The following is a 72,089-nucleotide window of genomic DNA, read 5'->3' as shown; positions in this document are numbered from 1 at the left end:
TCTTTACAGTTTACAGATGGTTCTGTGATTAAAAGCACTCACTGCTTTTCCAGAGGACCCTGATTTTATTCTCAACACCCCAATGTGATGTGGGAGTGATTTCTTTCTAATCTGTTGCTTTCATTGGTTAATTAATAAAGAAACTGCCTTGGCCCATTTGATAGGCCAACCCTTAGGTGGGCGGAGTAAACAGAACAGAATGCTGGGAGAAAGAAGCCGAGTCAGGAGTCACCATGATTCTCCCATTCCAGACAGACGCAGGTTAAGATCTTTCCTGGTAAGCCACCTCGTGGGCTACACAGATTATTAGAAATGGGTTAGATCAATATGTTAGAGCTAGCCAATAAGAGGCTGGAACTAATGGGCCAAGCAGTGTTTAAAAGAATACAGTTTCCGTGTAATTATTTCGGGTATAAAGCTAGCCGGGTGCCAGGAATGTAAGCCGGCTGCTCATCATTTCAACGCCAATGGTGCCTCAGTACAGCCTATAACTACAGCACTAAGGGATCTCATGCTATCTCTGTCCTCTGAGGGCACCAATCACACATGTACATATATACAGGGAAATACCCATAACATGTTGTCTTAGTCTTCTATTACTGTGAAAAAAAAAACACCATGACCTGCTCATCTGTTTTGAGGCAGCATGGGCTGGGAGAGATGCCTTACACACACACACACACACACACACACACACACACACCCTGCCCATCAATGCCTGAGGCACGTGGTGTAATGATAAATGGAAAGAAAAGGTGAAGTGGGTACCTTTTGGTGGGCCCTGCCAAAGTATGCCACTAAGCAAACATGCCATGTGCAACAGCGTTAGTACAAGGAGTTTACTGAGAGAGGGGGAAATTGAAAGAGTGAAAGGCCATGCCTGAGTGGGAACTTGAGCGAGGCAAACAGGAGGCAAAGAGAGAAAAGAGCGATGCTCTACTCCTTTTTTTTTTTTTGGTTTGGTTTGGTTTTGGTTTTTCGAGACAGGGTTTCTCTGTAGCTTTGGTTCCTGTCCTGGAACTAGCTCTGTAGACCAGGCTGGCCTCGAACTCACAGAGATCCACCTGTCTCTGCCTCCCGAGTGCTGGGATTAAAGGAGTGCGCCACTACCACCCGGCCCTTTTAAGGGTGCACATGTTGCATAGCTGAAGGTGGAAAGGCACTCGGCAACAGGTGATGATGTAACTGTGTTGGCCATGGTGGCAGGCCGCTGCTGCGGTGGCAGAAACTAACATTTCTCCCCTTTGTTTCTTATAGAAAGGTGAGGAAATAGGAAGGAGTAGCAGGTGAGGCAGGAATGGGGGCGCAGTGTTCCCTGGACTGCTTCCTGATATCTGGGGGGACCTGAGAAAGCTGGGATGCTGGCCAAGTCCTGGGTTAGTTGACTGTTAACTCGCTGTCCAGGCTCTGTGGGACCATCTCCGGTGCTAGGATCTAGGAAAATGCAGACCTAGTTGAAGCAGTCTGTGAGGCTAGACCACTTGGGGCAGACACTTTGAAGCTGTCCGGGATGCAGATTTTGAGGGAAGTGGGAGGAGGGGTGTTGTAATAAGAGTGGCGGAGCTGCGTCCCCAGCACCCCAGCCGCCTGGCTAGCTTATGCCCTGAAATAACAACACACAAATTGTATTCATTTAAACACTGCTTGGCCCATTAGCTCTAGCTCTTACTGGCTAATTCTGATATCCTGATCAACCCATCTCTAATAAACTGTGTAGCACCGGTCTTACCGGGAAGGATTCAGCATGTCTGACCTGGTGGCTTGCTCCATCATGTCTGCTTCAGAGAGCAGAGCTATCGCGTCTGCCCAGGAGAGGGGGAGCATGGCGTCTCTCTGAGGCGTCTGCCCCCGAGAGGAGAGCTGTCGAGTCTGAGCTCACTTTCTCTTCCTCCCAGCATTCTGTTCTGTTTACTCCTCCCACCTATGTTTTAACCTATGAGGCCAAGCAGTTTCTTTATTACTTAACCAATGACCTTCCTCCATCATTTCCCCTTTTTCTGTTTAAACAAAAAAAGAAGGCTTTAACTTTAACATAGCAAAATTACATATAACAAAACAGTTATCAAGTAAAAATCACAATATTTATATCTATTTTATCTTTATCATAACTAAGGAAAACTATAACTATAACTAGCTATTCTTCAACTCCATCAAAGATTCCAGAAGGATACAATATTACCTAAGCAAACAAGAAATAAGCAACTTTCAAACTCTAGAAATGACAGAGACATCTCGCTGCCTGGACAGTCACCCAAAGTTCCTCTGTACCATTGGGGCATCCATCTTCAGCCTACAGGCCCATAGTTTCCAGCAAACATTTCCATGAATCAGGAAATTTCAAAGGTAGTCACTATCTGCTTGTCCTGAAGAATGTCTTGCAGACTCTTTCATGAATCAGGAACCCCGAAAGATCATCTCACCTTTAGGCAAGTTCAGCAGTCCTCTCTCTGCGGGTTCTTTGTGTCCAGTTTATGCAATAGTCCAGGCAAGAGCAGTTTCTTGCCCAAATGGCTATCAAACTCCATAACGAGCCTCTTCGATGCCCATCTTCCTCTTGACGTAGATTGGTGCTGCCAGGAGCAGAGTGTCTCATTGTTATGAAAAGTCCTAAGTTATTAAAACATTTAAAATGCCATATTCTATAATCTTTGAAAAATATGAAGAATGCCTATCTAAAATATATCTATGTACATCTAGAAAATCTTAACTAACATGACTACAAGCTTGACTATTATGATTATCTATTAACAACCTATATACATTACATTTTTAAGTGAACTATACAATCTCAATACCTTAATCAAGATCAGAAATACATATACATATAACAAAATTGACCTTAAATCTCTATCAATAAAGCAAAATCTATACTAATGCAAATTATTCATATCTATATCATATCCCCCTTTAAATGTAAAAGAACATTTATAAACAATATTTGGGAACATGGGTGCAGTTTTTTCTCTCCAATCTGCTTCCTGCTGAATGGGGGCACTGTTATTTTGGTCTTTCATGGTATAAACTGTGTGCTAGTTTCATCTCAGTCGTCAATTGAGTGAAGTAATTTTTTGAAGGCGTTCACAGCAACCTTTCAGAAGGACGTGGTCTATCATACCACATTGGGATGGAAGCAATCCACAGACTCTCACCCTCTGTGAAAATAAAATAAGAAACTCCTTTCCAAAGCATCATGTCCTTAGATCCAAATTTCAAAGTAAAGGCATTTTCAAAGTATCTATGTTGGATTAGTTCAGCAGCATTTATAAACAAATATCTTTTAGCAGCTGTTGCTCTTTTCTCAGCATTCAAACAATTCAAACAGAGCATAATAGCATACAGTATCAAAATTCTCTGTGTATTTTCCATCTTTGTGCACTTTATTTTAACCTCTATTTTGTTTATTTTTTGCTTTGTGAGACAGGTTCTCTGTATCTTTGACCTGGAATAACTCTGTAGACCAGGCTGTCCTTGAACTCTCAGAGATCCGCCTGTCTCTGCCTCCCAGGCATTGAGATTAAAGGTGTACACTACTACACCTTGAACTCACAGAGATCTGTTTGTCTCTGCCTTCTAGGTACTGGGATTAAAGGCGTGTGCTACCACACCTTGAAGTCACAGAGTTCAATCTCCCTCTGCCTCCTAAGTGTTGGGATTAAAGGTGTGTACTACCACACCCAACACTCTCTTCCTTTTTTTTTTACTTTTAAGAACTTTTAGCTTGCATATATTTTTAACACACTATAAATTATTTAAAGTTTTTTTTTGTCTTTGAATCTCTTTTTACTGTATATCTCTCTTTTTCTGAACACATGAGCCTTTAAATTACTGAGCAATATGGGTAGGATTAAAACCGTGGCTTTGCCAGCTAGATCCAGTCCATTACTTAGCTTTCCAGCCTCATGGCTGAGGTACCGGTGTAGCCACATTTATTGCCACAAGTCTCTGGCGTTTCAAGGTCCCTGCCAGCCAGCAAGCTACAACAGACAGCACTCAAGTCCTCTCTCTGTAGCCGGCCCTCCTGCCTCAAACAGTCAGAGTTTGCCCTGGCAGGACGGCCCAGAAAGCCAGCATTTTAAAATAACACAACTTTTTTCCTGCTATGGCTGAAAACAAGCATTCAGACAACTTTTATCAACACCATTTAAATGCTTCGTGGCAGGACCTCTTAAGAGCTGCAGGGTTTTGCAGCTGAAGCTGAGTCAGGAAGCCTCTCTTAGATGAGAGCGCTTGCTTGCTTCTAGCAAGCAGAGCAGAACCGAGAAATTGCTGCTACCAAGAAATCAGGCATAATGCTTTCATTTTGTTGTAGAATTACTTCCCAAACTGTCTTGGGCTTTATGTGGATACAGTTGTTCACACGTTGGGCACCATTCTGTTGTAATATGAGCAGCGGGGCTGCGTCCCCAGCACCCCGGCCGCCTGGCTAGCTTATGCCCTGAAATAACAACACACAAATTGTATTCATTTAAACACTACTTGGCCCATTAGCTCTAGCCCTTACTGGCTAATTCTGATACCCCGATCAATCCATCTCTAATAAACTGTGTAGCACCAGTCTTACCGGGAAGGATTCAGCATGTCTGACCTGGCGGATTGCTCCATCATGTCTGCTTCAGAGAGCAGAGCTATCACATCTGCCCCGGAGAGGGGAGCATGGCGTCTCTCTGAGGCGTCTGCCCCCGAGAGGAGAGCTGTAGAGTCTGAGCTCACTTCCTCTTCCTCCCAGCATTCTGTTCTGTTTACTCCTCCCACCTATGTTTTAACCTATGAGGCCAAGCAGTTTCTTTATTACTTAACCAATGACCTTCCTCCATCAGAGGGGAGGAAGTGGAAATTTTGATTTGTATTATTTATAAAGTAATAAAAAAAAGAAATCTGTTCTGTGAGTTTGGCTCCGTTCTGAGTATGGTAACAAAGTGAACTGTGTCTAGACCTAGTAGTAGCTCCAGGAGAGAGAGAGAGAGAGACTGTGGCCCAAATCTTATGCACAGAGAGACATATAAACTGAGACAGCTGTTGAACTGACAGAGCTATCACTGGCCTGGTTCAGCAGACACCATCAGAGATCTGAGAAGGATAAATTTCACCTGAGTAAGCAGAAGTGCAGACCAAGCAGCTTCAGAATCTACTAAAATGACAGAGACTTCCTGGGTACCTAGACAACTACCCAATGTTCCTTTCTAGTCATTGGGGGCACAGGACTCAGGAAAATTTCAGTCTGTGGCTGCCAGGCCCAGAAGTCTGACAGACTTTCCTGTGGAGTAGGAACATTTTTTTCATTTATTTTACATACCAACCAGTTTCCCCTCCCCCTTCTCCTCCCATCCCTTCCCCTTTCCCAACTACCCCCCTCCCCATCCACTCCTCCTCCATCTCCATTCAGAAAGGGTCAGGCCTCCCATGGGCCTGCACAAAGCCTGGTGCATGAAGTGAGGCAGGACCGAGCTCCTCCTCTTATGAGGTGGAGTCAGGTAATCCAGCGTGGGGAACAGGTTACCGATAGACAGCTAAGCACCAGGGAGAGGTCCTGCTCTCACTATTAGAAGCCTTATGACGAGAGCAAGCTACACAACTGTCACACACTTGCACAGAGCCTAGGTCGGTCCCATGCAGGCTCCCTGACTGTTAGTCCAGAGTCCTTGAGCTCCCGTGAGCTCAGGTCAGCTGTCTCTATGGGTTCCCCCCATCATGAACCCCTGACTGGTACAATCCCTCCTCCCTTTCTTCTGCAAGATTCTCCTAGCTTAGCACAGTGATTATCTGTGGATCTCTGCCTCTGCTTCCATCACTTACTGGATAGAGTATCTCTGATGGCAATTAGGGAAGTCACCAATCTTCTTACAGAAGATGGTTGGTTTAGGTACCCTCTCCACCATTGCTAGGAGTCTTAGTTGGGATCATCCTTGTGGATTTCTGGGGGTTTCCCTGGCAGCAAGTTTATTCCTATACCTCAAATGCCTCCATCAAGACATCTCTTTTGTTACTCTCCCCCTCCATTCTGCCTCCAACCCACCTCCTGCACCCAGCCTGACCAACCTGCTCCCTCTAGCTCCCATCCCTCCATCTTACCAACCCCCACCCCCAGTTTGCCCAGGAGATCTTTTCTACTCCCTCTTCCCAGGGAAATCCATGCAGTAAGATTTCTTTTTTGTGGGAGTAGAGTGCAAAGAAATCACAGATATAAAAGATTTTTAGGAGTGGGGAAGTAGAGCCTTAGAGGTAAGGGACTTTGGAAGTGGAGCAGAGCGAGTTTAGATATAAGATATTTGGGAACCCTTTGTCTGTGGCAGTAACAGTTGTTAATGATTTGGGAAAATTTGGAAACAAAAATTGCCAATTTTAGCCATTGATTTGTACTGAGGCCAGACATTGTAATAAAATCTGGGTCCATGGAGGAAGAGAGAGAGTCGTGAAGTGGAACACTGCAAGAATGCTCCCATAAGTTCAAAGAAATTTTGAGAGTGAAAGCGAACTGCAGGAAATAACACAGTAGGTTTGTAGGCTGGCTGCAAGGTGAGAGAAAGCGGGGAAGGAGCAGAAGAAAAGGGAGGTGTCCATGTGAGTCAGCAAGCCCCACAAGCCAGAGCCAGCAAGCCCCAGGAGCCAGAGCCACATGGCGAATACAGCAGTCTAAAGCTTAAGAATGGACTCTAACCACAGGCAAATGATCCATACATACCTGTAGCGGCGTAAACGAATGCAGACAGATTGTAAAAATATATATAGTTTTAATGTAGAAATAGACTTACAGAACCACCGTTCCCGCAGAGACCAGGAAAGCAGAAGAGGCAGCTCAGAGCTTGCTCGCCAAATTTATAGGCAGACATTAGCCCGAGGCGAACACGCCCTTTAAGGGGCGGGACTTATCCCTACATCTCCCCTTTTTGTCTAAATAAAACAGAACTAAACCAAATACAACTACATGCAATAACAACAAATAATAAATATAACAAACAATATTGAGAACAAAAGCTTTGCTAAACATTCTATCTCAAGGAGTCCAAATAATGTAAAGAGTAACTACAATTATATAATCTTCAACTCAGTCAAAGATCTGAGAAGGGAATAATCACTACTCAACAAACGAGATATATCCAAAATGTGCAACAATTGACAGAGACAACTGACTACCTGGGCAATCACCCAAAGTCTCGTTTGCAACGTTGAGTCAACCAATTTTGGCGAAGGCCTAACATAACTGACATACCATTATTAAAGGCAATGAACTTTTCAAAACTATCTTACCCTGTCTTGGCAGGATATGACAGTCCTGTTTTATCCATTGATGCACGCTCTGTATCTCTGTCAGTGGTTGAGGTATGGGCATTTCTTTGCCCAAAGGCCAGTTCTGCCGAATAGAAAGGCTCCAGATGGAGTGTCTTTGGTGCTCAACATTCTCTCAGGAATAGATCGGTGTTGCCAGGAGCAATTGTGTCTCACTATCACGAAACTCTGAGTTAGATTAAAGGCCATTTTCTACAGCTCTTTGAAGAGGTTGAAGATTATCTATCTATACTGAGTATAATCTCTATATATCTAAAGAACCTGATTAGTCTGATTATAAATGACAAACTTAGATGACTATCTATATAATTCTCAATATCTATCTAACTTAAAGACTAAGACAATAAACAACTGTGTAACAAATGAGGATAATGACCTCCAAATATAAACACTGTACAAATATACATTGCAATATGGCAAATATATATCAATACACAAACATTATATAAGTATCTTAATCAGAGGTAGAAATGTACATTGCAATATGGTAAATATATACAATATATATTTATCAATACAATATATGTCAATACATAAATACAATAGTCAATATAATTTAACTTTGTTTCAATATACAAGAATTGATACCAATATATTTGTCTAAAAGCAGTAACTCACAATTATAAATCTATTATCCCATTATTCCCTCTTTTGTTTTTCCAAAATGATCCCTGAGCTTATAAAATTCCTCCCCCAACCTCCCAACCCCTAAATGATGTCCCTAAACCCAGGGGTAAACTTTACTGGGAGAGGGGACGTCGTCCTCTAGAATTACTTCCAGCTGTCATGGGGGCGACGTTCTTTCTGGGGGATCCTGTGAAAGTAAAATGATGGTTAAATTTCAAGATCAATGTCTTTTAAAATTGCCAATAGTCTCTGAGTATTTTGTGCAGGTCTGGCCAGAATGTTGTACAAGATGTGCACCATTTCAGCTAACCAAGTTGGGATCGTCTTGTGCAGCTGGTATCCAAAACAGGTCTTGTAGTAGCGCTATCAGTATCATGACGTCATATCAACCAGGTAGAGTTGTTGTTGTGGGGCCCCATCTTCTTCCTGGAAACTTCAAATGTCACTTCAGGAAAAACTCATTGTTCATTGTAAAAAAATTAAACATTAATCATATAGACATATATAGACATACATATATATATTCAGTGAAAGGCATGATAGATATTTCCAATGAAAAGTATGATAGATATGAAGAAAAGCAAAGATGTTTTCTAAATTCATATTTCTTTCTGTCCCATATCATGGCTCTTGACATGAGACAGAAACTCCAGAAACTCTGGGTTTTTCTCTTACTAACAGGCTTGGAATTGGAGAGGGACTGAGCCAGAGTCCAACTTCAAAACCAGCTCTATACATTTATAAAGAAATGTTTAATAAGACATATATATAAAAATTAATACTTACAAAATGTGTCCATCCATCAGTAATTAAATATTCAGGGTCCCTCAATTTCTTTGAAGATGAGTATTTTCCTGTGGAGATAAGAAAAGAACCCTGCCTCCAACCTATCTGTATTTCTTACCATCAGTATGTTTGCCATCCTTATGAAAGAATTGTTATTTATCTTTTCCAAGTGGCTTCTCTTCTTCAAACCGAACCTTTATTAATTTTGATGGTATCCACAATTTTTCCTCACCTGTGGAGATAAGAGCAAAACCCCTTCCCCAACGTAGCACATATCCTGGCTTCCATTGTGAGGTCAGCACATCCTTGAAATAAAGTGGTTGATTTAGTTCAGTAGACTTTTCCATTATCCAATGTCTTTCTGCAGCTGTTGATCCCTTCTCATTAGCGTTGAGAAAATTCAAGGTTAACAAAGCATTATGTAACCTATTTCTGGGGGTATTTTCCACCCCTTTCTGTTTGTTCAACATATCCTTTATAGTTCAATTTGATCTTTCTATTACTGCCTGACCTGTAGGATTGTGTGGTATACCTGTAACATGCTTGATATTGTAATAATCAAAAAAACGTTTCATTTTCCTAGAAACATAAGCAGGACCATTATCCGTCTTTATTTGTGTAGGTATACCCATGATAGCCATGACTTCTAATAAATGAGTGATTACTGAATCAGCTTTTTCTGAACTTAAAGCAGTTGCCCACTGAAAGCCTGAATAAGTGTCAATGGTGTGATGAACATATTTTAATTTGCCAAATTCTGCAAAGTGGAACACATCCATCTGCCAGATTTCATTCCTTTGGGTGCCCTTTGGATTAGCCCCTGCAGGCAGTGGCGTTTAGTTATAGAAAGAGCAAGTAGGGCATCTCTTTACAATCTCCTTAGCTTGTTGCCATGTAATTGAAAATTCTTTCTTCAAACCTGTGCTATTAACATGATGTTTTTTTTATGAAATTCAGAGGCTTGTAGCACACTACCAATCAATAATTGATCAATTTCTGCATTACCTGTGCTAGAGGACCTGGCAGAACCATATGGGATCAGATATGTGTTATGTACATAGGACAAAGCCTGTTCCTGATCAAATCTTGAACCTGGAGAAACAATGAGGTTAGTTCTGTATCATCAGGTATAAATTCAGCAGTTTCAATATGTAAAATAACTCTTTCTGCGTATTGTGAATCAGTGACTATATTAATAGGTTCTTTAAAATCCCTTAGCACCATAAGAATGGCATATAATTCCGCCTTCTGGACAGAATTATACGGACTTTGTTCCACCTTATCCAAGTCTTCTGATTTGTAACCTGCCTTCCCTGATTTATTGGCATCAGTAAAGAATGTACGGGCTCCAGTTATTGGAGCATCACGGACGATTCGAGGAAGAATTCAAGAAGTCCTCTTTATGAAGTTAAGCCGCTTGCTTTTTGGATAGTTGTTATTAATGTCTCCCAAAAAATTAGCACAAGCTCTTTGCCATGGTTCATTATCTTCCCATAATTTCTTTAGTTCATCAGCAGTGAAAGGTACTATAATTTCTGCTGGGTCTATGCCTGCTAGTTGACGAAGTCTCAACTTGCCTTTTATAATTAACTCAGAGAATTTTTCCACATAAGTTTTCAGTTTCTTACTTGGTTTATGTGGTAAAAAGATCCATTCCAAAATAATATCATCTCTCTACATTAAAATTCCTGTAGGAGAAATTTTTGATGGTAATATGACGAGAATACAATCGAGCTCTGGATTCACCCTGTCCACATGTGCCTGTTGTAATTTTTCCTCAATCATTGTCAGTTCCTTTTCTGCTTCAGCTGTTAATTCTCTGGGACTGTTTAAATCTTTATCACCATCCAAGGTTTTGTTCAAATGAATTATTAGATCAGGTGTTATTCCAATAGCTGGTCGTAGACTGGAAATGTCTCCTAACAGTCTTTGAAAGTCATTAAGAGTCCGTAGGCGATCTCTCCTAATTTGTGCTTTTTGTGTATTAATTTTTTGCAAACCTATTTTATAACCTAAATAATTAACAGAATCTCCCTTCTGATTCTTTTCAGGAGCGATTTGCAATCCCCATTTAGTTAAAAGTATCTTTATTTCTTCAAAAAGTCTGTTCAAGGTATCCATGTTTGAATCGGATAACAAGATGTCGTCCATGTAATGGTATACTATAGATTTGGGAAATTTCTTGCGTATGATTTGCAATGATTGGTTCACAAAATATTGGCACAGGGAGGGGCTATTAAACATACCCTGGGGGAGAACGGTCCAGTGGTACCTCCTCGAAGGTTGAGAATTGTTATAAGTAGGCACTGTGAAGGCAAATTTTTCTCTATCTTCTTTTTGCAAAGGTATAGTGAAAAAACAATCCTTTAAATCAATAACTATGAGAGGCCATCCTTTTGGTAATAAAGAGGGCAAAGGAATTCCAGATTTCAGAGGGCCCATAGGTTGAATAACCTTGTTGATGGCCCTGAGATCTGTCACCATTCTCCATTTACCTGATTTTTTCTTAACCACAAATACAGGAGAATTCCAAGGGCTGGTAGATTCTTCTATATGTCCAGCATCTAATTGTTCTTGTACCAGCTGTTCTAAAGCCTGTAACTTTTCCTCAGCTAAAGGCCATTGCTTTGTCCATATTGGTTTCTCAGTCAACCATTTTAGAGGCAAGGCTGTTGGTATCTCTGAAGGGACATCAATTGCTTGTTCTTGTACAGCCCGAATGGCCAGTTTTCTCCGTTTGTAATATCTTCTAATATTATTCTCAGAAATATAGGCTCTAGATTTAGCAGGAATGTTAATTTCGGTATTCCATTGTTGTAATAGGTCACGACCCCATAAATTCATTGCGATATTGGCTACATATGGCTTTAATTTTCCTATTTGTCCCTCTGGCCCTATACATTCAACCCATCTTGTGCTCTGCCTTACTCGAGATAGGGTTCCAATTCCCAGGAGCTGAACATTTACATTCTGAAGAGGCCAATACGGATGCCAAGATTCTGGGGTAATGATACTTACATCAGCACCTGTGTCCAGCAGGCCAGTAATAAAAATGCCATTTACACACACTCTCAGTTTAGGTCTTTGATCATTTATAGAAGTTTGCCAAAACACACGTAACTTATCTTTCTGATCATTATTGCTTGTAACAGTAGGCATGGGGCTTCCTAATTGTCCTGATGAGGCACGTTCTCTGCAGAAACTGGATATGACTGAACCATGTTTGCCATGGGGGCCTGTGAGGCCCCCCCTCTCACGTTTCCCAACTGTATCAGGTTGCCTTGTCTATCTCTTGTAGACCTGCATTCATTCGTCCAATGTCTGCCCTTTCCACATCTTCTACATAAACCTGAAGGCTGAGTCCTCCTATTTCTGTTATTTCTAGAAGATGCATTATTATTATTATTTCTGAAAGATGCATTATTATTATTATTATTATTATTATTTCTGAAAATCCGTTGTCTACAATTCCTTTTCATATGACCCATTTTGCCACAATTAAAACATTTGGTATTCTGGTGTCTCCTTTTACCATTGGAAATTGCTTCTTCTACCCATGCTTCAGTGCCATAATCAAATGTATCAACAATGAGTGTATGCAAGACCCATTCTTCCAAAGGTGCTGATCTGAGCTTTAAAGGCCCCAAAATCCTTTTGCATTCCACATTTGCATTTTCATAAGCCAAAGACTCAATCATTATACATCTTGCTTCTGGGTCAGATATCCCTATTTGTACAACCTTAGTTAATCTTTGTAAAAAGTCACTAAAGGGTTCTCTCTGACCCTGTTTAACTCTGACAAATGATTCCATTCTCTGTCCTGGGTCTTGTACCCTGTCCCAAGCCCTTAAGGCTGCTGTAGTATACATGGAGAGTGTGTTTTCATCCAAATTAGCTTGTTCCTAAGGATCGGAAAAGGGCCCTTCACCTAGAATTTGATCTAGGGAAATGTCAATTCCCTTTGCTTTTTCCTGCTGTTCTAAGAGTCTAGCCTCTTGCCTGAATAAGCATTTCCATTTCAATTGCGGTCCACTCTCGAGTACCGCAGAGCTCAGCTGGAGCCAGTCCGAGGGGGTTGCTCTGCTTGGCATGGCCCAAGATCTTAGCATCTCTTTAACAAAAGAGGCTTGCATCCCAAAAGTCATAACAGCCTGTTTAATTTCCTTGAGGTCATTCATACAGACAGGCTCCCATGTATCCTCCTTGATGACCCTAGGGTTTTTGGAACCAATCACCTTCTCTGTTGTTATTACTGGAAAGGCAGGTAGAGCTGTAGGTAGAGCTTTGTGGAAATTGTCCCGGAGAGACTTACCCACAGATGTAGTTAAAATTTGCCTTTCTACCCTTTGCTCTTCTTCATCAGAATTTAGAAATTCCTCAATCTTTTCAATTCTATCCACCATTGCCTTCTGCAATGTCTGAATCTTCTGTCCAGAATTATGTTCCAAAGCCTTCATTGAGGATTCTAAAGTATGAAGTTTGTCCGTTAGAGATAACATCTCATCTTTGGACATAATTTTTATGGCATAAACCGTGCCTTCTTGTATTGACAATCTTTCCGTCAATCTATCATAAGCTTTAGACAAAATCCGATTGTCACATTCAGCAGTTTTGATTCTCTCAGTTAATGTTTCATTTCCTACAGAAAGGGACTGAATCTTTTGGTCCAGATCAGCTGTTCCCTCTTCCATAGTAATGAATTTCTCCTTAACATTAGCCTGGAGAACTTCAAACTGATTCTTGAGAAGATTGTTATCAGCCTGGAGAACTTCAAACTGATTCTTGAGAAGATTGTTATCATTCTCAATTGTTTTTAAGCGTTCAATCTCTGCCTTAAGAATCCTGGATTCGTCTCGTAAAGACTTTATTATATTTCTATTATCAAACCATTTGGTGCCAATGAAAACTACAAATCCCAGAAGGATCCATAGATGTGGGGTGATAGACACCTCTTGTAAAATCTCCCACATGGTACAATTAAAAAAAAACTGTTAAATTCTTGAACAGTAATGTGTTCAGACATTTTATTTATAAAAGAAAAATTTTTTACCTGTAATGATCGGTTCCTGTCAGTGGTGGTCTCTGTGTTTTTGGAGCCTGTCCTGGAACTAGCTCTGTAGACCAGGCTGGCCTCGAACTCACAGAGATCCTCCTGCCTCTGCCTCCCAAGTGCTGGGATTAAAGGCGTGCACCACCACCGCCCGGCCAAGTCACTCAGACCAAATCTGACGCCATGGCAGCTTTTGTTGCAAAACCGCAGGTACTTGAGCTTCTGCTAATTCAGGCAGTGGGGTTCCGCTGCAAAACTTAGCCAAGGCAGGCAGAATGGGCTTGTGTGGCTGAGTATGTCTCTGCACTCGGCACTGGGGCAGGAGTCATGAACTGAAAAACAGCACCGGGGAGGGTGCTGTGTTAGCTAGCGGGCTACCCGCTTGAGTCGGGGGCAAAATAGCCCCACGTTGGGCGCCAAAATGTAGCGGCATAAACGAATGCAGACAGATTGTAAAAATATATATAGTTTTAATGTAGAAATAGACTTACAAAACCACCATTCCCACAGAGACCAGGAAAGCAGAAGAGGCAGCTCGGAGCTTGCTCGCCAAATTTATAGGCAGATATTAGCCCGAGGCGAACATGCCCTTTAAGGGGCGGGACTTATCCCTACACATACCTTATTGAGGGCTAGATCAGCAGATATTGCAGGGTTGAGCTGGTGTGTGCTGAGCAAGATGAAGCTGGCCTCTCCATCTCTGATTCTCACATTGCAACAAACACAGACAGGATATTGACAAAGTTTAGAGAGGGAAAGCAGGCACAAAAAGCAGGTCTTGGAGCAAAGAAAAAGAGTAGAGAATTCTTTCCCTGTTCCCGAACTGCCTGGTCCATGGCATTATCATTTTGCTGACCTTCCCTGTCACCTGGGTACCCTGTCCATGGAGGACCCTGAGGAGGGGCTCTAGGTAGCCAATCAAGTATGTTCTCTGTCATTTTTAATCAATAACTCAGATAAAGTTTTATCCTTCTCAAAGATCTCTGATGCAGTTGACAGCTGAGAGGTAATGCTACTTTCAGTATAACTTCTTACCATGTTCTAAATAAAAGGTGTTTTAAGATATAAAAGTTCAGATATACAAATGCAAGTTATTAAGGTGTGTACCTACAAGTTATAAAGGTCTGAGGACAAAAGCAAGTTACCAAATTTCTCTCTCACACTGCCGTTCATAGTCTTAACATTATCAATAAAATGCTGATGAGCTATTAATCTCACTCTGGCAGAGTGCTACAACTACTGTGAGATCAAGATTTTAAATTCTCTTCGAGACCAGCCTGGTCTACAGAGCTAGTTCCAGGACAGGCTCCAAAAAGCCACAGAGAAACCCTGTCTCAAAAAAAAAACAAAAAAAAAAAAACAAAAAAAAAAGATTTTAAATTCTCTTTGGTAATTTTCTAAAGATACTTTTCATTGTGCAAAAACATCTGTCACAGTCATTCTGACATAAATATGCTGCTGTTTATACAATGTATGTGTCTAAAACTTATGTTTTCACAAACTCAAAGAATTCTTGTGAGTTTCAGGAAGCTAAGTTGAAGGATTCGCCTTAAACAGTTCAGATATACCCCTCTCTCCATTTCCTAGTCCTGAAAGTTTTTTTCTTCCTAAACTTAATTTTGTCCTCTGCTCTGCCAACACCTTGCCAGGTCCAAGAGACACCAGACAGCTCCATACCACAAACCCTGGACAGGAGTAAAGTGGCCAGCTACCCCAGGATGTGGCCAGCACCCAGCTTTCTCAGGTCCCCCAAGACTCCACAAATAAGCAGGAAGCAGTCTTGAGACCCCAACATCCCCATCCCTTTAAGCTGCCACGCCTAATTCCCCACCTTGTTATTATAAGAGAAAGATGGAAATGTTATCATTTTGCTGACCTTCCCTGTCACCTGGGTACCAGTCCCTTTAAAAGACAGGGTACCTCTCTCTTCCCTCCCCTTCATAACCCCTTGCTCTTACTCTGTTCCCAATACCCACTAAATAAACTCTATACCCCAGTTCTCTCCACATGGCGTTTCTGTCTGTGTCCCACCTGACTCGGTCTCCCACCCACCAGGGAACCTGCCAGGGTTGTGCTGCTGCATATATTTCACATGGAATACTGAGGCCAGGTTTGATTTGAAAGCAGTGGTCAATGGGTCTCCAAAAGAGATCCCAATGGGAGCGAGGAGGTGCATGACACAGTTCCCAAGGATGAGGCAGAAAGAAGTCCAGAACCTGAGAGCTTCAGGCATCCCCAGGACTCAGAGGAGAATCAAACAGAGCTGATACAGGCTGTTCAGTGCATCCTTATGCAAGAACAAGGGTCAAGGGCTACGAGCTCAAGAAAGACACAGTTGCCTGTTATTATGACTTGGGATAAGCTAGAAGGCAGGGACCATGCTCAAGAAATGAAGCCTCACATCCAGGGGAATGGTCAGAGGCAGGTAGTCTCACCAGAGATCCAATTTCCGGTATTGAATTGAAGTCAAAGCCATCAGTGAATGAAACAGAAAATCTGTTGTATGCTCATCCATTGCTGGTGGGAATGCAAACTTGTGCAACTACTTTGGAAAGCAGTGTGGCAGTTTCTCAGGAAATTCGGGATCAACCTACCCCTGGACCCAGCAATACCACTCTTGGGAATATACCCAAGAGAGGCCCTATCATACAACAAAAGTATATGCTCAACTATGTTCATAGCAGCATTGTTTGTAATAGCCAGAACCTGGAAACAATCTAGATGCCCTTCAATAGAAGAATGGATGAAGAAAGTACGGAATATATACATATTAGAGTACTACTCAGCAGTAAAAAACAAGGACTTCTTGAATTTTGCATGCAAATGGATGGAAATAGAAAACACTATCCTGAGTGAGGTAAGCCAGACCCAAAAAGAGGAAAATGGGATGTACTCACTCATATTTGGTTTCTAGCCATAAATAAAGGACATTGAGCCTATAATTAGTGATCCTAGAGAAGCTGAATAAGAAGGAGAACCCAAAGAAAAACATATAGGCATCATCCTGAATATTAACCTTCATCAGGCAATGAAAGGAGACAGAGACAGAGACCCACATTGGAGCACTGGACAGAAATCTCAAGGTCCAAATGAGGAGCAGAAGGAGAGAGAGCACGAGCAAGGAACTCAGGACTGCGAGGGGTGCACCCACACACTGAGACAATGGGGATGTTCTATCGGGAACTCACCAAGGCCAGCTGGACTGGGTCTGAAAAAGCATGGGATAAAACCGGACTTGCTGAACATAGTGGACAGTGAGGACTACTGAGAACTCAAGAACAATGGCAATGGGTTTTTGATCCTACTGCACGTACTGGCTTTGGGGGAGCCTAGGCAGTTTGGATGCTCACCTTACTAGGCCTGGATGGAGGTGGGTGGTCCTTGGACTTCCCACAGGGCAGGGAACCCTGATTGCTCTTTGGGCTGACGAGGAAGGGGGACTTGATCGGGGGAGGGGCAGGGAAATGGAAGATGGTGGCGGGGAAGAGACAGAAATCTTTAATAAATAAATAAATAAATCAAAAAAAAGAAAGAAAATCTGTTGTATGGGGTGGGGGGGTGGGGGGTCCCAGCATGGCCAGACCAAATGCCAGGAGAGTCTATTGAGTCACGGCGCCAATGAAAGGATAAATAAAAGGAAAAGGCGAAGTGGGTACCTTTTGGTGGGCCCTGCCAAGGTATACTACTAAGCAAACACACCATGTGCAACAGCGTTGGTGCAAGAGGTTTACGGAGAGGGGGGAGAGTGAACAAGTGTAAGGCCATGCCTGAGTGGGAGCTTGAGAGAGGCAAACAGGATGTCAGATAGTGAGACAAGGAGAAGAAGAAAGAAAAGAAGAGGCTAAGAGGAGTAAAGCAAAAGAGACAAGAGGGCAAGCTGTGCTCTGTTGAGCACTTTTAAGGAGTGCACATGTCGCATAGCTGACGGTGGAAAGGCACCTGGCAAGATGGTGATGAAACTGCCTTGGCAGCAGAGGCAGGATGCTACTGAAGCAGCGGAAGCTAACAATCAGGAGAGCTGGCTCTGGGGCCATAAGAGCAGGAGAGTTGTCCCTGCCCCCACCAGCTACACCACTCGGGAGATTAGGCCCTGTTGGGGAAGATGTGGGTGAGCCAGCACTGATGTGAACATGGGAGAACTGTCTTGTGGCAGCATGAGCCGAGGAGAGATGCCTCCCCCACTCCACACCACTGTAATGGTCTGTCCTGTCCCTTTAAGAGATAAGCCCCAAAGCCCTGCCCCCCACCCTCCCTCAAGCCTATCTTCCACTTCCAGCCGGAGCATCTTTTCCATGTGTCTTTCTCCCAAAGAAGTAGGTTCTCTTCTCTTCTCTTCCTTCACCCTAGTTTTCTCTCTCTCTCTCTCTCTCTCTCTCTCTCTCTCTCTCTCCTCTCTCTCTCCTCTCTCTCCTCTCTCTCCTCTCTCTCTGCCTCTCTCTCCTCACCCCCTTCTCCCTCCCTCTCCCCTTCCCTTCCATAACCCACTAAATCTGCATGGAGTGCCTATCCGTCTCTGTCTCTCACCCACCACGCTGCTCCCTGCCTGGGACCCACTGCCCCTGTGGCCTGCTGTCCACTGCCACCCCTTGGGGAACGGGCAATTTTATTTTTACCATTATACCCGCTCCCACCCATCAACCCCTGAAGCAGTGGAGAGCTAGCCCTGAATTAATAAAATGGAGAGCTGTCCCTGCCCCTCATCGGTTGCAGTACTTGGGAGAGTGGTTCCTATATCTCACGTAGGCAACATAGTACAGCTGCTGTTAATTCCAACGGTGAGCATAAGACTACTACCACAATTTTAGCCAAATTTGAAGTAAGCTTGATTTTTATTTAGGAGAATCCAAGAGCTGGCCAATGAATGTGTGAGTCGAGTTAAAGAGAGCAGCCCCAAATCTACCTCCTGGGCCCCTCTTAAGGAGTAAAATCAGAGTAGTTTTTACAAAACACAGACAGTGGGGCAATAAGAAAATACAAAAAAAAAACTTAAAGAAAAACATCGTGTGGTCATCATGTGATTAAGGAGGAGTCAGCAGCGAGGGTCAGGCTATTCTCAAAAACAAATCAAGGTCATGGGTTGGGGAAGGTCAGCTTCCAGGAAACAGTAACTCAGCTCTCACAGTAAAATAGAAACTTGTGTTTAAAAATACAGCATAATCTCCTGCCTTCAAAATGGAATCAAGCAGCTTCCTCACTGGCCCAGAAGGTGTAGGTGTGGGAACTGACCCTGAGCACATGAAAGCCAGAGAAGGGGCCCTGCCTCTTGCTCATCACTGTGAGGGGTGAACTAGCCAGGGTAATGCTGGAGAGCTCCCCCTGGTGGTGAAGACGGGAGAGCTGGCTGGCTGACCAACCCTGCAAGTATCCAGGCCAGAACCACAGCTATGTACTGACCCACCCCAGCATCCACCCCATCTGTAATCTGCTGGACCACGGTGGGGGGGGAGTCAATCCTGTGTTCCCAGAGCTGCAGAATCTCCTCGACACAGGACAGCAACGTGATGTACGGGAAGAGTCCCAGTGATTGCCTAGAATTGAGGGTGCAGCAGAGACTGGGGGCCTCAAACCAGACCAATGGTTCTTTCTGATAAACACCTGCATGTAAAAATGTATGAATAAAGGGGTTTACTGCGAGACTCACTGTGTCACACTGCAGCTTCTATGACAAGATTTTTCCTTTCTTTTTTTCTTTTTTTTTTCTTTCTTTTTTTCTCTTCAATTTTATTTTGTTTTATTTTGGAGTGGGGAGGGATATTGGTGGGATCAGGAGGCACAAAAAATAAATTTTAAAAAGCCACTGTAACCACAGCAACTCTTTTTTATTGTTTTTATTGCCCTGTACATTATTCTTATAAACTTGGGGACTTAGAAATTGTAAGCAACTCTTGGGCCTTGCTTACAGTTTCAGAGATTTAACCTATTAACCTCATGGTGAAAAGCATGGCCACACACAGGCAGACATGGTAGCTGAGACTTCTATATCTGCATCTGAAGGCATCAGGAAGAGAAAGAGTCACTGGGCCTGCCTTGGGCTTCTGAAACCCCAATGACCAATCCCAATGATGCATTTCCTCCAAAAAGGCCACACCGACCCAGTAATGCCACACTCACTCTAACAAAGATACATCCCCTAATGTGCTCAAATAGTGCCACTCCCTAAGCACTCAAATCTATGAGCCTGTGGGGTTCATTCTTATTCAAACCATCACATTCTACTCCTTGCCCCCATAGGCTTATATATAGCCATATCATAACGCAGAGATGTACTCGCTCAACTTCAAAAGTCCCCATAATCTATAACAGTTTTAACACTGTATAAAAGTTCAAAGTTCAAATCTCTTCTGAGATGCAAGGCCATCTCTTCTTACCTGTAATCCCTGTAAAATCAAAGTAAGAAAGCAGGTCACATACTTCTAACGTACAATGGCACAAAATACACAGTATATCCAAAAGGGAGGGGGATAGTGAAGAAATACTGGACCAAACAAGACAGAAAACTGTGAGTCTTCATCTCTGGTCTCCATCTTTGAAGGCCCCGTTCCTGTGTCCACCAAACCTTGACCCCTCCCCAGAGGAGGGTCAAGACAGCCCGCCAAAATCTTGACCACCCCCCTAGTCTATTTAAACTGCTCCCCCAGAAAGTCTCCTCATGGTCTCTTCCTCCCCCCATCCCCTCACCCCATGATAGTGTTAGCAGCTTCGCGGTTCCCCCTCAGAGCCACCCAAGAGTGCAGGAATCCCATTAAACCTGGATATTTTTTAATTTGTCTTCTTGTGATTTGGCTTGATTGGGATTTTTTATTAATTAATTTTTTATTGACTTTATTGAGCTCTGTATTCTTCTCTGCTCACCTCTCTGCTTCACCCCTCCCCACTTCATCCCTCCCCCAAGGTCCCCAAGGTCCCCATGCTCCCAATTTACTCAGGAGATCTTGTCTTTTTATACTTTCTACTTCCCATGTGGATTAGATCTATGTAAGTCTCTCTTAGTGTCCTCATTGTTGTCTAGGTTCTCTGGGATTATGGTTTGCATTCTAGTTTTCTTTGCTTTATGTTTTTAAACCATCTATGAGTGAGTACACATGATAATTGTCTTTCTGTGTCTGGGTTACCTCACTCAAAATAATGTTTTCTAGCTCCATCCATTTTCCTGCAAAATTCAAGATGTCATTTTTTCTGCTGTGTAGTACTCCATTGTATAAGTGTATCACATTTTCCTTATCCATTCTTCAATCATGGGGCATTTAGGTTTTTTCCAGATTCTGACTGTGACAAACAAAGCTGCTATGAACATAGTTGAGCACATGTCCTTGTGGTACAATTGAGTACCCTTTGGATATATAGCCAAAAGTGATATTACTGGGTCTTGAGGAAGGCTGTTTCTTAATTTTCTGAGAAATCTCCACACTGACATCCAAAGGGGCTGTACCAGCTTGCATTCCCACCAGCAATGCAGAGGTGTCCTCTTTTCCCCACAACCTCTCCAGCATAAGCAGTCATCAGTGTTTTTTATCTTGGCCATTCTTACAGGTGTAAGATGGAATCTCAGAGATGTTTTGATTTGCATTTCTCTGATGACTAAGGATGTTGAACATTTCCTTAAGTGTCTTTCAGCCATTTTAGATTCCTCTGTTGAGAGTTCTCTGTTTAGGTCTGTACTCCATTTTTTTATTGGATTATTTGTTCTTTTGGTGTCCAAATTCTTGAGTTCTTTGTATATTTTGGAGATCAGACCTCTGTCTGATGTGGGGTTAGTGAAGATCTTTTCCCATTCTATAGGCTGTCATTTTGTCTTGTTGACCGTGTCCTTTGCTTTACAGAAGCTTTTAAGTCTTAGGAGGTCCCATTTATTAATAGTTTCTATCAGTGTCTGTGCTTCTGGGGTTATATTTAGGAAGTGGTTCCCTGTGCCAATGCGTTCAAGTGTACTTCCCACTTTCTCTTCTATGAGGTTCATTGCGGCTGGCTTTATGTTGAGGTCTTTGATCCATTTGGCCTTGAGTTTTGTACATGGTGATAGATATGGGTCTATTTTAATTCTTCTACTTGTTGATATCCAGTTATGCCAGCACAACTTGTTAAATATGCTTTCTTTTTTTCATTTGATATATTTTGCTTCTTTGTCAAAAATCAGATGTTCGAAGATGTGTGGATTGATATCCAGGTCTTCTATTCAGTTCCATTGGTCCTCCTGTCTGTTCTTAGGCTGTTTTCAGTACTGTAGCTCTGTAGTAGAGTTTGAAGTCAAGGATTCTGATGCCTCCAGAAGTTCTTTTATTGTACAGGATTGTTTTGGCTATCCTGGGTTTTTTTGGCTTTTCCATATGAAGCTGAGTACCGTTCTTTCGAGGTCTTTGAAAAATTTTTCTGAAATTTTGATGGGCATTGCATTGAATCTATAGATTACTTTTGGTAAGATTGCCAAGAATATATTTTTAAAAGGAAAAATTTCACTTGATAAACTAAATGGAGTTTTTGTTTTATAAAACTTTACTGATTTTTTTCTTTGCTTTCTGAGAAATTAATACCTTTTTGATGTACAAAGATATAATATTCTCATGTTGCTAACTTTCTAATGAAGACATGTTTGTTTTTCTTAACTTTTTTTCTGAAACCAAGCCTCTTATATTTAGCCCAAGATACCTTTAAAATGCTCTTCCTCCAACCTGAGCATCCCAAGTGCTATGATTACAGGTTTTCCCCCACCAAATCTGGCTCCGTAAGAAGAATTTCTTCTGACATTGTCCACAACTCTTTTTAATACACAAACAATAATACTGTATATTAAAAAAATAATAATACTGCATATTCTGTTGGAATACAGTGCAATGGTTCCTGATAGGTATATGTGTGTGCTCATCAAATGTGGGTAGTTCATATTCCTCTGTCTTTAAATATTTATGCACGTGTTTGATGAGAGCCCTTCTCGTTTCTCTCTTTCATTATTTTTTAACCCAATACAGAATTAAGCTTCTGCCTTACACAAACTAGACAAGTACTCTACTATTAAACTGCATCCACTTCCTCTGCCTCCTGAGTGCTGGGATTAAAGGCATGAACCACCATCCCCAGCTTTATTAAACATTTTTAGAAGCTCTATGCCCCAGTCCAATTGTAACAAGAAAATAAATATGTCCCAAGGAGAGGAGTGCAGGGAATACATAATTGGGAATCACCCTTCTGTTCGTTTCTTGATAGTGAGAGCAAATATTCAATAAAAGCTCCTCTGGAATAATTATCAAGTCCACTTTTGTATACCATATTTTAGAAAAAATATTAAATGAGGTCCACAGTAAAATGATAGACTTGTGGCTGGAGAGATGGCTCAGCTAACTGCTTAACTTAACTAGACCACTTGATGCTCTTGCAGGGACCCCATGGTTACTCAGTATCACCTATAACTCCAGTTCCAAGGTATCTAATGCCTTCTTCTAGACTCCATGGGATCCTGCACACATATGGGGCATTTAAACTCAGGCAGGCTCGCACATACACACACAAATATAATTAATAAAGAAATCTTTTTTGAAAATGACAAATTTCTGTATCTTTAAAGCTAAGCCCTTTGCTCAAGTAAAAAAAAATAATATCAAGAAAAATTTCCTTCTAAGTGTTTATGCTTATGCCCATAAGTCAGAGCTGCTTTCAGGTTTGGGCAGAGAAACTTCTTTTTGCAGTGGCAGCAATTAGTGCAGAGAATATTAACTTTGGCCACGAAGCATTGTGAATAAGGGAGTACTGAATGTTCACCCCTAAATAGGACATCATTTCACACCCTCTATGGGCCCAGAAGTTATGGAAGAGGGAGCAGAAAACGCTGCAGAGGTGGAAGAAAAGGTGCAGTCCTATGGAGCAAAATCAGTTATGATTACCTGCAGACTGACAGGCCCCTCAGCATTCTGTCCAGAGGTGGTCAGGAGTTTGTGGGGCCCCCTCCACTCTCTGAGGATTTGTAGACAGTTAACAGTTGCTAGAGGGTAGGGCTTACGAGAGCCACTCATCCCTAAGGACCTATAGTAGCTCTATGAGGCAGGAAGAGGTATTTAACAGTGGTTCTCTACCTTCCTAATGCCACGACCCTTTAATACAGTTCCTCATGTTGTGATGACTCCAACTATGAATTTGTCTTCGTTGCTAATTCATAACCTTTTGCTACTATTATGAATAATAATGTAAATATGTGATATGCAGGAGGGTCTTAGGTGACCCCTGTGAAAGGGTCCTTCCAACCCTCCACAAAGGGATTACAACCCACAGGTCGCAAACACTGCTTTAGAGGTATAAGCTCTAGTAAGGGCCCATTCTTCTAATGAGAGACAGAAAGTGGATCCGGAGGGGAGAGGAGCTGAGGAAGAGCTGGGAGGAGTAGAGGGAGAGGAAACTGTAATATTGTATGAGGAAAGAATCTATTTTCAATAAAAAGAAATATACCTTTCACTCTGATATGGCCCTTTGTTCACCCAAATCACTTACTTATTCTTATTCTTTAAGATGTAACACTGGGGGGGGGGGGCTGGAGAGATGGCTCAGAGGTTAAGAGCATTGCCTGCTCTTCCAAAGGTCCTGAGTTCAATTCCCAGCAACCACATGGTGGCTCACAACCATTTGTAATGGGGTCTGGTGCCCTCTTCTGGCCTGCAGGCATATACACAGATAGAATATTGTATACATAATAAATAAATAAACATTTAAAAAAAGATGTAACACTGGAAGTTTTATTTAAAAATTAGATTTATTTTATTTTACAGATATGAGTGTTTTGTGTGCATGTATGTATTTGCATTCCATGTATGCCTGCTGCCCTGGGAGGCCAGAGAGGGTGTCAGGTCCCCTGGAACTAGCATTATGAATGTTTGCGAGCCACCATGTAGGTCCTGGGAATCAAATCCAGGTCTTCTGTGAGAAGAGCAACTGTTCTAAACCACTGAGCCGTCTCTCCAGCCCCAAACAGTGCTGGACTATCCCATCTTTTCTCTACTCCTGTTCTGGATACTCAAGACCTTCCCTAACGGGGGCTCAGTGGGCTTCGAAAACCCTGGGGCAGTTCTCAATGTGCAGGCAGTACAGAGGCCAGGGGAGGCCATCAGGGTTGCCTTAACAGAGGGTTCACTTGGACTGCAGGCTCTGGAGTGGGGCACAGGAGGGTAGGCAGGTTTTGCAGACAGGAGCGTGCAGCTGCGGGAATTCTCTGGAGCTTCCTTCCCTTCTCTGACCTTGTCCTTGTCTTAGCCCTAGAGAGCAAAACATAGCCAAGCAATGAGAAAAACCAAGGGCACAACTCTGCAATCCTAATAACAAGTGTGAGAAAAATGAATATAGCATCTCCCACAATGAAGAGTTAAGCGGCAGTGCTATTGTCTGCCCTGTGTACTGTGTTAGAATGAGACAGATCACATCAGCAAACGAGAAATGCGAAGGAATCAGGAAGAAGCGCGTGGTGCTGGCACATGGTTTGTGGACAAGGCCAGAAGGATTCACCAAGTGTAGGTTCAGGCCAGCAGCAGTTGGAAATCTCTACTAGACACAGGATGAGAGAAGCCTAAAAACAGTCGTACAAACGGCGACTTCAAGGCAGAGATGGGACAATCCTCTCCCCATGTGCCTTTGTACACTAACAGGAAAGCTACCCTCTGGGGCTGATAGGGGAGCCCCCCGTCGTTGCCTCCCCCCCCCCCCCCCCCCCCCCCCGCCCGCGCGCCACCACCAGGCTGCCGGCTTCCTTCTCTGCTGGGCTCTACTTCTTAGTTCCCAGTGTTCCTGCCCCAAGCCCTAGACACCCAAAGAGAAGACTATCCGGGTTGGGCACTGAATTTGCAGGCTGGACCCAGCTTGTGTGGAAATTTAAACAACAAGGGTATTTTTTTTGCCTGGGGCCTTGGTCAAGCCAATGCTAAGATTCTCTAGCAGCCACATTGCTCAACAATTACATAGTCAGCAGATGCAACAATGGGACTAATAGTGAGAGGCAGACCAGAGCAGACTTGACCCAGAGGAGCTTGTGTCATGTGATTCCCAAACAGCTGAGCAGAAAGTTTATAAAATGGACCCGAAATCTCTGCGAAGTCCCAAGTATTTTGAGTTTTCTTTCGGGTCAGCCCATGCTGAGAATGAACTCCGGGTATTTAAGGACTTCCGAGACAATCACATATTTACAGATGTTATCATCTGCGTGGAAGGAGAGAAGTTTCCGTGCCATCGCGCTGTTCTCTCAGCCTGCAGCAACTATTTCAGGGCCATGTTCTGTAATGGCCACAAGGAGAGCCGCGAAATGTTGGTTGAGATCAAAGGCATCTTAGCTGAAGCGATGGACTGTTTTTTACAATTCGTATATACTGGAAAGGTAAAGCTCACAGCAGAGAATGTTCAGTATCTCGTCGAAATATCCAGCCTCTTTCAGGTCAACGGTCTCTGTGACGACTGTGTCCATTTTCTAGAGGAACAGCTTGATCCATGCAATTGCATAGGAATCCAGCGCTTCGCCGACACCCACTCACTCAAAACCCTCTTCGCAAAATGTCAGACCTTTGCATTACAAACTTTTGAGGATGTGTACCAGCATGAAGAATTTCTTGAGATGGACAAAGATGGACTTATTGGTTATATCTGTAACGATGAACTTATTGTTAGGAAGGAGGAGCTAGTTTTTGAAGCGGTCATGCGCTGGATCTATGAAGATGTTGATCATCCGAAGGCCGCTCTTGCCTGAGCTGTTGAACCACGTCCGACTCCCTCTTTTGCATCCCAACTACTTTGTTGAGACTGTTGAGGAAGACCAGCTGATCCAGAATTCCCGTGACTGTTACCAGCTGCTACGGGAAGCAAGAAGGTACCATGTACTTGGTAATGAAATCGTATCTCTGAGAACTAGGCCCCGCAGGTCTACTGGCTATGCAGAAGTGATCATCGTGGTCCGAGGCTGTGAACAAGCAGGAGGATTTAATCTCCCATACACTGAATGCTATAACCCAGTAACAGGAACGTGGAAGTCCCTGGCTAAGATTCCAGAATTCACCAAATCAGCCTATGCTGTCTGTGCACTGAAAAATGACATTCTTGTCTCAGGTGGAAGAATCAACAGCCGCGATGTCTGGATGTACAACTCACAGCTAAATATCTGGTTCAGGGTCGCTCCTCTAAACAAAGGCAGGTGGCACCACAAAATGGCTGTCCTTCTCGGGAAAGTGTATGTTGTCGGAGGCTACGATGGACAAAAGAGACTTAGCAGTGTAGAATGCTACAATTTATTTTCAAACCAGTGGACAGAAGTTGCACCGCTTAAGGAAGCAGTGAGTTCTGCAGTAACAAGCTGCATGAAAAAATTATTTGTGATGGGAGGAGGACCTGATGAGAACTCTTATTCGGATAAGGTCCAATCTTACGATCCAGAAACCAATGCTTGGCTCCTTCGCGCATCTCTCCCAATGGCCAAGAGATACATAACAGCTGTCTCTCTGAACAACCTGATCTATGTTGCTGGTGGAATGACCAAGGCGGTGTACTGTTATGACCCAGTTGAAGACCACTGGATACGTGTACAGGACACAGTCAGTCCACGGGAAAATTGTGGCATGGCTGTGTGTAATGGTAAGATCTATATCTTGGGTGGAAGACTGGAAAACGGAGAAGCCATAAATACTATTCTCTGTTATGATCCTGAAACAAGTATCATCTCAGGGGTCACTATGATGCCCAAGACAGTGTCCTATCATGGCTGTGTAACCATTCATATATATGAGAGACAAGAGAAACACTCTAAGCTCTAAACCCAGGATACCTTACACAAGAAGCCATGCCACTCCAAGAGCAGAATTTTAAGAACTAACCAGTTAACAAGCTCCTTTGTGCTATGTGCAAAAAGAAATAAACCATCCTGATGCCTTTCTGCTCAAAATATCAATAGTTGAAGGAGTAATAAATCCTTTCCTGTAACTGGGGAGTGTGGGGTGTTAAAATAATAGTGGAATAATAGTGGTTAGACCCAGACATAGTAGTGCACGTCTTTAATCCCAGCACCCAGAAGGCAAAGGCAGGTGGATTTTTCTGAGTTTGAGCCTATCCTGGTCTATATAACAAGTTCTAGACCAGCAAGGGCTACACACTAAGACCTTGTCTCTAAAAAATATAATTTGGCCTATGACTATACTCTTGTATCTGTGAGAAACTATGTGGGGTAGAAAATGACTCCCAGCTGCAAGCATCTTAGGGATTTATGCACTGTCTTTTAGAAATGTTCTCTCTCTCTCTCTCTCTCTCTCTCTCTCTCTCTCTCTCTGTCAGTTATGTAGAGAAAAATTGCCTGCCTTAAGATTCATTTAAGTTGAACTGCCTGATGTTAAGAACATCTAGAATTCATTATGAAGAGGGAAGAGATGAGTTTTTAACATCCCTGTCACTGACTTTATCCACACTGATTCATTTCACTGAAGGTCTTTTTTTCTAATTGTAAAAATGTAGTGACAGTTCTTTTTTTTAATTTATTTATTATGTATACAGAGCTCTGCCTGCAGGCAGGGAGGGGGCATCAAATCTCATTACAGATGGTTGTGAGCCACCATGGGGATTGAACTCAGGACCTTTGGAAGAACAGCCAGAGCTCTTAACCACTGAGCCATCTCTCCAGCCCTGTAGTGACAATTCTTTTTTTTTTTTTTGGTTTTTTGAGACAGGGTTTCTCTGTGGTTTTGGAGCCTGTCCTGGAACGAGCTCTTGTAGACCAGGCTGGTCTCGAACTCACAGAGATCTGCCTGCATCTGCCTCCCGAGTGCTGGGATTAAAGGCGTGCGCCACCACCGCCCGGCTGTAGTGACAATTCTTGAAATTCCCTGGCGTGAGTGGTAAGGAAACACGGAACATGCAACAAAACCAATTAGGAGTTTATTGGGCGGGGATACAGGCCTGGTGAGGTCGGTGTGTGGGGGAGGGAGAGGGGGTGATGGAGGAGGGGGGTAAATGGAAGGGAGGGAGAGAGAGGGAGGGAGGGAGAGAGAGGGAGGGAGGGAGGGAGGGAGGGAGCGGAGGGAGGGAGGGGAGGGGAGGGAGGGAAAGAGAGAGGGAGGGAGAGAGGGAGGGAGGGGAGGGGAGGGAGAGGGAGGGAGGGGAAGGGAGGGAGGGAGGGAGGGAGGGAGGGGAAGGGAGGGAGGGAGGGAGGGGAAGGGAGGGAGAGGAAGAGGAAGATGGTGTCTCCAGTTTTAAAAGGCTGCCCAGGGCATGCGCACAGGGGGATGGCATGGTTATGTCATATGCAGATGACATAGCTCATGCATGCATGCAAGGCCTCACACAGTTGTATCAGATGTAGGTGATGCAACCATGCTGCACGTGGGTCACCCAGGGTCCTCTAAGATCCCCGGGGCCATTAGGCACTTCTGCCTGAGGGCTTGTCTGCACACGCATGGCCCTGGAACCCGGAAGTGTCAGCCATGCTGTCGCTGAATCATAACAATTCTGCTACCATAAAATACCAAATTTTATGACTTTATATGATGTGGGAGTGATTTCTTTCTAATCTGTTGCTTTCATTGGTTAATTAATAAAGAAACTGCCTAGGCCCATTTGATAGGCCAACCCTTAGGTAGGTGGAGAAAACAGAACAGAATGCTGGAAGAAAGAAGCTGGATCAGAGAGTCGCCATGATGCTCCCACTCCAGACAGACGCAGGTTAAGATCTTCTCTGGTAAGCCACCTCGTGGACTACACAGATTATAAGAAATGGGCTAGTCCAGGTGTGAGAGTTAGCCAAGAAAAGGCTAGATATAATGGGCCAAGCGGTGTTTAAAAGAATACAGTTTCCGTGTAATTATTTTGAGTATAAAGCTAGCCATGCAGGCGGCTGGGTGGTGGGGACGCAGCCCCGCCACTCCTTATTACAACATTTGTAGACTGTTCTCTGATATTAAATACTTTTTGTAGCTGGGCGGTGGTGGTGCACTCCTTTAATCCCAGAACTTGGGAGGTAGAGATCTCTGTGAGTTCGAGGCCAGCCTGGTCTACAAGAATGAGTTCCAGGACAGGCTCCAAAGCTACACAGAGAAACCCTGTCTCAAAAAACTAAAAATAATAATTAATTAATTAATACTTTTGTAAAATTATGTAAGATATATAACAATAAAGAGATTTAAATTATACTTTAGTCCCTAGGGGGAAAATTAAATAACTAGCAAAGAAAAAAACTGTGATCCGCTTTGGTTCTCAGAGTCCTTAATGAATCAAAACCGGGCAGTGGTGGTACGCGCCTTTAATCCCAACACTCAGGACACAGAGGCAGGAGGATCTCTGTGAGTTCGAGGTCAGCCTGGTCTGCAGAGTGAGTTCAAGGACAGCTAGGGCCATTGCACAGAGAAACCCTGTCTCAAAAAAGCAAAAGAAACAAACAAAAAAACTAACAGAAGAATCGAAATCCCTTGACAGAGCCAGGCAGGTACTACACACCTGTATCCAGGATCTGGAAGGCATGGGCTGAAGAGTTGGTTCAGTGTTTAAGAATGCTTACTGCTTCTACCAGGCTTTTTCTTTTGGGCCACCAACCAGCTCCCAAGTCATGACCCAGAGACTTACTATTACTTCTGAATGCCCGGCCTTGTTTCTGACTAGCTCTTTCAATTTAGCCTGTTTCTCTTTATCTATCTTTTATCTTAGGACTTTTTAACTTTTCTTTCCTCTGTTATCTCTTCCTTCACTGCTTCACTGGCTGCCAGCCATGTGGCTGGCTTCTGGCCCTGGGTGTGTCCCCCTCTTTCTCTTTGTTCTCTCCTTTCTTCTCCTCTCATTCTCTCCCCGTCTAGATTTCTCCTCCTACTTATTCTCTCTGCCTGCCAGCCCTGCCTGTCCTTTCACTACCTAGCTCTTTATTAGACCTTTTAATCAGGTGCCTTAGGGAGGCGAGATGTAACAAATACAACATATCTTTACATAGTTAACCACACATCCTTAAATTGTTAAACAAATACACAAATAAATAAAAGTAACACACCTTTACACAGTTAAAGCAATATTCCGCAGTATAAACAAACGCAACACGTCTTTGCCTAGTCAAAGTAATATTCCACAACAACTGCTTTTGCAGAGAACCCTGGTTTGGCTCCAGCACCCATATCAGATAGTTCACAAAGGCTTGTAATTCTAGTTCCAGGAACTCTAACACCCTCTGACCTTCCTGGGCATCTACAGGCATTTGGTGCCCATAAATTCACACAGACACACATATATAGGTACGTAAAAAAATACATGTTTTTAAAAACCAAATGTGTTTTTGTAATACTGCTATTAGAAAACACAAACAAGAACAGGTTTGCTCCGTACCTAGCCCAATAGAGTTGGACCTTACTAGTCTGAAGTTTTGTGGAGTACCTCTTCCCTAACTTGCAAGCATCTACCAGCCCTAGGAATCGCTACACTGATTCCTCAATCGTGTAAAGCAGAAGCCACTGTTCTCAGTGGAATCACTTTTTGCAAATTAAGTCTGAGCAACACTGGCCAGCAGCAGTTTCATTTTTCTGAGAGAATTCACCTATTTGGGAGCCGTTGTATAAAATATTGATCCATGTTTTCAAATTTCTATTCATTTTTTTTTCTCTAGGTTTTTTTCGCCTCCATTTGATAAAGCTTACCAATAAGGCAATCATCAAAAGCCAAACAGTGGCAAACTTTTTCTTCCTCGTCTTAAAATAATACAAACATTTCTTAACAGTAGTCGGTGCTTAATTGGAATCTAGAAAAAAAGAGACCTTTCCCCATAAGCTGTTTTGTGTGGGTGAACAATAAAGGCACCAATGTTAAGCAGAAATGTAGATTTGGTGACCGAGACCAATAGGAATCATCTTACCAGGGAGTTGGCATGGGCACAGAAGCTGGTTTGGGAGTTCAATGTGACTTCAGGAATGCTAAGAGGACAGGAGGGGATGGTGTAGTAAGGACAACTGAATGTGCCTCTGGTTCAGTTCCAAATCTCAGGGAATAGGACAATGGGCCATTTTCCAAGATAGGGTATCATTGGAAAGGTGACTGAAGGTAAGAAGACCCATAAATAGATAAAGGCAGGAAAAGAGACCTCTCCAGGATGCAAAGGAGAGGTTGGGTTAAGAAGGAGGGGGTCTAGGGAGATTTTTTTCTCCGTGGAAACAGAAGAGTAGTGAAGATTTGCTTTTTCTCTCTTCCTAGAAAGACATGATCGTGTTTGGATCTTCAATCACAGGAGACAGTCACAGAGAAGGGGGATTCATAGATCGCTGTCATGACTGAAAATATTAGTACTAGGTTCCTTCCAAGAGATAGAACTAACTCCTTGCGTTATTCCTCCTCCTCCTTCTCTCCACTTACACACCCCTCTTTTGTGGGTTCAGAGATCAAACTCAGGTTATCAAGCTTGGTGGCAAGCCCCTTTACCCACTGAGTCATCTCACCAGTCTAGAGTTTCAATAAATTCTTAACGTATTTGATAAATAATCCCTGTTCCTTGTAAAGAATTTGAAAAACATAAGGACAAGCGAGAGAGAATAGGAGATCCATCCAAAGAAGTGAGTCCAAACTCTTCTGACCACCGCCACAGTATAGAATGGGTCTTTTGAGCTGCAGATGGAGTTTTGTATGCATAACATACACAAGGTGCCAGGTGGTGGTGGCCCAGGCCTTTAATCCCAGCACTCGGGAAGCAGAGGCAGGCGGATCTCTGGGAGTTTGAGGACAGCCTAGTCTACAAGAGCTAGGACAGGCTCCAAAGCTACAGAGAAACCCTGTCTTGAAAAAACTACACACACACACACACACACACACACACACACGGCATTAGGTTCGATCTCTAACACACACAGTTTTTGTGAAGTATTTGTTTTAAGGTGGCATTGATCTGAAAACAAATTCTTCACAAAAACAATGGTAATTTTCTTCATGTATGTAATACATTCAGATAGGTTCTGGTCTCCTCTATAAGCTGTTCATTCTGATTTACTAAAACAGAAAGTTCCAACTGGTGGTGGTACATGTCTTTAATGTCAGCACTTGGAAGATTTCCCCGAGGTTGATGACTGTCTGTGCTACATAGTGAGTTCCTGGTGAGTATGGGATGCATCATGAGAATCCAACAAACCAAATGAAAGTTCTGTGCAGATCCCACAGTTCTATTGAGCTGTTCGCATCTGTTGGTGAGGACTCTATCCTTCTTCATTTTGTTCTTGGAGACAAGGTGTCTCCTGCACACTGTTTCAGCTAGACTGGCTGGCAAGAAGCCTCTTAGCAAGACCTGTCTCCTCCTCTCCCATCAGTTGCAAGGTTCCGGACAGCAGCTCCTATGCCCGGCTTTGATGTGCTTGCTGGCGCTCTGTACTCGGGTCTCTGTGCTTGCAATCAAGTTCTTTACTCTCTGAGTCACCCCTTGAGCCTCCCCTCACTAAAATCCTTTTTAGTGGTGTTTTTGATCTTAGCCATTTTGTGTAAGATAGAATCTCAGAGTTATTTTGATTTGCATTTCTCTGATGACTAAGGATGTTGAACATTTCCTTAAGTGTCTTTCAGCCACTTTAGATTTCTCTGTTGAGAGTTCTCTGTTTAGGTCTGTACTCCATTTTTTTTTTAATTTTCGAGACAGGGTTTCTCTGTAGCTTTTTGGTTCCTGTCCTGGAACTAGCTCTTGTAGACCAGGCTGGCCTCGAACTCACAGAGATCCACCTGCCTCTGCCTCCCGAGTGCTGGGATTAAAGGCGTACGCCACCACCGCCCAGCTACTCCATTTTTTTTAAATTGGATTATTTGTTCTTTTGATGACCAATTTCTTGATTTCTTTGTATATTTTGGAGATCAGACTTCTGTCTGATGTGGGGTTAGTGAAGATCTTTTCCCATTCTGTAGGCTGTCGTTTTGTCTTGTTGACAGTGTTCTTTGCTTTACAGAAGCTTTTCAGTTTCAGGAGGTCCCAATTATTAATTGTTTCTCTCAGTGTCTGTGCTGCTGGGGTTATATTTAGGAAGTGGTCTCCTGTGCCAATGTGTTCAAGTGTACTTCCCACTTTCTTTTCCACGAAGTTCAGTTTATGTTGAGGTCTTTGATCCATTTGGATTTGAGTTTTGTGATAGATATGGATTTATTTGCACTCCAGTTATGCCAGCACTCTTTGTTGAAGATGTTTTCCTTTTTTTCATTGTGTAATTTTAGCTTCTTTGTCAAAGATCAGGTGTTTATATGTGTGTGGATTAATATCCAGGTCTTCAAATCAATTCCATTGGTCAACCTGTCTATTTTTATGCCAATACCATTATTGTAGTTTTTAAATATTTATTTATTGTGTATACAATATTCTGTCTGTGTGTATGTCTGCAGGCCAGAAGAGGGCTCCAGATCTCATTACAGATGGTTGTGAGCCACCATGTGGTTGCTGGGAATTGAACTCAGGACCTTTGGAAGAGCAGCCAGCGTTCTTAACCACTGAGCCATCTCTCCAGCCCCTATTTTTGGTTTTTCAAGACAGGATTTCTCTGTAGCTTTGGAGCCTGTCCTGGAACTAGCTCTTGTAGACCAGGCTGTCCTCTAACTCACAGAGATCTGCCTGCCTCTGCCTCCAGAGTGCTGGGATTAAAGGCATACGCCATCACCACCCGACTTCATTATTGTAGTTCTATCATAGAGTTAATGTCAGAAGTTCCTTGTACAAGATTGTTTTGGCTATCCTGGGTTTTTGTTTGTTTTTTTCATATGAAGTTGAGTAGTATTCTTTCAAGGTCTGTATATGCAAACTTGTCCCCATACTTGCAAACAGGGCTACTTATTAGTGAGCCTACTGGAGCTGTAGGCTGGAAGTAGCTAGAGCTTCAGAGTGCTCGATCTCTACAGCAAGGCTTCTTCTCACTGCAGATCACTAGCAACTGGCCAACCGCTGGCCTCACGCTGAAAGTTATCAAACTCCGAAACTACCCTCAAGGGATGATACTGACTACCCTCAGGGGATGAAAGCCACGGAGGGCAGGGCCCCTCCCAGTGTACACTTCACTGCCTGAGCTAAGCCTGCAGGCAAGCTCTCATGCTCATTCATCCTGGGTCTATGGTTTTAGATAGTAGGTTCTCCCTCAAGATGCCCTGAAAAGGTCTTTATGTGAGTAACAGAATGGGATTGTCTTCACAGCTGATTGTCCCACAGAATCTCATCAAAACTCAGCACTGGACCTGAGTCTTCTTTGTTTAGATTGATTTATTTATTATGCATACAGTATTCTGGCCCGCATGCCAGAAGAGGGCACCAGATCTCATTACATAACGGTTGTGAGTCACCATGTGGTTGCTAGGAATTGAACTCAGGACCTCTGGAAGAATAGCCAGTGCTCTTAACTGTTGAACCATCTCTCCAGTTCCTGAACTCCAGTCTTAGAGCTGAGAGCGTGTCATGTGCATTAGTGCTGCCAGTGTGTTCTGACTAGTGCTTGCCTGTGGGATGAGGTTTGTATTTCCCCATCCCACCAGGGAGAGGCAGGGCAGAACTGAGTGTGGCTGTTGTTTGCTGAGTTGTCTTTCAGCTTCTCCACACTGCCCACTGCATCTGTGAATTCCCGCTGTTCTTCCTCTCTACTTGAGACAGAGTCTCTTCTTTCTTATCCTCTTTCTCTTTAACTGCATCACATGAAGGCAACTTCTAATCTGCCCTCCTACTCAGAAGGTCTTTTATGAGCAATTTGTAATGAGCTTGTTTTTGTCTGATGTTTGTCTGTCTATCTCCTTGTTTGTTTGTTTGTTTGTTTGTTTTGAGACAGGGTTTTTCGGTATAGCTCTGGCTGTCCTAGAATTCTCTGGGTAGTGTAGATCAGGCTGGCCTTGAACTCCGAGATCCTCCTGCCTCCACCTTCTAAGGGCTAGGATTAAAGACCACTCTGCGGCTTAGTATTAACTACATACTCTTTGATCTATTAACTCGGGCTTCTTATTAACTAACTCTTACATCTTAAATTAACCGATTCTATTATTTTATATTTTACCACGAGACTCGTGGTTTGTTACCTCTTGCTTCTTGGGCAACTCCATGGCATCTGCCTGACTCTGCCTTCTTTCTCCCTGCATTCAACTTAGTTTTCCTGCCTACCTATATTCTGTGCTGCCATAGGCCAAAGCAGCTTCTTTATTAATCAATGGAAATAAAACATTCCCAGAGCATACAGAGGGGAATTCCACATAATAACTCTCTTTCTTCCACCCTATTTGAAAGTTTTCTTTTAACATTGTTGAGCTATTACATCAGTGTATCCTTGTCAACAAAGTTGTGTTTGTTTTATAGGCAGGATCTTGTTTTATAGCCCGATCTGGCCTAAACCCATAATCCTCCTGCCTCTGCCTCCCAAGTGATAGAGTTACAGTTATGTACCCCTGGTACCTGGCATAAAGAGAACTATTATTTTAGCTTTTCTTCCTTTTTATGGTGCTGTGGATGGAAGCCAGGGTCTTGTAGTCCCGGTAAGCATCATATTGTGAGTCCCACCAGTATAGTGTCTGAGAAATCTGGTGTTAGTTCATTTGTTCTTTCTTTATATGTAACTTATTGTTTCCCCCGGAAATATTTTGCTTTGCCTTGCTTTGCTTTTTGATACTATTGGTGGAACCCAGGCCTTCTCACAAGCTAATCAGAAACTCTACTTTCCTTCATTTTTCATACTCTCAAATGTCATTGGGTCTAGAAGTGTATTCTCTTCAGTATACCATAATCTTCTTAGATTTGAAGTTTTTTCTAAGTCTGAAAAATTCTCATTCAATTATTTACCTAACTCTCCTCTAGTGAAGTTATTATTTGGTGAATTTTACTTCCTGTTTCTCTCTCTTCATTAACTTATCCTTCATTGATTCCATCTCTCTTCATTCCTGATGACTATTAAAGAATTTTTTAGGTTGATCTCCAGCTTGGTAGTTGTTTTGTACATGTATTAACATGGTGGTGGTGGTAGTGGGCAGAAGGTCTCACTATGTAACCCAGGACAGCCTCAAATGCACACCCCTCCTTCAGTCTCCCAAATAGTAGGATTACAAGTATGTGCTACCAGGCCCAAATCAGCAGTTGCTTTGCAACTGCATCCACTTTCACATCCAACCTACTCTATCGATTTCTTTATTATTTTAACAATGTTTTCATACCCAGTGTCTGCATACCCAGTTCCTTCATTCAGCTCGCTGTTCATGAAAAGATAGGTAAAGGTTGGAAGCTGGTACTTTTTAGGGTAGTGAGTTTCTGAGGCTGAGCTCAGACAATCCCCTCTTTCCCTTTTGCCTGTTGTGATTTGCCCTGGAAGCCTTCCAGAAAACACAAGGAAAGAAAAGGATGTCATTAAGAAAATGACAGTTGGTTTTCTACCCATGGCCTCTGGATGCTGAATGTCTCACTCTCTGATTCCCCCCACAACCTGTGGGGATCCCAGGATACATATATTACAGTCCAACACAGATGACAACATTATATTGTAATATAAAAATGTTGGATATACATACAGGACATCTCATCCCCCAGTGTGGGCCAAACCATCAAGAATTATGTTGCCCAGGGGCTGGAGAGATGGCTCAGAGGTTAAGAGCATGGCCTGCTCTACCAAAGGTCCTGAGTTCAATTCCCAGCAACCACATGGTGACTCACAACCATCTGTAATGGGGTCTGGTGCCCTCTTCTGGCCTGCAGGCATACACACAGACAGAATATTGTATAAATAATAAATAAATAAATAAATATTTTTTTAAAAAAAGAATTGTGTTGCCCAGCCTGGTCTACAAAGCAAGTTCCAGGGTAGCTAGGGTGTTGCACAGAGAAACCCTGTCTTGAAAAAAAAACAAAGAAGAAGAATTGTGTTGCCATAGGACTGGCCAAAGTGCTTGCCTCGCACACACAACATCCTAGATTAAATTCCTAGTATGCCCCAAACAGAAGATTGTTTCTGGCAGCTATTTGAAAATCCAACCACCTCCACCCATCTTCTGTACCATCGCTGTGGATAGGAAGGAAGCCAACAGCTATGGCTGGTCTCCATCTCTATGTGGAACCACAAATGCCTTCACTTTTTTTTTCTGAGATGATCTCATCTGATAGCCCAGCTAGCCGCAAACTCACTAGGAAGCTAGCTCAAGCTAGCCTAGAATTTATGGTCCTCCTGCCTCAGCCTCCCTAGTACTGGGATTACAGGAGTGTGCCACTGTCCCAGCTCCTATGCCTTTACAGTTTAATATTCAGCTTGTCATTAACAGCTGAAATATATAGTAATACGTATTGGGTGATGCCTGTTGTTCTTATTTTTAATGTATTAGTTCATTGAATAGTTCGATTTTGTACTCCTGCAATCTGGCTCTAGAGTTTGTACCTGAAACTGGCAGAGCTTTGGTGGAAACATGCTCCATCTTCCTCCTGGACCCCAAGAGTCTTAACATTTTTCTCAGGCTGGCCTCAAACTCCTGGGATAAAGCAATCCTCCTGAACCAGCCTTCCAAGTAGATAGTGCAAGACTCTACACCTGGCTCTCCTCTTTCTGCTGCTCCTCCTCCTTCTGAGACAGGCAGACAGACAGGGACAGAGAGACACACAGAGAGAATCAAGACACTGAGAGAACTGTGCTCAGATTTGGATAGAGTTTTTTTCAGTTTGAAGATTTCTGTCTCTTTTTATAATTTTTCTATTTTACGTGTATGAGTGTTTTGCTTGCATACATGTATGTGTACCACATGTATGCCTGATAAGGTGAGAAGAGGGTGTTGGATGCCCTGGAACTAGAGTTACAAATGACTGTGAGCCACCATGTGGGCACTGGGAATCAAACACAGTCTTCTGCGAGAACAAGCGCTCTTACCCACTGAGCCAACTCTCCAGCCCCCAAAGACTCATGCCAAGTTCAAACAGTTCTAGATCATTATTTCTTCAAGTAGTGCCTTCTCTCTATTCTTTCTTTTTATACTTTATGTCTGAAAATCCCATTGAATGAATGTTGGGATTTCTAGAATCTACTTTCCATTCCCTTTGGGTTCCTTTCCCATCCGTTCTTTGTTTCTTAGTCTTTTTGTGCTATGCTGAGATACTACTGAACATTTTTTTATGTGTATGGGTGTTTTGCCTGCATTTATGTCTATGCATAGTGAAGCCACAAGAGGGCATCAGATCCACTGGACCTAGAGTTATAGACAGTTCTGGACTGCCTTGTGGGTCCTGGGACTTGAACCTAGACCCTCATCAAGAGCAGCCAGTAATCTTAACCACTGTGTTATCTATTTCTCCAGGCCCTGACTTTATTTTTAATATTCAGTTAATATCAGTCAATATGATACCTACTTACTAATACACAATAACTTTGTTTTTATATTCTAAGAAGTTATTTTCTTTTTGAAAAATTTTTATGTAGCCCAGGCTGGCCTCAAATTCACTATGTAGCTGAGAAATATCTGATCCTCCAACCTCCATATCTCACTCTTCTTATATTTTTGGTTGTGAGCCTAGTCTTTAACGGCTGAGCCATCTCTTCAGCCCCATATCTCACTCTTCGTATGGGGTGTTGAGGATCAAACCCAGATCTATTGCTGGGAAAGCACTCTTACAAAATGAACTGTATCCTCCGAACAGATACTATTTATCTGTTACACATCTCTTCCCTTCCCACCCAATCTGCCTTTTAAGTGGTAGTTCATAGTGTCGTTTGCCTTAAATGGCATTTTAATTTTCAGATCTTAAAATATATCTGATTTGTTGTTTGTAGCCATTATGTCATGTCAAGAAGTGCTTACACTAAATTATTATATTGTGCTAAATTTATGGCTATGTTTTGTTTTGTTTTATGAGACTTGATCTCACTAAGTAGCCCAAGCTAGCCACATAGACTCACAATTATTCTGCCTCTGCCTCCCCAAGATTGGGATTACAAGCATGCATGTCCACACCCGGCCTGCACCTACTTTTTAATATACCTTTGGCAGTTAAACCTCTAATTTTTCTTAAATTTATTATTTTTGTCTTGTCGGGTAAGGATTAAATTTTTGTGCATGGACAGGCACTTGTCAATCATTTATCATGAAAGCATCCTCTGCCCACTGTTTGGGAATGGTGGCTTCATGTGTAGTTTGGTCTAGTTCCTACCTTTCTCTTTTGTTTCACTACCCGACCTGTTTACGTGCATTTCGTTTTTATTGCAGCTATGATGAATTGTCATATATTCAGTGGCCTAAAGAATCACAAATGTATTATCCTACACTTCTTTAGTTCAGAGATCCAGCACAAATCTCCCTGGACTTAAAGCAAGGTGGAGGACTGTGTTGCAAAGAAAACATTCCCTGCCTACCTGCCTTGGCTCCCGACTTTCATCTTGCTGCTTCAAAGCCAACAACATAACATTTCTTTGGCTTTGTTTCTGTCGTCTTTCTCAGACTATTGTCTACATGCCACTTATAAAGACCACTATGATGACATTGGAACCATGAGGATAAGCCAACATGGTCTCACTATTTTAAGGTTTATATACCTTAATTCCACGTGCAACTTCAGTTTCTCTTCAACATGTTCATGGGTTCTATGAATTAGGATGTAGATGTCTTTGACGGACCCTTATCTTGCTTAAAACACCACGCTAGCCCATTGACTATTATTTTAAGCTACATTTCCATATTTGTTAGGGCAAATATGCCATATTCAGAAAGGGGCAGGCCTGCCATGGGTATCAACAAAGCACGGCATATCAAGTTGAGGTAGGACTAAGCTCCTCCCCTTGTATTTAGCCTGGGCAAGGCAACCGTATATGGGAAATAGGTTCTCATGTGGTCAGAATGTAAATGAATAAGTTTAATTAATAAAAAATAATATTTAAAAATTATATCATATTATCCTCATTTTCAAAAACTCCTGGTCTGTAAAGTAGGGGTGTAGCTCAGTTGGCAGAGAGCTTGCCTACTATGCACAAGGTTCTGGATCTGATGTCCAGCTCTGAATAAGGAAGTTCCTGGCTATTCTTTGTTCTATGTGCATGATACTAGGAACTGAAGCCTTACCAGTACTAGCTGGATGAGCACTCTCCCAGTGAGATCTACCTCCAGATCTTTCTGTTTCTGAAGAGATGGAACTTTTTAGTCTTCACTTAATTGCCTTTAAACTTACTTATGGCCCAGGTAGGCCTTGGGCTTGTGAGGATCAAAGAACAGTGAAGCAAGGAGCACGTCACTGGGCATAGTGGAGTGCACCTGAAAACCCAGCACTTGAGAGACTGGGGATGAGTATCAGGAACTCGAGATCACCGTTGCCTACATGGCAAGTTTGAGACCAGCTGAGGCTACATGAGACCCTGTCTCAACTACATAGGTAGATAGATAGATAGATAGATAGATAGATAGATAGATAGATAGATAGGTTGGGCATAGTCCCATCACTCAGGTGTATGTAAGATGATCCCTTGAAACCAGGGGTTTGAGATCAACCTCGTTGCTAAAATTCCCTCCCAGAGGAGACATAAACAATGTCTACTCCTTCTCCTAAGGTCTCAGTGACATGAGGCATGATTCATCTCAAATTCATGCTGGAGAACCAATGAGTTATCGGGCTTCCTTGCAGAACCTAAGTGAGTGGTCACTTACAGGGGTGTGACATTCTTTTCCAAACAAGCCTCACCTGGAAAGCCTTACCCAGCTGGGATGAGGGCTTTCCCAGAGCCACATAGATGGAATCCCCTTCTGGTCTTCCCTGACTTCTATATACCCCAGAACAGAACAGGGTTGCCAATTTGCTAGGGAGTAGTTGGCTACTCAGAGTTGGGGGAGATATATAAACTGTCAACAAGCCCAGCTGGGGTGTCTTTTTACAGGGGTGGGGCACAGCTGAACGCATCAAGATGGCAGTTGCTTGGCTGAAAGGAGAGTCACTCACAGCACACTTGAACAACATGGCAAGAACTATTTTCGAAAATGAAAAGCGTGGATTTTGGTCACTGTTGTGACAAAAATCAACTTAAGGCAGTGGGGGACACAGTTTATTGTGGGTGAAGGCATTCAAAGGGTGACGTGGCATTCTGTCAGGAAGCAAAGAGAGATGGATGCGGTGCTCCGCTTGCTCTCTCCTTTTCCTTTTTATTCAGCCTGGGGTCTCGTCTCATGGCTAGAATGTCATCTACACTCAAGATGGGTCTATCCTCCTCACACCTAACTGGAAACACCTTCATAGACAAACCCAGAGCTATGTCCTTTAGACAATTTCAAATCCCAGGAAGCTAACAAGACCAACTGTGGTGATCTGAAAGAAAATGGCCCCCAAAAGGGAACAGCACTATTAGGAGAGGTGGCCTTGAGGGAGGAAGTGTGTCACTGCGGGCTTGGGTTTTAAGGTCTCTTTTGTTCAAGCTTCCCTCAGTGTGACTGTCAATCAACTTCCTGTTGCCTGGAAGATGTAGCACTCTCAGCTCCAACACCGTATCTGTCTGCACGCTGCCATGTTCCCTGTCATGATGACAATGGACTAAACCTCTGAAACTGTAAGTGAGCCACCTCAATTAACTGTTTTCTTTAGAGTGAGGTAAACCCAGACACAGACAATTATCACATGTACTCACTCATAAGTGGTTTTTAAACATAAAGCAAAGAAAACCAAGCCTACAAATCACAATCCCAGAGAACTTAGACAGCAATGAGGACCCTAAGAGAGACATATATAGATCTAATCTACATGGGAAGTAGAAAGTAGAAAAAGACAAATCTTCTGAGTACATTTGGGGCTTGGGGACCTTGGGGGATGTTTGAAGAGGGGAGGGGAGAGACAGGGAGGAGAGCAGAGAAAAATGTAGAGCTCAATAAAAATCAATAAAAAAAGGGAAAATGTTTTCTTTATGAGTTGCCATGGTCATTGTGTCTCTTCACAGCAAACTAAAACACTAACCATCACATGGGGGGACATATTATTTATCAGCAGTGGCCTATGTATGCATAAAGATTGTTGGGAAGGCCGGGCGATGGTGGCGCACGCCTTTAATCCCAGCACTCAGGAGGCAGAGGTAGGCGGATCTCTGTGAGTTCGAGACCAGCCTGGTCTACAGAGCTAGTTCCAGGACAGGCTCCAAAGCCACAGAGAAACCCTGTCTCAAAAAACCAAAAAAAAAAAAAAAAAAAAAGATTGTTGGGAAGGCTTGGGGTGCAGCTTTGATCAAGTATTCACCTAGCAGGTATCAAGCCTTTGGTTTTATTCTCAGCGCAAGAAATATTAAAAATATACATTATCTGGGAGCATAAATGTTCCCTAGCATCTGAAATTTTCTTCCATAAATATATAAATGTAACAGCCATACCATTTTTATCTCTTTTGACAGCCAATGAGTGTTGTGTAACTCAGGATTATTGACAAAGCTGTGGTGAAATCAGTCCGTACCCATTCATGCTAGCTCCTCCTTGCTCCTTACTCTTGCTTGGACTTGCCGTGTCCATATATGCCTCAGGGACTTTGTACCTGCTGTGCCTTCTGCGTGGGAGAGTCTTTGTCAAAACAATCACAAGGCTTACTCTTTCTATCCCAACTAGGATCCCTGGTCCCTGGCCCCTCTTCAGTGAGACTTCCCAGACTGGTTCCTCACACAACTTCAAACATCACATCTGTACTCATTTGCTTCAGTGTTCAAAATGATCTTTATGGGTCTAGGAAGACGACTAAGCACTTAAGAGTACTTGCTGCTCTTGCAGAGGACCTGGGTTTGGTTCCTCGCACCCACATGGCAGCTCACAACCATCTGTAAGTCCTGTAACTCCATCCCAGGGGATCCAATGCCCTCTTCTGACTCTACAGTCACAAAGCATGAATATGGTGCACATACATATATGTAGGCACTCATACACACTAAAAATCAATCATTTTTAGGAAGGCTAGTCATGATAAAATATGCTTTTAACCCCAACACGTGGGAAGCAGAGACAGAGGCAGGTTGATCTCTTTGAGTTCCAGGACTGGTCTACTCAGTAAGTTCCAGGCCAGAAAATACTACGTAATGCAATCCTGTCTCAAATAAAAGAAAAAAAAAGATGTTTTTCTTCCATTCCACTAAGTCAGCATTAAGCTAATCTTTTTTCTGGAAAAGGCAGATGAGTAAATAACGTAGGCATCGAAGGCCATATGGTCTCCTGAGTAACTCCTTAGTTCTGCACGAACAGCCATGAGCAGTCCACAAACACACGCACTGACCACATTACGGCAGAAATGTACAGGCACTGAAACGTGACTTTCCTTCAGTTTCCAAGGGTCACAAAATAGCCTTCATTTAACATTTATCCATCTGAGATGTGTCCACACACGCATGCACGTGTATATATTTGCATGTGCACATGTGCCATGGCTCTCGTGAGGAGGTCAGAGGACAAACAAACGCACTTTGTCAGGCTTAGTGGCAGGTGCACTTACCTGCTGAGCGATCTTACCAGACCAGAAAACACTATTCTTCTTTCTATTTTTTTAAAATACATTAGAAATTTGCAAAACGTTTTTAGTCCAAGGACCCCCAAAAGTAGGAAGCAGACCAAAGTTAGACCATTTTCTCTCTTGTATGGAAGCACTATGATCTGTTTGGTCCATGGCTCTATCTATGGCAGTTGGAACATTCACTGCTATATTCCCAAGCTCACAGTCACTGCTGAGTAAGTAAACGGGCATGTGATTGGGTTGAGTGCAGAGTCACCGGAGGAATGGAGAAAAGAGGGAACAGATGAGAAAGAACACAGTTCTACTCGTAGCCTCAGTTTACCCCTGCCTTCACTTGAGCTTGTTTCTTCCAATAAGTCTTTGAGAAATATCAGAAGGTTCAGACCAGGGTTTCATTCAGCATCTTTATTCTTCCCTTTGAGCCCCAATATAACCCTGACAACAGCTTCATCTAGAAAGTGAGAACTATGTTGGGTAAGAACCCTTCTAAGGACCTGGCCTCCCCTCCTCCTCTCACGGGGTTGGCAGGAGAAGTAAGGCAACCCTATGGAGAAGGAAAGTGAACTACTCTACAGCAATGTTAATATAATAGAGACCAGCCACCTCCACATCCCATGCAGGAGGAACTCAGGAAAGTGACTTGTATGCCCTCATATACATGCCTGTGAACATGGGGACTGAGTGAGGCAGGCCAGGCCAGGTCAGTGTCCAGACATACGGCTCTGGCCTGTGGCCCAGTTGGCAAACATAAAGCCCAGGCTGATGGCCATGAAGAGGACTCCCAGGATGCCAAAACACAGGGCCTGTGAGCAAGAGGAAGAAAAGGTGGAGTTGCCCAGGATCACCCACCAAAACATTCCAGAGAATGCTCTTGAACCCCTTTCCAACAAAGCCCCATCCATTCCTGGCCCTCCTCTCTTCTCCCGGCCCTCAAAGCAAGCAGCTATCCCATCTTTTCAGAACCTTCTGGGAATTAATTCCCTCCATCTTTTTCAGCATATCGCTGCCTCTCTCCCCAATGGTGCTCCTGAAGAGTCCTCTCTCTATACTAGTCCTCTCCCCACTTTGCACTGCTGGACACAGACCCTAGAGATTCAAAAATGCTAGGGAAGCCCGCTGCAACTGAACCACGAGCTCAGCCTACCAGTCCTTCTAGAGTGTTCTCTCTCTTCCCAAATGTTGCTTGTGTTCTATCTATTCTATCTGCTCTACCCTTTCCGAAGACAGTCACCTTCACTCTTTCTCACAGCCTGTCCCTCTTCCTGGATGCTCCTTCCTCTCCCGACCTCATCTGGATAATGCTCCTGTCATTTCTAGCCCTCTTGGAGCAAGTGGTCGCTCTTCAGAATGCTACTTCTTTCCCCAGCACTCCTTCCTGAGATACTCACCTGGATCTTGGGCCAGGAAAATAAGGGTTCCACCTCAGAAGGAACAATACGTAGATAGAAGACACTGGGAAGGATGAAGATGAGGCTAGGGGCTGAGGTGGATCCTGAAGGACAGAAGGGGACAGCAATCAACCTAAGTCTGAAGGCAAGGCCCATATTAGCTAGGGCAAGAAACTGAGGTTGAGGTTACTGACCAATAAACCCAAAGATATCTCGGATGGTTGGCACACAAATAACAAGGACATTGACCAAAATCAGCAGGATCAGGGCTATGGCCACATGTCGTGTCCAACTGAAGGCCTTGCTTGGGAAGAGCAGCTGCTGTAGGGCTCGGCGGATCTGCAGGTAAGGAAGGGCAGGACAGGGATCAGGACTCACATGCTGTCCCCTCTGGTATGTGATCCTGTCTGTTTCTACTCGGTCCAAGATCCTTGATTTCCTACCCCACTATCTATGCCTTCAGCCTGTCTGACCAGGTATCTATGCCTCTACCTCAACAGGCATAGATACTTTTTCCATATGACTCTATCCTTGCTTCCACCACTACGGAAATCCTGTCTCCTCTTTTGTTCATCTCCCCCTCCCCCTCTGACCATTACCTATCCTTTTACCCTGTCTGAAAGCCCTGCCTCTCTCACTATCTGACTATCTTTACCACCCTGTCCCTTCTTTATTCGTGGTTTTCGAGATAGGATCTCACATAGCACAGACAGGCCTCAAACTCAACACTGTAGCTAAGAATGACCTTGAACTCCTAATCCTCCTGTCTCTACCTTCAGAGAGCTAGGATTACAGGCATGTACCACTATATACTATTTAAAACAGTGCTGGGGATCTCACCCAGGGCCTCAGGTACATTAGGAAGCACTCTGCAAACTGAGCTACATACCTGACTTCAGGTCCCCTTTTGTCCAACCATCTATTTTTGCCTTCTCTGTTCACCAGGCCCGTTCTTCCCTCTGCTCATTCCCTTATTCCTTCACTCCCCAGGCCCTCCTTGCCCCCACTCACAGGGAAAAGCACAACTGGCACAGTCAGGGTTACAGCAAGCAGCACAGCCAGATGCACACAAAGAATGAGCAGATCCTCCTGGTTGTACATTTCCAGCATCTCTGCCTTCACAGTGCCTGGAACACAAGATACAAGAACACTAGGCTCAGTAGCCCAGAAACCATGACACATATGATGAGAAAGTCTACACACATGATGTTTACTATACTTTTTGAAAACTGATGGGCCTGAGGTCCTGGAGGGCAAAAGCTCAGAGGCTTCTGCTCTCGCCCAGGCTCGGTCTCTACTCCCACCCATGGCCCCGGCCACACTCACTGTAGAAGGTCAGGTATCCAAAGGTGGCTGTGAGCCCATACATGATGAACATAGCCCCGATGGACATGTTGGCCACAGCTTGCATCCTGCGCTGGGTGGGCCTGGAATGTATAGATCATGGAACTGTCATGGCCATACCCTTGAACTTGTGTACCCTCAAAACTGGCTCCCACCCTCCAGAGTCTCCTTCCTCCTAGGACCAACAATGTTCAACTGGTACACACTGACACTCTATCTCTGCCTCCCTTGGGTAACTAGCCAAGCCTCCCCTATCAGTCCATCTATGTCTCTACCCCTATGACCATCTCTGCCTTTTCCTCCATCTGACATCTATATTGCCCCCTTCTGTCCGATCCTCTAAAAACCCCAGTCCTGCCTCCCTTCTGTCCACCTCTCCCTCTCCAGCCATCGGATCATCCTTGCTTCCTCGACCTCATCTTTGGAGACCATCACCTCTTCCATCAACTCATCTGATCCCTGCCTCCCGACTCTGTCCACTCACATTTATTCTGGGCATTAGAAGAGTGTACTACTTAAATCCAGTCAGTAAATAGTCACTTCTCTGCGTCCGTGAGGTTTCATAAACACTCCAAATCCCTCCTTTGTCAAAACCAGCCACCCTCAAGATAGCATACCAAGGTTGCTATGGAGACTGCCAGACATTATGGCTACTGCCCCCCTCTAGATGGCTGATCACAACGCCCCTCTACTCTACTCACCGGCATAGCTCTGTGTAGATGGGCAGCACCTCAGGGTGGCAGACAAAGGCAAAAGCCATAATAGGGACCGTGTAAGATATCTGGGGAATGGTCCATGGATATAGAATTAGAGCCCTTTGAGTAGTCCCCATTACCTTTGAAGTAGGGCACAAGACACAGCCCCCAAAGCCCAGTACTCTGATTAAAAAAGTGAGATGTTGGGATAGGGCAAGAGGGCCCAGTGTGGTACAAGCTCCTACCTGCCTGCATACCTACCTGTGAGTCAACTGTGAACAGCTTAGCCTCACAACTGCTGTTAAAGCCCTGGAGCTGTGCGCCCTCCACTGCTGTGTCGTTGTGGCTCACATCACAGCCAAGCTGGAACTTCTTATAGATGACCTGGGTATCCCAAGTAAGGAAACAAAGTTGCAAAGAAGGTTTTGCCTATGCCTCAGTGTCTCAAATTCTCCCCCGCCGCCTCCTGCCATTCATGTCCTCGATAACTTACCGAAACGAGGAAAAACAGCATGCAGGTCAGAGAGAGGCTGCTCGTATACCCCAAGTAGCCTACAAGAAGTGATCACAGAGCCTTGGAAATCAAGAAACCCAGTACACCAAACACCAAAACCTTACTCTGTCCTTCGAATACGCTTCCATTTCCACCTGAACCAACCTCCCTCTGTAGAAAACTCCTACCAATCTGCTAAAAGCCAAATCAGACAAGCCCTCCCCACCCTCTCAGCATTCCACAACCATTGAAAATGTCTCTTTTTTTCAGACTGGCAATATACCCCAGTGGTATTACACTTGCCTAGTCTGTGTGCACTCCTAGGCTCAGTCTCCAGGACCAAAATAAAAACAAACTTAATATGGAAAATAATAAGGGCTTTTGCTACTTAGTGCCCATGCTCTGACCCCTGCCACCCAATGACCAACCCAGGAAGCCTCCTTACCCAGGTGTTTCATGAGAGCCAGAGGCAAGATGATTAGAAAGCTGACCATGATAATGAGGAGGTTTCCCTTCAAGAACCAGTCCCTGGGTAGACAAGAAGATTCCAGCACCCACGTCAGATGGCTAGCAAATGCCTAAGTTTCACTTCCTAACTTTCAGTTCTGACTTTCTCTTCTGGCCTCTGGGGCCACCGTGCAAATGTGGTACACATACACACATTCCAACAAATATCTAAACTTAGGACTGGGGAGATGACTCAGTTGATACAGTGCGTGCTATGCAGACGTGAAGACTTGAGTTTGGATCTCCATCTCTCATGCCACAGTGCACATCTGTACTCCACGCACGGTGGTGGTGGAGACAAGCAGGATGCTGTAGGCTTCCTGGCACACTGGTATAGCCTAATTGGTAAGCTTCAGGTTCAGTGAGAGATTTCATCTCCAAAACATAAGATAAAGAAAGGTAAAAGAGGGGCTGGAGAGATGGCTCAGAGGTTAAGAGCACTGACTGCTCTTCCTGAGTTCAATTCCCAGCAACCACATGGTGGCTCACAGCCATCTCTAATGAGATCTGATGCCCTCTTCTGGTCTGGTGGCATACATGCAGACAGAATATTGTATACATAATAAATAAATAAATCTTTAAAAAAAGAGAAAGATAAAAGAGACACTTGAGACCAATTCTGGCCTTTACACGCATGTACACACACGTGCACATACATAAGAACATACACATATGCCGGGTGGTGGCAGCGCATGACTTTAATCCCAGCACTCGGGAGGCAGAGGCAGGCGGATCTCTGTGAGTTTGAGGCCAGCCTGGTCTACAAGAGCTAGTTCCAAGACAGGCTCCAAAGCTACAGAGAAACCTTGTCTCGAAAAAAAAAAACAAAACAAAAACACACACATACAACACAAACACCCTTTGAGTGTCTATGTTCCAGGCATTCACATTTTCTCTTTCTATCACATAAACAAAATTGAATAGAGTAAATCTTGGTTACATACACATGGGACTTAATTGTAATTGCTATGGCAGGGGGACATCTTTCACTGGTAAAAGCACTTGCCTGGCATATACAAAGGTCCCAGGTTTGAACCCCAGCAAGGTGGAGAAAAAAAGAAAACTCAGACATACCTAGTCATACTTGGATGATCTTGGAAAAGCCAACCATTTCACAGGATACACACAGATAATAAAAACCAAACACTTATTCAGCTTGGCACATAAAACTGTCAGACAGGCACATAAAACTATCCCGGAGTTTAACTGACAAAACCACACATGTATACCAAAGTCCATAGGACTACTAAGTAGAATAAGAGCTGGTCCCTAAACATATAAATATGTATGTCAAGATATACAGAGGCTAGCCGGGTGGTGGTGGCACATGTCTTTAATTCCAGCACTCGAGTGGGGGGCCAGGTAGAGACAGACAGATCTGTATGAGTTCAAGGCCAGCCTAGTCTACAGAATGAGTTCCAGGACAGGTACCAAAGCTACAGAGAAACCCAGTCTCAAAAAATAAATAATACACACAGAGAAGCACTAGGCCAAGTGGTGCAACCTGTAATCCCAGCCCTTGAGAAGCTAAGACAAATTCCAGGCCAGCCTGGGCTACAGAACAGAACCCCATCTCAGAAACATATATAGAAAGCCAGACATGGTGGTGCATGCCTGTAATCCCAGTACTTGGGCGGCAGCTCTCTGTGAGTTCAAAGTCAGACTGATCTACAAAGTGAGTTCCAGGACAGCCAAGGCTGTATAGAGAGACCCTCTCTCAAAACAACAACCAAAAGGTACAGAGAGGGAGTCGGGAGTGTGTAGTTCAGTGGCTGAGCACTTGCCTCGTACGCATGAGGCCTCAGGTTCTAGACACATTAAAAAAATACAAATAGAGGAAGAAAGATGAACGCAAATGAAGAAAAACACAGATACGTGCACAAATGAACACACTTGGAATCCCACTGTATGTATAGAAAATATCTGGGAGGCTGTGCCAGGAGTATGAATCTGGGTTCTAACAGACTGAGCATACACATGGTTGAAGCCACAATCAAGAGGATTTCCACAGTTACAGTTCCCTGAGCACACACACACACACAGCCCGAGAGAATCTGCTACACAATAATCGCCAAAGCAAACAGGAGATGGAGTTGACAGAGCGCAGAGTTGACACGACACACAGACCACTAGAGTCAGCAATCACACGTTTAGAGCTAGATAGAGCCCAGCAGCCTGATGGACCCTGATTAGTTAAACAGGGAAAATGAGAGTAGCCAAGTGTCACACACATATGGTTGGGATCAATTGCAGCATACAGGACCCAGCTGTTAGCCATCACATGGCTGACCAGAGAGAATCAGCCAGGACAGCAGTCAAACCCAGAGTCCACATCTGCTCCATCTGTACAGTCACACACACATATGGTCAGCATCAGCATACACCAGGCATACAGAGACCGCTGCCAGCCAGAATCAGCCTGAAGAAGTCTCAGAATCAGCGCATGGTCTACCATAGTCCTGTGGAGAGTTATAGTCACATGTAATATTGACTCCTAATACATCATAGTCTCGGTTAACCTAAAACAGAGCCCCTGGGAGCCAGGAAGACAGAGTTGGAGATGATTGCTGGGCTCACCAGGTAGAGTCCCGGTCAGCCAGGGAGATTTTGTGTACTCACCCTTCAGGGTCCATGTGCAGGAAGGTGCCAATAACCAGAGGGAGTTCAGATTTGATGATGAACAGGTAACTGGACATTGCTGGTGCAGATAGAGACTATTTAATCAGGATTCCCACCCCCCGCCTCCGACCACCCAGAGAAAAGCCCACCTCATTCCACCCTCTTCCCCCTAGTTGACCCTCCCCAAGTCCTCACCCCCAACATTGTGCAGACAGATGATGACGGCCACCACAACTTTCCCAGCAGGCCTGAATGCCCTCTGTCCCAGCTGCTCATAGGCTCGGATGCCTGCGAAGGGGGAGGCAGGAAAGAACAGCCTGTGAATTTGGGGAAGCCAGGCTAGGTGAGACAGGTGTGCTTTGGCGTGACTGACAGAGGATTCAGGTGAGGACTGTGCAGCTTAGGGTAGAATTTCTGAGTAGAATCCAGCAGATGGTATTTGAGGCCAGGGAGACATTAAAAGCTGAGAGTGAAGTGTTGGGGTTTTGAAGGCAGACTATGGACTGAGACCATGGAGGGAGAGAATCCTGAAACCATGGACATCAGGGGTCTGAGGATTTCAGTAGTGGTTTCCAGGTTAAGAGGACGCAAAGACTGATAGAAGTTAGAGGTGGGATGGAATAGTCTACGAGTGTCCTGGTGGGGAAGGTCCGAGGTCAGACTACGGGATGGGTGTTAGGAATTGGAACCTGATGATCTAGGAGCCCAGATAAAGACTGAGGGCTAAGGTTGAATATGGAATCTGTCACATGGGAAGTTGAGTGTGGGAATTGGGGTGCTGAGTTTGGGGTCTGAGGTCAGAGTAGCCGTGCCCAGAGTCAGATTTGAATTGCAATCAGACAGTAGGAAGTAGATCTGGGTCTGGAGCTCAAGATCTGAGCTGAGGTCTGGATTGGAGGCTGGAGTCTGAGGTCCAGAGAGGATGAGATGAAGATGGGGTCCTAGGACAGGAGTCTCACTGACAACACTGGCACAGGTCAGCAGGAGGTGGATCGAGTAAGAGGACAGGAGGGCGATGCACAGCAGCAGGGCCCTGCAAGAGGGGGCAGAGCTCAGACTTGGCCCAGGCCTCCCATTTTGCCTGCCACACCACTGACCACCCCCCAAAGGCTACCTATAGACTCACAGAAAGAAGATGATTCCCGTGTGGGCCATGGCATAAGCCAGCCCCAGGATGCCGCTCCCCATGATGGCATTGCTGAGGTTGAACACGGACATTCCGAATGATGTCTTCCCCTCAAACTGTTGGCAAGGGGCAAAGTCCAGCACACATCGGGGAGGGGGGAAAATGGGACAAGAGACTAGAGCTGGATCCAGGGAAGGAAGGGCAGGAAGATTAAGACAGCTGAGAAGGGAGACATCCAGGAGGAGTGATGGGAAGCAAGAGGAAGCTGACAGAGAAAGGGAGTTCATGGGAAGAAACTGGAAACATAGCTTCCAAAAGGAAATGTAAGAGAAAGACTGGAGGGAGCAGCTGGAAATGCAAGGGGGCTCTCGGGGAGGAACTGGAGATAAGAAACAAAAGAAAAGAAGAGGGGGAACAGTAGGGGGCACAAAGCCAAAGAGAATATTTAGGGAGAGCAGTCAGTAGGCAGGGGCAATAGGTGGGAAGGGAAAAAGTAGGCAACAGAGAGAGTAGAGCGGGAGTACTTGGGGAAAGGGAGTATCTGGAGATGGCAGCGACTAAGAAGCCAATAGCTGGGGCAGGGAGATAGCTAGGCAGGAGAGCAGCTAGGGAGGAGAAGGAGTTGGAATTAAGATAGCGGAGATGAGACTTCAACAGATCCTGTGGGCTTACTTACATCCATGAACTGGACAGGTTTCCTCCCAGGAGCGGTACCATGGGTGGGCAGGAAGCCCTCACGTTCCTGCCTGTAGCTGGATAGATGGGGCAGGAAACCAGAGGCTCATGAAAAGGTAACCCCGACCTCTCCCCACAAACCTCCTTAGAGTCCCCCACTCACCCCTCAGCACCCGCAGAGAGGGCTCCGTTCATCTTTGGATCCTGCATTTCCATCCTGCTGGCAAAGAAGTGGGATAGGAGGGTCAGGAATGGAGCAAAAGGGACTAGAAAGTGAGGAGGGTTAGAGGAAGGGGAGAGGAGACCGACGGATGTAAAGGCAGAGCAATTGGCCAGAGAGACAAACCGGAACAGAGAGAAATGAGGGGCAAAGGAGAAAATGGAGAGTTGAGAAAGGTAGGAGAGAGAGAAAGAGAGATGAAGATCAGGGGAGGAGAAACGAAAACAACCTCTCAGAAAGACGGGGGGGGGGGGGGAAGAAGGCAAAGAGAGATAAATAGAGGGAGGGAGAGACACAGAAAGATACAGAGAGACCCACCCCACAGCACATGAAATGGCCATTTGGAGTAGGAAATAGACTTTTCCTCCCACAAGGCGAACTCTGTCTCTCACGGTGTCTGCCTTTTTCAGTCTCTCTCTGTCCCTGATCCCCCGCCCCCACCTCCCTCCTGGCTGGCTCTTAGCAGGGACACGTGTCACCTGTCTGCCCCACCCCTCCTAGCGCCGCCCTGCCCCCCAGCTTAGTGACCCCAGCCCCAATGCTGCAAACTGCTTTTAATTGCAGTTCTAAACATCTTCGCCAGAGACTGCAAATTGAAGTGCCCCTCTTCCTGGGACAGACATGACTGACCCATATGCAAGTGTGGCTGGGTGCTGGAGCGCTTTCAATTCTCAGGACTACAAAGAAAAAAAACTGACCCAGGGACTCCCATTGAACTTCCTTTCTAGGTTCTAGAGGAATTTTCTATGACCCCCCCCTGTCAATTCTTAAACTCTCTTCTCCTGGAAGAAATAGTTTGGGAGACATTTCCACTTGGAACACTTTCTGGGCTTGGAGTACTTCAGAAACCAGTAAGACTTTAAATATTTCCCCCTCCTGATAACGAGCTGCTAACAAGACCCAAGTCCCCCTTCCAGGTCCTCACGTGTTTCTCAAGGTGAGAGTGGCTTTGCAGTCTCCATGTGAACCTGGAAAGTCTGTCTTTTTTTAATTAGCATTTATAAATTGTAGAAAATAGTGGCTTTCATGATGACATTTCATATATGTTTGAAATACGCTTTGATCGTCTTCATTCCTGTATTGCCATATCCTGCCCTGCTTCCCACTGTTTTCCTTCCTCTATCTCCAAGCCCTCCTCTGCTTTTATGTATTATCTCTACTGTTTTCCTCTTTACTTTATTATTGTTACATGTATACATACATATATAAATACAACCTGCTGAGTCTCTTTAGTGTGGCTTGAATGTATATATTTTCAGGACTGACCCCCGGTATTGCATAATGAGTTGGGGAGCTCATCCCTGAGGATGACTGATTCCCCCTCTTTCAACAGTCACTAACTGCCTATAACAATTATGACTTCATTTACACAGCACACATCGGCTACATGAACCGGTGTCATTGTATAGGCAACCGTACTATTGAGATTGTATGAGTGTCGCTTCCTTGTCGTATATGGTCTCTCAGCCAAAACCCTGACCGTCTTGTTCTTACAACCTTTCTGACCCCTCTTCTATGATGTTCTTCAAGCCTTAGAAGATGTTATGTTGTATGTGTATCAATTGGGAATGAGCACACGATGATGGTCAGTTACTTGTTCTCTGCATTTTTATCAGTTAGGGCTTTCTATAATGCTCTCCTTCTGCAGCAAAAGAACCTTCTTTGATGAAGAATGAGAGTTACACTTGCTGGTGGTTAAAAGGATAACTACTTAGAATGCAAATCGAAATTATACTGGTATCAGAAATGGGCACTAGTACTTTCTCATCTGAGCTCCATGACTTTACTAGCCATGGGAAAGTTGGCTAGGTTTACAGTGCCACGCTTGTCTCCTGTTGATAGGGTCTTAAGTCCAATTAGACAGTCGTTGATTACCCCCAAAATAGAAGTGCCACTATTGCACTTTTGAATGCATCTGGGAGGCAAGCAAGAACAATGGCAATAAGCCTATATTGTGAGTCTCTTGCACTTCCCTGAGCAATGACTTGTAAGGAGGCTTCTCAGTTCTGAAGTGAGGATTTTGTTACATAGACTATGGCCCTTGCAAGAAGTATTATCACCCCTAATGATATAACTTCATTTAAATGTGTATGAGTATGTGTGTGTGTGTGTTCATGTATTTGTGTGTGTGTGTATGTGTATGTGTATGTGTGTGAGTAAGTGCGTGCATGCATGTAAGATTGTGTAATTTTGGGGGGTTTTCAAGACAGAGTTTCTCTGTAGCTTTGACTGTCCTGGAATTCACTCTATAGACCAGGCTGGTCTCAAACTCACAGTGATCCGCCTGCCTCTGCCTCCTGAGTGCTGGAATTAATGGCATGGGCCACCATTGCCCAGTTTATCGCATGTCATTTTAGGTAAATATAAAATAATAATTGCCTGTGACTTTTTCAAACATATTTAGTATCATTTGTCCCTCCTCTTTCCCTCTCCCTCTGTAATGCCCTCCTCCACAGTTAACCCCCCTTTTCCCGTTTCCGCCCTCATTTAACACCTATGATCTGCTATTTCCCTCTTTAGAGCTCTTTCTCTCACCCCTCATTCCCTGTCTTGGTCCTCCTCCTTTTTTTCTTTCCTGGTTTCTTTGGTTATACCAGGTTATATACTCATATTCAAAACTTCAAAACTAGTCACCACAAAGAAAAGAGAGCGTGTGAAGTTTGTCTTTCTGGGTCTGGTGACCTCACTTGGTACAGTATTCTCGATTACCATCTATTTACCTACAAACTTCAGGATTTCACTTTTCTTTGCAGCTAAATAGTATTCCAGAATGGATATGTATCACATTCTCATTAATCCGTTCATCAGGAGACGAACATGTAGGTTGTTTCTATTTCTAGCTATAAATTGCTGCATGTGGGTAACAGCAGTGTGGCTTGGTCTGTTTGTGGAACTCCTGGCAGGGGGACTAGGATCTATCCCTGATACATGAGCTGGCTTTTTGAAGCCCATTCCCTATGGAGGGATGCCTTGCTCGGCCTTGCCACAGGGGCAGGGAGGGGCTTGGTCTTGCCAGGCTTTGTTGACTCACCGTGGGAGGCCTTACTCTTTCTGAGGAATGGATGGGGGGTGGGCTGGGGGGAGGGGTAACTGTAGTTGGTATGTAAAATGAATAATAATAATAATAATAATAATAAAAGAATTTCAATGAGTAGTGAATAGAGTTGCAGTGAACAATAAGTTGAGTGAAAAAGTGCACAGAATGGGTGAGGATCTTTACCAGCTACACAAAAGGACACGAATACTTGGGTAAAATGGACGGGACTGAGATACCCACCAGTCCTTTGCATATATATGCCAAGGAGCGGTATAGCTGGATCACATGATAGATTTGTTTTTAGCTTTTTGAGAATTCAAAGATTCTGATTTCCACCAGTTCCATCAACAGTAAATAACGGAAGTTATCTCTTACTCCATATCCCCTCCAGCATTTATTGCCAGTTTTCTTGATAGCCATTCTGACTGGAGTAAATAAAACCTCAGAGTAGTCTTGATTTGCGTTTCCCTAATTGCTAAGAATGTTAAACACTTGAAGATATTCCTTAGCCAATTTGAGACAAGGTCCTGGCTACTGAGAGCTCGCTATGTAGACCAGGCTGGCCTCAAACTCATAAGAGATCTGTCTGTTTCTGCCTCTCAAATGCCACAATGACTAGCTTCATAGTCCATTGTTTTTTTTTTTTTAAAAAACTGGGTCATTTGTTTTCCTGACTTTGAGTTCTTTATATATTCTGGATATCAATCCTCTACCAACTGTATAGCTGGCAAAGATCTTTTCCCATACTGTGGACTCCATCTTCACTTGTTTCCTTTCATGTATAGACACTTTTTAGTTCTATGAGGTCCCACTTGTCAATTGCTGGTTTTAACTTCTTGGCCAAGCAGTCCTCTTCACAAAGTCCTCTCCTACACGTTTCCTGTGCCCTGCTGCCCATGTTTTCTTCTGGCAGTTTCAGTGCTTCAGGTTCCACGTTTAGGTCTTTGCTCCACTTGGAGTTAATTTTTCTGCGGAGTGATAGATACGGATCTAATTTCGTTCTTCTACATGTGGGCATCCGGTTTTCCAAGCACCATTTGTTGATGTTGTCTTTTCTCCAGTGTGATTTTTTTTTTGGCATCTTTGTCAAATATCAGATGGCTGTAGTTAATGTGTATTCATGTTTGAGTCTCCTATTTTACTCATTAGACAACACAGTTTTATTACTATATGTTTTAATTTGCTTTCTGAAGCTGTAACCAAATGCCATGACCGAAAGCAACATGGGTGGGAAAAGGCTTATTTCATATTAATTAGAACTCTCAGGTCACAATTTATCATAAAGAGAAATCAGGGCGGAAATCTGGAGATAGGAACTGAAGCAGGGGCCATAAAGAAATGCTGCTTACTGGCTTGCTTCTCGTGGCTTGCTCAACTTGGTTCTTTTTTTTTTTTTTTTGGTTTTTCGAGACAGAATTTCCCCGTGTAACAGTCCTAGCTGTCCTGGAACTAGCTCTTGTAGACCAGGCTGGCCTCAAACTCACAGAGATCTGCCTGCCTCTGCCTCCCAAGTGCTGGGATTAAAGGCGTGCGCCACCACTGCCCGGCTCCCTTAAGTCCATTTCTATGATTTATTACATCTATTGACTTAGGTATTTTGAAGCCTCCCTGTATCTCCAGGATAAAGCCAACTTAATTATGATGGATGATCTTTTTGATATATGCCTATATTGGGCTTGCATTTTATTGAGGATTTTTTACATCTTTGTTCATCAATAATATTAGCCTATAGTTTTCTTTCTTTCTTGTGTCTTTACATGTTGTGTATATAAAATATTATACTGACTTCATGGAAGGAGTTTGGAACTGTTCCTTTTTGGTTTGGGGGGTGGTTATGTTCTTGTTTTGTTTTTTGTTTAGTTTTGTTTCTCGAGTCAGGGTTTCTCTATGTAACCCATCCTGGCTGTCCTGAATTCTCTTTGTAGACCAGGATGGCCTCAAACTCATAGAGGTCCACCTGCCTCTGACTCTCAAGTGCTGAAATTAAAGACGTGAACTACCACAGCCTAGATTTTCTTTCTTTTTTTTAATAATTTACAACATATTGGCTGGAGATCTTCTTTGAAAATGTGGTAGACTTACTAGACCTGGATGGAGGTGGGTGGTCCTTGGACTTCCCACACGTCAGGGAACCCTGATTGCTCTTCGAGCTGATGAGGGAGGGGGACTTGATCGGGGGAGGGGGAGGGAAATGGGAGGCGGTGGCGGGGAGGAGGCAGAAATCTTTAATAAATTAATTAATTAATTAAAAAAATAAAATAAAATATTAACCCCCCCAAAAAAATAAAAATAAATAAAAATTTAAAAAAAAGAAAATGTGGTAGAATTCTGCTGTGAATCCATCTGGGCCTGGAGATTTTTTAGTCAGAAGGCTTTCTATCACTATTTTAATCTCTTTATTTGTTTAAATTGTCAATCTCTCTTAGTTTAATTTTGGTGGTTTGGATGAACCTAGAAATTTCCTTTCTTTTATGTTTTCCAAATTAACGTAGAATAGATATTTTTAAAGTACTCACTTATAATATTCTGAATTTCAAAGTATCTTTTTGGTCTGCAGTTGGCCATTGCTATGTATAACCAAAGAATGTTAGCTGGCCAGGCATGGTGGCACACACCTTTAATCTCAGCACTTGGAAGGCAGCGGCAACTGGATCTCTGTGAGTTCAAGGCCAGCCTCACACTCCACACAGTGAGTGTCAGGCCAGCCATAGTTACATAGTGAGACAAACAAACTACACAAAACAACAAACAGTGAAGCCAGCATCTTCAGTTTCTCACCCGAGTAGGGTGTATACGGCTGGGGAGATCTCTTAAGTTTCTTTTAGCATCCAGTAGCTGCATTATGTAAAATAGCTGCTTTAAAAACCAAAGGGATCAACAGTGGAGGGAAGTAACTATAAAAAGAGATCTATAACAAAACTATTAAAACTACGGCCGGGCAGTGGTGGCACACGCCTTTAATCCCAGCACTTGGGAGGCAGAGATAGGTGGAACTCTGTGAGTTCAAGGCCAGCCTGGTCTACAGAGTGAGTTTCAGGGCAGCCAGGACTAGTACACAGAGAAACCCTGCCTCAAAAAAAAAAAACCATCTGCACTCTATGATACCTTTTCATGGAGGTCTGGTATTACCGCTTTAGCCTAATTTAAAAAAAAGTATATTGATCTTATTCCATAAGGTCTGTTTCTAATGCACAGAAAACAGTATGTAAGCACAGTCAAGGGAGGAATACTTGGATTGAATGTTGCCCATTACTGAGGGAGTATTTGTTAAGTCAAGAGAGTTCAGAAGAGGGAGAAGGCAGACTCACATCTTTGTATACGTCAGTTTACCTGCACAAAGAGAGATGCACAGTGAACAGACAGGGGTCCTGAATAACTCAGAAGCTAGTCAGGGAGAAGGAAAGAATGAGCAGAAGTTCTGGGAAAGGCAAGTGGCAGGAAAGGTGGGGCCAGAACCCCGGGAGTAAGTTAAAGAGTCCCATAAAGAAGATGGGCCATGAGGAAGGACCCTGAGAGCAGGACAAAAGTGCAGAAGATCCACCAGGACCCTGACAGTAAGGTGATGTAGAAAGGGGCCACCAGAATGCTGCTATGAGGACAAAGCTGGGAGGGGCCACCAGAATGCTGCAATGAGGACAAAGCTGGGAGGGGCCACCAGACCTCCAACACAATGTAAAATTGATGAGAGAAAAGTGAACATGAAGGTGGGAAGAGATACAGCTGGACATAAACTGAGCATCCTAAGGATTAGAGAACAAATGCGAAAGTTAATGGCAGACAGGCACTAGGTGAGGAGTGTCTATGCAGTGGAGGGCTTATTATTATTACGAGTTTAGAGGAAGTTGTAGAAAAGGCAGCATAGAGTTACAGGTAATTTTAATAGAGGTATTTTAGATCTCTTTAAAGTTAATCCCACTAAGTAGATTTTGAGTTTTGATCACAAAAATATTGTCACAGGGACTGGAGCGATGATGCAGCAGTTAAGAGCACTAGTTGCACTTCCAGAAGACCCGGGTTAGATTCCCAGCATCCACATGGTACCTCACAACTGTCCGTAGCTCCAGTTCTAGGAGATTTGACTCCTCTTTCTGGTCTCCACAGTGCTCATATATGATGCAGAAGCATACACACTGGCAAAACACCCATACACATGAAGTAAAAATAAATAAATCTAAAAAACAAAATGCTGTCATATATACAGGAAGGTACTAGACTGACTATTTAAAGGCTAAGATAGCCCAGCTATGATCCTAAGTAATAGAGGAGAGGGGACCCAAGCTGGCCTTGCCCTGTAGTGAGACTGATGAATATCTTAAATATCACCATAGAACCTTCATCCAGCAACTGATGGAAACAGAGGCAGAGACCCACATCAGAACACTGGACTGAGCTCCCAAAGTCCAGTTGAAGAGTGGAAGGAATGAGAATATGAGCAAGGAGGTCAAGACCAAGAGGGGTTCACCCACTGAAACAGTTTACCTGAGCTAATGGGAGCTCACCAACTCCAGCTGGACTGGGAAGGAACAAGCATAGGACCAAACTAGTCCCTCTGAATGTGGTTGACAGTTGCATGGCTGGAGCAGAGTGAGGGGCCACTGACAGTGGAACCAAGTTTATCCCTACAGCTTGTACTGGCTTTTTGGGAACCCATTCTCTTTGGATGAAGGGATACCTTGCTCAGCCTAGATATAGTAAGGAGGACCTTGGACCTTCCCCCATCAATGTGCCTTACCCTCTCTGAGGAGTGGATGGATGTGGGGGGGGAGGTGGAGGGGATGGGAGGAAGGGAGGGAGTGGGAACTTGGATTCGTATGTAAAATGAAAAAAGATACCTTGTTTTCTTTTTTAAAAAAACTAAAAAGTGAAAAAGAAGACTAAGATAGACTAGGCAGTGGTGGCACACACCTTTAATCCCAGCACTCGGAAGGCAGAGGCAGGTGAGATATTCTAATTTAGAAGAATTCAAGTATGGATACCCCCAAAATAAGATAGGGAACCTGGGTAAACGAGGTTATACCAGAAGGAGCTGAAATTACCTTTACTTGTAAATTTATCAGACTTAAGATTAGTCATTTTTATCACTGAAAAATAACTCAGCAAAAATTTAAATATCTAGGATTTAAGAAATATTAAAGTATGGCCCTTTCCCATAGCTAAATATACAAGACTGAAGGTCATAGGCACAGTGAAATTTTGTATAATCGACCAAATTTGTATATATTTAAGTTGTTGTCCCATGAAGTAAGATATATGATCACTATGAAATTTAGCCCATGGCAAAACATAAAAACAGTATTTAGAGAAATCTAATCCCAGGGTTTTAAAATCTCATTTAGCGTTAGGCAGTGGTGGCACACACCTTTACTCCCAGCACACAGGAGGCAGAAGCAGGCAGAGCTCTGTAAATTTGAGGCCAGCCTGGTCTACAGAGCAAGTTCCAGGACAGCCAAAGCTACACAGAGAAACCCTGTCTTGAAAATAAAAAAAGAAAGAAAGGAAGGAAGGAAGGAAGGAAAGAAGAAAAAGTTCTCATTTAGTAAAAGGATAAAATAAAATTCTCTGCTTTACAGAAGCTTCTCAGTTTAAGTAGGTCCCATTTATTCAATGTTGCCCTTAATGTCTGTGCTTCTGGGGTTGTATATAGGAAGCGATCTCCTGTGCCCAGCTCCTGTAGGGTACTTCCCACTTTCTCTTCTATCAGGTTCAGTGTGTTCAGGCTGATATTGAGGTCTTTAATCCATTTGGACTTGAGTTTTGTGCACGGTGATAGATAAGGGTCTATTTTCATTCTTCTACAAGATGACATCCAGTTGTGCCAGCACCATTTGTCCCAGACCCAAAAAGATGAACATGGGATGTACTCGCTCATAATTGGTTTCTAGCCATAAATTAGGGCCACGGAGTCTACAATAGGTGAACCTAAAGAAGCTAAGTAAGAAGGTGAACCCAAGGAAAAACATATAGTTATCCTCTTGGCTAAGGGAAGTAGACCCAATTGCCGGGGAGAAAATTAGGATCTTGGGGGTGGGGTGGGATGGGGGTAAGGGGAGATGAGGAGAGAAAAGGTAGAAGGGAAGGAGGGGGGACTTGGGGAATCAGGAGAATTGGGATAAAGGAAAGGTGGATAGGGGAGCACGGAACCACAATTCTTAGTTAAGGGAACCACTTTAGGGTGAGCAAGAGATTTGACCCTAGAGGGGCTCCCAAGTGCCCAACATGAGGTTCCCAGTTAGTTCCTTGGGTAGCTGAGGATTGGGAACCTGAAATGACCCTATCCGAGAGCAATACTGACGAATATCTTGCATATCATCATAGAACCTTCATCTGGTGATGGATGGAGACAGAGACAGAGACCCACACTGGAGCACTGGACTGAGCTCCCAAGGTCCCAATGAGGAGCAGAAGGAGGGAGAACATGAGCAAAGAAGTCGGGACCACGAGGCGTGCACCCACCCACTGAGACAGTGGAGCTGATCTACTGGGAGCTCACCAAGGCCAGCTGGACTGTGACCGAAAAAGCATGGGATAAAACTGGACTCTCTCAACATGGCGAACAATGAGGGCTGATGAGACGCCAAGGACAATGGCACGGGGTTTTGATCCTACTTAATGTGCTGGCTTTGTGGAAGCCTAGCCAGTTTGGATGTTCACCTTCCTAGATATGGACGGAGGGGGGAGGACCTAGGACTTACCACAGGGCAGGGAACCTGGTCTGCTCTGTGGACTGGAGAGGGAGGGGGAGAGGAGTGGGGGGAGGGGTAGAAGGGTGGGAGGAGGGGGAGAAGGGTGGGAGGAGGGGGAGGGAAATGGGAGGCTGGGAGGAGGTGGAAACTTGTTTTTTGTTTATGTTTTTTTTCTTCTTTTCTTAATAAAAAAAATTATAAAAAATAAAAAAAAATAAATGCCAATATTTGAACTAGAAAAAAAATAAATAAAAAAAACAAAAAAAAATAAAATTCTCATTTTTTTTACAACAACTTGAATGTGCTTGGTGCCCACAGGGGTCAGAAGAGAGCATCAGATTCCACTGGAGTTACAGATGGTTGTAAACCATGATGTGGGTATTGGGGATGAAACCTGGGTCCTCTGTAAGAAGAACCAGTGCTCCCAACCACTGAGCCTACGCTCCAGCCCTAAAATCTATGCTTTTGCAAAAACAGTTTTTGTAAACACTACTAAGATTTGATAAGAATTATTAAGAGCAGATCAATACTTAAGATGACCTTGCTATAAATAGAGAATTGGGCTTCAGTTTTATCTGGATATACCAGATATTAGAAGTTAAATTAGTTAGAACTATATTATAACCATCCTTTGTAAATTTTATGTTGAAATCTTTTTATGGGAGCTGGAGAGATGGCTCAGAGGTTAAGAGCACTTGACTGCTCTTCCAGAGGACCTGGGTTTAAGTCCCAGCAATCACATGGTGGCTCACAACCATCTGTAATGGAATCTGATGCCCTCTTTTGGTGTGTGTGAAGACAGAGCACTAATATACATAAAATACATGAATAAATAAATCTTTTTTAAAGTCTTTTTTATGTAAAACCATTTTCCTTTAACATTTTACCAATTATGTACTTTATATTTTGTATCTGTTTAAATGTAATAGCTTTTAAAAACCAATTATACTTTATATTTATATTTGGAGAAAGCCCCAGTTCAGTTCCCAGCACTGACATATCAGCTAAAACCTTTCTATAATCCTAGTTTCTAGTTTCAAAGGGTCCACTGTCCTCATCTCCGTGGGCAATGTACACCTGTAGTACACAGACCCGCATGCTGGCAAAGCACCCATACTCATAAAATAAATCTTACGAGACAAGAAGATATATACACTGTATCTCAAATGTTTAAATATGCTGATCATTTTAAATATGCTGAATAGGAAAGCTGTATATGCAGTTTTTAAAAATTAAGTCACCTTAATGTGTTTACAAATATCTATCTAGTCATACACGTTGGTACACATTCACATACCTTTAAAAAAACAAGGTTTATTCCTTTTGTGTGTGTGTTTGCTGGCATGCATGTTTGCCACATGCATGCCTGGTACTTGTGGGGGCCTGAAGAAGTCATCAGATCTCTTCGAAGTGGAGTAACACAGTTGTGAGCCACCCATGAGAGCTGAGAACTAAACCCGGGCCCTCTGCAAGAGCAGCACTCCTTTAACCGCTGAGCTGTCCATCTCTCCAGCTCCATATGCACACCTGGTTTTTATTGTTTGTACTTGTGTGTGTGTACAGGTGACCATGGAGGCTAAAGGTGTAACTGAAGCTACAGTTAGTAGTTATAGATGGCTGTGGGTGCTGAGAACCAAGCGAAGGTTCTCTGGAAAGAGAGAGGTCGCTTTTTTTTTTTAAATCAAATGTCTTCTTTTTTCTATTTTATTTATTTATTATGTATACAATATTCTGTCTGTGTGTCTGCCTACAGGCCAGAAGAGGGCACCATACCTCATTACAGATGGTTGTGAGGCACCAAGTGGTTGCTGGGAATTGAACTCAGGACCTTTGGAAGAGCAGGCAATGCTCTTAACCACTGAGCCATCTCTCCAGCCCCCAGATGGCGCTTTTCACCACCTCTTGTAACTACCTCCTTCAGCCCCACCTCCTGTATGGAACACATCTTTAAACCAGGTACTCTATTTTCTTAACAGTGGCCACTGGTTTTATGAAACATAAAGACAGTTTATATACATGTAACACAGAACACTTATGAACATAGATAACAAGCAGCTGAAGCAAACAAAAATGATATCACATTAGCTGGGTGGTGGTGGCGCACGCCTTTAATCCCAGCACTCAGGAGGCAGAGGCAGGCGGATCTCTGTGAGTTTGAGGCCACCTGATCTACAAAGAGAGTTCCAGGGCAGCTAGGACTACACAAATAAACCTTGTCTTGGAAAAAAATGAACACATTAAAATAACATGATCAAATGCAATCACTGAAGGGCAAAAATAGTGTAAACTTTTATATCTGGGCAGACTGTGGGCATTTGGGAAACAGAGGTACAGCTAGGAGTTAGTTTGGGCAGTTTAACCCTGCCCCCTTCTAGAGCACCTTATCTATTGCAGCTTGGCTGAGAGACCTCTTGCAGGGTGGGTGGGGCAGGAAACTGGGGTATGGTCAGAAAGAGAAAGAGGTTCAACTGAACACATCCCTACAGGCTAGAGAAGTCTGCAGATTGAACTATTTTAGCTTTTTTTAAAAAAATAATTAAGATGGGGCCCTTCGATGGCCCAGCAGGTAAAGACACTTTTTGCCACATCTGCTGGATGACCTGAGTCACCCCTGGGATCCAATGATAGAAGGAGAGAACTGAGTCCTACAAGTCGTCTTCTGACATCCCCCATATGATGTGGCAGGCAGGCCTCCATCACAGTAAATAAATAAATAAAACTTTGGCAACATGATTAACATAGAATTTTATTTTATTTTATTTTTTTTATTTATTTTTTTATTTTATTTTATTTTTTTTTTTTTTGGTTTTTCGAGACAGGGTTTCTCTGTGGTTTTGGAGCCTGTCCTGGAACTAGCTCTTGTAGACCAGGCAGGTCTCGAACTCACAGAGATCCGCCTGCCTCTGCCTCCCGAGTGCTGGGATTAAAGGCATGCACCATTTTTTTAAAATACAGCTTGGAGGGTCAGTCAGCCATGAGGGGAGCCTCCAGTGGCTCCTCAGGGCAGCCAGGTGGGTGAAGATTGATTTGCCATTCTAGACAAGCTGAGAATTTGGTCCTTGCTTTGATCTACATGTCTAGCGAGAGAAACTGCAAGTGTAGGCATAGTGGGTTTCTCACTGAAGGATCCCTGCAGGCAAATGTGGGTGAGATGCCCACATGGAGATGAATGGCCCATTCCAGTTTTAGACCAGGCATGAAAAAACTAAGTGGGAAGCAGACAAACATGAGAAGATTTGGCAGAGAAACTCTCCGAGGAGTGGTGGGTAGTGGTCATGAGCTGTCGAGCAGGAAGCATACAGAAATGAGGAGATTTGGCAGAGAAACTCTCCGAGGAGGAGTGGATAGTGGTAATGAGCTGTCAAGCATATCAGAGTGTGAGGAGAAGCACAGAGAGGGCCTGCCTGGGCCTTCTTATCTGATTAGAACAGGAGTTTAGTTAGGGAGCAGGTTTTGCTAGGCAGTTGCCCCTCAGTCAGGACGAAGGGTTTCTGGAGAAGTAGATCTTTAGAAGCAGGCTTTGGAAAGCAGCATGCAACTGATAGAAGAGGTGGCCTTTGCAGCAAGAGAAAACACACTCATCACAAGTTAGGAGTAAGATGGGACCTAGGAGATTTGCAGAACCAGAAAGGCCAAAACTGAGAAAAATGAAGGTTTGAATGCAGGAGACTTTAGACCGTATTCCTTTGTATTAGTCTTTGAATTTGGACATCAAAAGCTTGTTGCTGTCTGGCCAGTGGTAGCCATTGTCACAGGGGTACAATGACCAGGCTGGGTTACAGTAGAAAAAATTTAAGGTACACCAAAAAGTCTCTAGGCAGTTAGAAGATAGCTGTCCCAAGGCTGCAAGTAGCAGTGAAAAAAAAGGGAGAGTCGTTCCTGATGGAAAATAAGCAGAAAGAAAGAGGTGTCCCTCAGCCAATGGCTCTGTTCAGTAAGAGGACCATCTAGAGGATAGAGATATCTCTACTGAAGTCCTCAAAGGAGACCAAGAGTTCGTTCTAGGAAAACCCTCTACAAGGCCCCATGGGTTCTGAGAAGGCTTCCAGACACACAGTCAGAAGAGAAGAGTTTATTGAGAAGGGAAAGGAATCTCAAAACTCACCCAAGGGCCAGTCAACTGGTGGTATATGTGAGGATTGCAATGGAGAGATGGTCCCTAGAGAAAGGAAGGGCATGAGGGGTGGGAGAGAAACCCTATGGGAGAGCTCACACACACTGACTCCCCATATGGCCACCAAATGAAAGGTCAGTGAGAAAGAAAAACAGACAAGGGAACAAGGGACTTAAGACACTGCAGACTTTATCTGCAGGGAGAAACCTTCAGAGGAGTCTCTGTTAGGTTCAGTGTCCACTGTCCTCTTATAAACTGAGTTAGTAATAGAGGAGAAGCGGGGAGGAAATGAGGTTAAAAGGCTTCCATTTGGACCTGCAGTTGACCATTGCCAGGGTAACCAGCGAGTAGTCAGTTAAAGGATGTTAGGTGCCTCATGAACATCTGGCCTGGCTGCCCGTTACTGAGGGTCCATGGAGAGAGGCAGTCAAGAAGCTAGAAAAACAAGTTAATTTACTTCTAGAAACCAAATTACTGTAGTTACTGGAATTCTCACAGCTCAATCAAAATGGAGTTTTACAAAATAGTGTGGCCCTTGGAAAAATTCCTGAATTCCCCTCCTGGGATGAGGAGTCCCAAAGGATCTCCACCCCAGCCAAAGTACACTTTGGAGGCTCCCACCACTTCCAAATTCAGTTCCTATGAGGAAGGCACCAAAAGGACATCCTCCTTCCGTTCCGAATGTCCCCAGGGAACCCCTAAAACAGCCACCCATCCCCATGGTTTCTAGGACCACCATCTCCATGGCTTTCCATCCTCCTCATCTTCAAGCTTCTCTCAAGTCCTGAAGTTGAAACAACTTAGACTTGAACTCTGGCTAAGCTTAGCTCCTCCTGGAGTGCCTCTGCCTTGTCCCATACCAACCTACTTCCCAAGTGCCTGTCCCACATCCAGTCAGCTTTTTTGGTTAGTTGGCTGGTTGGTTGGGTGTTTCTACTGGTTTTTTTGTTTTGTTTTGTTTTTTGTTTTTTGTTTTTTTTGCTTGGGGGAGAGGGAAAAAGTGTTGGCTTTAATTGAGTTTCACTTCTTTGAGCCCTAGGTGGAGACAAGGCAGGAGTTACCCATTTGGACCCATGTAAAGGAAACGAAGTGTGTGTGTGTGTGTGTGTGTGTGTGTGTGTGTGTGTGTGTTGAAGTGTACCGAATGGATGGACTGAATGACTGAAGAGATGTAGCCACATCCAGAGACAGACAGGCAGGAGAAAGGAACAGACTCAGACAGCAGAGGAGGAGCACAGAGGAGACAAAAAGAGAGAGTCTTAGACAAATTGGAGGTCAAGAGATACAGCACGGGGGCTGGAGAGATGGCTCAGAGGTTAAGAGCATTGCCTGCTCTTTCAAAGGTCCTGAGTTCAATTCCCAGCAACCACATGGTGGCTCACAACCATCTGTATAGGGTCTGGTGCCCTCTGCTGGCCTGCAGGCATACACACAGACAGAATATTGTATACATAATAAATAAATAAATAAATAAATATTAAAAAAAAAGAGATACAGCACGGAGACAGGAAGTAGTGGATCAAAAAGACAGATAGGGTAGGCACAGGGAAAGAGGAAGTGGAAAACATCTGGAAAGACAGTTGCTGGAAGAAAATGCCATGGAGGCAAACTCAGACGGGTGGGTGGAAATGGGTTCACACAGTAACCAGGAAGAGTGCCAAAGGCAATCAGAGCCAGTAACAGAAAGAGGCTACTTAGACAGGTATGTGCAGTTAAATGTGTCCCCAACAGGTTTGGCGCAGACATTAGATACATCAGTCCAAAGAGACAAAGGGACAGAGTAAGCCTTAGGACAAAAACCATGTCACTAGAGGCTCATCTTAGGCAACCTAACCTGAAAAGGACCCTAGACACTTGGTCGCCCAGACAGAGGTAGGGAGAACATTTGTAGCTGAGTAAGAAGTATGGACAGTGTCATCAAATTGGGTGTGTCTCAGTGTTTTGGAGCCCAGCCTAGGCATTGGGTGGGGCCTGTCCATACCCTAATGGAAGAATCTCACACAGTCTAGCACACTGTCTTAGATGGAGGTCTATCTGTTCGCTTCCATCCAAAGATGTGACAGGCATATCTGTAACAGACAAGACATAAGTTCCTTAGAGGGACTCTCAGGCATGAAATCCTAGCTTAACTAGACTAGGCTGCTTGAAGCCCAGGTGGACAAGAAGCCTCTATGTGGAACCTGGTCTGCCTGCCTACCCCCTACAGGGAGCATAGAATTCCCGGAAAGGCCAGAAGCTGGCTAGGCCTTCAAAGGTAGCCTAGATGCCCCCACCCCCACCTACTTCCCCAGAATAGGAAAGACTCTTGCACACTCAGGGGATCACAGCTACACGACAGGCTCCTTCCCAGCTCCATCCATGGATGCAGGTGCCAAATCTAGTCAAGTGCACACAAAGACTCCCAATGCGTGCAGAACCCTCATCAAGCCACAGCCACGCTGAATGACAGCAGTCTTACAAGTGTCACCCACAGAATCAAAGCCTCGCACAAACGTAAAGTGACAGGCCATTGACTTAGAGACAAAGTTGCCCATGGACTCACAGACTCACCAAAGAGAAACAACTGATTGACCCCACATAGACTCGCAGCTGCTCAGCACACAAAGATGGGCGCACAGAGGAGTGCACGGAGCGTAACACATTCCTACGCCTTTTCTACACTTGAGGTTAGATGGTGTCCCAGACCATGTATCATCATGTTTGCTTGCGAATGCCTGCTTCTCTCTGACCAGAGCTGGGTGTGGTTACATGTGGCCACAAGGGCACACTCGAGAGTCCTCAGACACAGAGGTATCATTTTGAGCCTGGGATGAGGAAGCTGGTCTGGGACACCATCTAACTTAGGATGTTGCAAATGGGAAATCAGAAAATATACCTACATGTGCAAGAGGCCAAAACAAGGGGCGAGATAGTATAAATCCAATGGGTCCAGAAGAAGCAACCATAACACACACACACACACACACACACACGTGGAGCTGCTCACCAAAGAAAGACATAACCACAGCCACGGCAGACACACAGAGAAAGCACACGTGACAAATGCACCCACAAGTCTTAAAAAGAACATACATAAACACCTAAGGAACACACACCTCCATACAGATGTAGACAGTACTACACAGCGGTTGACAGAAAAGAAATATGTTCAATTGGGGAGGTGGTGTCGGAGGAAGACACAACCGGGCAAATAAATAGGAAAGCACATATGCAGCTTGTATCCTTGGGGTCACGGCTGAAAACGTGACCAGACACATAAGCTATACCCACAATAATCACACACACTTTACACCACACACGGGGGGGGGGGGGCGCTCCAGTAGCTGCCTCCTTCCCTTCTATTCAGGCCTACTCAGATTTCTCTCTCCTCTGACACCCTCCCCCACCTAGAGTCTTTATTCATCTGTACTCCAGGCTGGCCAGGGAAAAAGGCACCTGTCAGCAGAAGGCTTGGCCCAGGTGACTAAGTGGGGGAGGGGCTAGGCAAGTATTTACACTTCAAGAAAAATCTGAAGTCTCCTGTCTAAAGAATTAATGTACTTTGGGGAAAAAAAAACAAGCAGAAACAACAAGAACAAACACCCAGATATCCTCACCCACCCATGCGCCTATCCATTTCTCAGTCACAGCCTACGGCTCTCCCTCACCACAACCTTCCTCAGCTCTTCAGGATTGCCCACAGCAAAGAGTCAATCAAAATATTCCAAACATCAACAGCAAGTGCAACATTATTGCTATTATTGTTGTTGTTGTTGTTATTCATATCTGTCAAAGGAGACAGGGTGGGACAAGGAACCGTCAACTAGCCTGTCAGCTCCATTCTGAGCCCCTTGAAGTTTCAAAGCGCTGCGCAGATTAGGCGTGCGACAGATATTGGTACAAAGCAGAGCAAAGGGCGATTGGGTTCTGGCTGTGGAGGACAACGTGTTATAGGAAGAACAGATGTTCTTAAGTATGCCTGCAGCCTTGAGGCTGTGCCAGGGTGCAGAACACTTTGTTAGTCCTCGGAAGAGGACTCCTACTCAAGGCCATTTAAGGCTGCTTCAGTCAAACGGGGCTTTGGCATTTCTATTTCGACATTTAAAGGTCATTTTAGTAAGCAGGTTATGGCGACTCATGCCTGGTCACTGAGGAGGCTGAGACAAGAAGATCTTGCTGTCTCAAAAATAAATTAGGGCGACTTCTCTGTTTTTATGCCAATACCAAGCTGTTTTCAATACTGTAGCTCTGTAATAGAGTTTGAAGTCAGGGATGGTAATGCCTCCAGACAATCCTTTATTGTATAAAATTGTTTTGACTATCCTGGGTTTTTTGTTTTTCCATATAAAGTTGATTATTGTCTTCTCCAGATCTGTGAAGAATTTTGATGGGATCTTGATGGGGATTGCATTGAATCTATAGATTGCTTTTGGTAGAATTGCCATTTTTACTATGTTGATCCTCCCAATCCAAGAGCAAGGGAGATCCTTCCATTTTCTGGTGTCCTCTTCAATTTCTTTCTTCAAAGACTTAAAGTTCTTGTCAAATAGATCTTTCACTTCCTTGGTCAGAGTTACCCCAAGATATTTTATGCTATTTGTGGCTATCGTGAAAGGTGATGCTTCTCTGATTTCCCTCTCTGCTTCCTTATCCTTAGTGTACACTCATCCATTGCTGGTGGGAATGCAAACTTGTGCAACCACTCTGGAAAGCAGTGTGGTGGTTTCTCAGGAAATTCGGGATCAACCTACCCCTGGACCCAGCAATACCACTCTTGGGAATATACCCAAGAGAGGCCCTATCATACAATAAAAGTATATGCTCAACTATGTTCATAGCAGCATTGTGTGTAATAGCCAGAACCTGGAAACAACCTAGATGCCCTTCAATGGAAGAATAAATGAAGAAAGTATGGAATATATATATATATATATATATATATATATATATATATATATATTAGAGTACTACTCAGCAGTAAAAAACAAGGACTTCTTGAATTTTGCATACAAATGGATGGAAATAGAAAACACTATCCTGAGTGAGGTAAGCCAGACCCAAAAAGAGGAACATGGGATGTACTCACTCATATTTGGTTTCTAGC

The 72,089-nt window shown here is 43.8% G+C and overlaps 2 protein-coding genes across 2 annotated transcripts; one reads left to right on the top strand and one right to left on the bottom strand.

Annotated features, from left to right (window-relative positions):
• Positions 1-25,127: 25,127 nt before the first annotated feature.
• LOC121442626 (kelch-like protein 24) lies at positions 25,128-27,510 on the top strand. Its single transcript, XM_041644232.1, is given in 3 exon segments — positions 25,128-25,197; positions 25,768-26,429; positions 26,431-27,510. Coding segments are annotated over 3 exon segments (1,812 nt in total).
• A 17,229-nt stretch (positions 27,511-44,739) lies between these two features.
• Positions 44,740-53,531, bottom strand: LOC121442663 (sodium-coupled neutral amino acid transporter 5-like). Its single transcript, XM_041644266.1, has 16 exons — positions 53,491-53,531; positions 53,116-53,169; positions 52,954-53,029; positions 52,278-52,393; positions 52,111-52,184; positions 51,347-51,439; positions 51,152-51,230; positions 48,471-48,553; positions 48,026-48,084; positions 47,794-47,916; positions 47,539-47,618; positions 46,820-46,920; positions 46,505-46,620; positions 45,688-45,832; positions 45,494-45,597; positions 44,740-44,908 (listed from the first exon to the last, which is right to left on the bottom strand). The coding sequence occupies exons 1-16, from the start codon at positions 53,511-53,513 to the stop codon at positions 44,807-44,809; spliced, it is 1,428 nt and encodes a 475-aa protein (XP_041500200.1). The 5' UTR covers positions 53,514-53,531; the 3' UTR covers positions 44,740-44,806.
• Positions 53,532-72,089: the final 18,558 nt, after the last annotated feature.

The sequence above is a fragment of the Microtus oregoni genome, unplaced genomic scaffold, assembly GCF_018167655.1.
Source record: "Microtus oregoni isolate MIOR12 unplaced genomic scaffold, Mior012 000092F_ref0000046, whole genome shotgun sequence".
NCBI classification, from domain to species: Eukaryota; Metazoa; Chordata; class Mammalia; order Rodentia; family Cricetidae; genus Microtus; species Microtus oregoni.
This window is presented reverse-complemented; position numbering and strand designations above follow the sequence as displayed.

Coding starts and splice junctions, on each gene's coding strand:
- LOC121442663 (XM_041644266.1), bottom strand. CDS start 53,513: ATGGCCATTTCATGTGCTGTGGG. Junction 53,030..53,115: donor CTCTCTGCGGGTGCTGAGGG/GTGAGTGGGGGA, acceptor CCATCTATCCAG/CTACAGGCAGGAACGTGAGG. Junction 45,598..45,687: donor AGATATCTTTGGGTTTATTG/GTCAGTAACCTC, acceptor TCTGTCCTTCAG/GATCCACCTCAGCCCCTAGC.